Source organism: Lepidochelys kempii, chromosome 1 (assembly GCF_965140265.1).
Source record: "Lepidochelys kempii isolate rLepKem1 chromosome 1, rLepKem1.hap2, whole genome shotgun sequence".
Classification (NCBI taxonomy): Eukaryota; Metazoa; Chordata; order Testudines; family Cheloniidae; genus Lepidochelys; species Lepidochelys kempii.
The window spans coordinates 155,361,239-155,423,002 of NC_133256.1; the positions used below are offsets into that span (position 1 = coordinate 155,361,239).

The 61,764-nt window shown below is 43.6% G+C and overlaps 1 protein-coding gene across 1 annotated transcript; it reads left to right on the top strand.

The window, feature by feature from the left end:
* Nucleotides 1-650: 650 nt before the first annotated feature.
* ICOSLG (inducible T cell costimulator ligand) lies at nucleotides 651-24,660 on the top strand. Its single transcript, XM_073359119.1, has 7 exons — nucleotides 651-872; nucleotides 6,741-6,781; nucleotides 10,650-11,015; nucleotides 13,555-13,839; nucleotides 16,799-16,969; nucleotides 18,566-18,601; nucleotides 20,581-24,660. The coding sequence occupies exons 1-7, from the start codon at nucleotides 859-861 to the stop codon at nucleotides 20,589-20,591; spliced, it is 924 nt and encodes a 307-aa protein (XP_073215220.1). The 5' UTR covers nucleotides 651-858; the 3' UTR covers nucleotides 20,592-24,660.
* The last annotated feature ends 37,104 nt before the right edge of the window (nucleotides 24,661-61,764 follow it).

Sequence of the window (61,764 nt, forward strand, 5' to 3'; positions counted from 1 at the left end):
CCCCTCCCGCGCCCCAAACCCTTCATCCCCAGCCCCCTTGGGTCACAGGCATCAACAATTTTCTTCAACTGGGTCGCCAGAAAAAAAAAAAAGGTTTGAAAACCACTGCCCTATTGTTCCAGACTCAGCAACAGTGTGACTCTTCCCGATTATGTAACCAACAGGTTCGCCTTTTAAAAAGGAGACGACTCACTTGTGTGGCGTAGCTGGAAACTTACCAGGGAGCATGTGAGTAGTTTCCATTCATAAACTGATATTATTCAGCACCTTGGGTTAGGGTGACCAGACTGCAAATGCGAAAAATCAGGACAGGGGGAGGGGGGGTAATAGGAGCCTGTTCAAGAAAAAGACCCCCAAAGCAGGGCTGTCCCTCTAAAATTGAGACCTCTGGTCACCCTAGCGTGGGTGCATTTGAGCCCTTCTGCTGTGCGTTGAACGCTGCCGGCAGGCTCGGAGAAGCTCCCCGGGACCAAAGGGAGGCGCGTTTACACGGTGCGGCGTTGGCCCTCCTGGGTCAGCAACCCCTCGGAGGCCGTCGGGAGGCTGCCTTCTGTGTGGGCGGGGGTGGGGCTCGTGTCAGGGCGCGGGCGGGTCGCTCCCTCACGCGCCCCCTGCTGGGACGCGACCCCCCCCCCCCCCCCCCCGAGGCAGCGCGCGGCGGGGACCGGCCCGCGGTCACCTCCCCGGCCCCGGCCGCGTGGGAAGGGAGAAGGGACCAGGCGCGGAAATCCCCGGCTTGGACGACGTAGGAGGGAGGAGCCGGCTCAGCCCCAGCCTCGGCCCCGCGGCTGCTTCTCCACTTCTCCTTCCGACAGCCGCCGAGGCCCCGAGGCTGCCCGAGCAGCGCCCCGCGCCGGGATGGAGCTGAGACGGTGAGTGCGGCGCGGGGACCCCAGAGACTCGCCCCTGGTTCACACTCCGGGTCTCCGGCCTGCCCGGACCCCTCTCCTCCCCCCGCAAGTGCCTGCTGGCGCTGGGTAGCTGCGGGGGCTCCCGGTCGTTGTACCCAGCGCCGCCCCCCCCTCCCCTCCCCTCCCCTCCCCCGGGCCGTCGCTCTGCTCCGAGCGCGCCCCAAAGACAAACCCTGGACAGCGCTGCCAGCCCCGCCGGCCGAGTCCCCTGCCTTCCTCGGCAATGGACAATCACTGAACCGGCTCCTAAACCCCCCGGGAGCCCAGCGTCAAACCGGGGGGGGGGGCTGATTTTCTTGCTGCAATAGGAGCATCTACTCTTGCTCTCTGTTCAGATGTTAGACATTGGGGAGGGGGGGTTGTTGGCATCAAAAACTGCGCGGCGCTCTCTGGATCCAGGTGCGGGGGCTGGGTGTCTGTGCTGCAGGAGGGGTTGTGGGGCGCCAGGAACAGCTACGCTTGCTCTCAATTTTGACAGTACAATTGGTTGGTGGGTGGGGAGGGGGGCTGACTACAAAAGTTACCAGGCTGCAGGAAGGTCCAGCTTTTCCTGCCAACTCTTCCCACTGACTGGTGTGTGGGTGTGTCTATCGGTAGGTTGATTCATTCCCACCCCCAAGCCATTTGGTGCGTTTGTGGTGGCTGTCAGGGTAAGGCTGAGGCTGCTCATAATTTAATCTTCCTTTATCAAGAGAGGGCAATAGGGGCAAACCAGGGGGCTGGGGCCAGGGCCTGATCCTGCTCCCAAAAAGTCAGCAGTTTCTGCTCCTTGTGTTATGGGGGAAGGAATGTGCAACTCAGATAAATCTCCTCTTGACACTGACTGGAATTCATAGGGGGAAAAACAGAAAACTCTATTGGAATTGTTATTGCAGGGAAAGGCTACTTGGCTGTTGAATAGCAGTGGTATTTTATTATTGAATTAAAAACACAAAGAGCAAGTTTTACAGCCCCCCCCCCCCCCAACACACATACACATTGCAGTGAATCTGAAAACTGGCCTTTGTGGTTCTAACTAGCTTAATATAAAGGTGCTTTCTTTATTCTTAGGTTAAGAATTAGCACTTAGATCCTGCACTACCAGAGCCAAATTCTGCCCAGAGTCTGTGCAGAGACTTCAACTCCCATTGAATTAGATGTACAAATGTTTTTCCCTATAACTCTTAATTTAGACTCACTCATACTCCAGCAGGAGCGTAGGGTTTATCTCAAATTCCTAACTTGCATGAAAACTACAAAGTGCCTTGTCTCACTAGGATTTTACCTTAGGATAGTTCTTACTACAGGTGGTCTGAAAAATTCAGATCAAACCTTTTTGGTTGACATTTGCCAATTCATTGAAATCAAAACATTCTGCAGAGACCGTTTGATTTTGACAAAGTTCCTCCAGAAACCAGGCAGGGTTCTAAGGGAAACTGGCCTGGTTTCCTGGCTCCTCGGCAGCCTACCTGGCAGACTGCCCCAGAGCTGGGGCTCCATCCCCTTGCATGGAGAATTTTGAAATTTTTGGTTTTTGTTCTGAATCAGATCAAAATCCATTTTGGAAATAGCAAAATCCTCCTCAAAACATTTCTCTGCCTAGCTGTCATTACCATGTGATAGAGGCACACACCCCTTTTCCTAGGGAAGACAAACCCCTGTGTGAACGCTTCATCTGGGAACTCGCAGTGGCTAAACTTTCTTGCTGCATGTACAAGTTGATTCTTCCCCAAGGCCAGTTGCTTATCATGCCCCTTTGAATGGGGGATGTTCCCCGACAACACATTTTTACCATGCACTACAGCAAAGGAGATGAACTACATTTGTTTGTTATGCCTCCAATGAGACGTGGCAACAGAGTGCCAGGGCAGTTGTTAGTGGGTCATACTGAATAAGTCGGACTGCTCTTTATCATTCCCACCTGAGTCCCATCCTCTCCCCTTGACGACAGTAGGAGTTGTGGGAGCCCAGCACCTTTCAGGATTAGGGATACAGAGACAATTAAAGTGAGTAAAATGACTCGCACTGTGGGTTTTGTGATCAACCCCAACTCTCGGCTCTGCATGACTGATTCTGTGCTGAAAAACCACAGCAGTGCACCCAACTGTTTCATGTAGGTGGTTACTGATGTTTATTTGTGAAGCACCGTGAGAAGTAGAGAGAATGTCACTGCAGACAGACTTCCTTTTGGTTAAGGTGTGAACAATAGAAAGATCTAAACAAACACATGTTTTATATTATCTGAAAAACTATAATTATGGAAAAATGCCATGAAACAGATAAAGATTTAGGGCAATTGAATTCTACATAACTCAGCTAAGAGACATATAACATTGATGAGGCACAAAGAGCTGTTCTTGATACAGTTTAGGACATAGTCAAGGTTTTTAGATTTGATTTAAATGTGAAACAAAACACCCAGTTGTTGCAACATGAACATTCTCATATTTTTTGATGTGCTCAGAAAAGCAAAAACACACCAAAAAATACATTGCAATTTTCAACTGCATCAAATCAATTCTCATGAGAAGAAGGTAAATTGTACATGTAAATATGCAGATGAGAGTGGGAATTATAATCTCGCTGGGCCAGTGTGAGAATGAAGAAGTGAAACTTTCTCCTGTCTCCCTGGAAGTTTAAAAATAAGGGGGTGGCGGGAGAGAGAGGAAATAAATGGAGAAAAACAAACCGTTTAAAAAGAGACTAAGGGATTGATCCAGTTTCCATTTAAATCAGTGGAAACCATTCCCACTCCAGTTGGTGCAGGAATTAATCCCCAATGGGCATGATGCAGAGGAATTCCTCTGGTTTCAAGGAAAGACTGAATCCTCTCACCTGCTCAGGTTGGTGCTCAGTAACTGAGCCACTCTGCAAGCACTGTGGACTGCAGCATTAACATCCACTTAGGAGGGAGAATGGTCAGCCCCTGGATCTGTCTTGTCTAAACTCTGGACTGAAATATTAAAATTCTAATCCAGTAACAACAGTTTTATATTGACACCAGTTATGCATTTGTGCTACATAGCACAGACAGCCCCACTAACACTTTACTTTCTCATTGGCACCAGCAATACCTCTTAAGGGAAATTCCCTGAAAGGTCCAATGAAAGACAATCAAGCATTGTTGTCTCTTTGGTTCAACAGGAAACTAGACCCAGTGCCAAAGCCAAGTGGGGGCCCCCAGAAAAATGGGCACCCCTGCACCCCAACCCTGCTCCCCAGTTGGAGCGCCGGACGGGTGGGCAGAGTAAGGCAAGCCTCCATGTCCAGACCCCATTTCCCCGGCAGGAGTACCAGGCGGGCGGAGTGGAGCAAGCCCCTGCACCCCAAGCCTACTCCCTGGCTGGAGGGAGGGGGACTGCAGGCAGAAGGGGTGGGGAGGGGCCGCCACTTGCTCTGGCCCAGGGGCCCCACAAACCCTAATCCGCCCCTGATTAGACCTGTTGTTTAAGAAGGAAAACAAATAAAACCACAGGATTTAAAAATAGTACCAGGGTGAATTTTTAAAGGAAGGTATTCTAGAGCCATATGTTAGATAGAAACACACACATACATATACATACACACATGGATCATGCACTATCCCCTCACGGCTCCTAGTGCTAACCAGACTGCATATGCACCATCTCCACACAGTGACTGAGCATGCTGCCTCCAACCCAGAGCTACAGGAGGGGAGCTGGATTTTCCCTGTAGTGGCAGCTCCCAGCTGCTTCGGGCTAGGATAGGCCCAGGCACTGGAACTGAGTGCAGGAGCCCGTATATCCTGTCCTCTCAATGCCCCCCTGCTGGCACCCAGCATGTGTGGAGGAGGAAGCAGTCTGATTTGAATGCAGAAGGGACATAGGCGCCAACTTTTCCAGGCGCCACTGGGTACTTGCCCCCATCCCCGCCCCTATCCCAACCCCTTCCCCAAAGTCCGTGACCCAACTCCACCCCCTCCCTGCCCCTATTGGATCCCTTCCCCAAATCCCTGCTTGCAGCACTGGGAGCGAAGGGGAGAAATGGAGCAGCGGCGTGCTCAGGGGAAGAGGCGGAACGGACGTGAGCTGGTGCGGGGGGGTCGGGGTGGGGAGCTGCCAGTGGGTGTAGAGTACCCACCAATTTTCCCCATGGGTGCTCCAGCCCCGGAGCACCCACAGAGTCAGTGCCTATGAGAGCAGCTTCACACAGCCACATTTGTTTTTATCAGAGAGCCAGAATAATGTGAGCACCCCCTCCCTTTCCACCCCACCCCCAAATTTATCCTAACTGAGGCTCAAGATGGGCACGATTCAATCTCAGCCATAAGAGCTTTGTTAGACATAAAAGTGTTACGGCTTTTAAGTCCGATTTCATACATCTGTGAAGAGCTAGCAGTGGGGGGGTTATACCAATGGTATGGGGCAATTAATTAATCACTGTCCATTGGGACAGGGCATTAGCCCTGGAAAGACCCCAAATGTCAGCATTGTTATGTATAGAGATTCTATTTTCAGACTGTTTTGGAAAGTGTATGTTATCTTTATTGGTTTTCATTTTTATATTTCTCCCTCCCAAGTTCTGAACAATGAGACTTATGACAGTGAAGGCACCTGGACTTTATAGGGGGGAGGGTTACAAACATAGCTTTAAAAAATATTGGGACTTTCTAAAACATTCATAAAATAGTTTTTTCCTGTAACATATGACATATACAAAATACTTATTTGTGATGACTGGAATGATCTGCATAACCCATTTGTGGCTTTGCCACTTGGGAACAATGCAGCCATCCCACAGTCATGCCAGTGAGGCCTTTATACCACTCCACACCATGACGTATTCCCTATATATATATATATATATATATTTTATCTATGTATATATTCCCATACACCAGGGGTGGGCAAACTTTTTGGCCTGAGGGCCACATCGTGGTTGCAAAACTGTATGGAGTGCCAGGTAGGGAAGGCTGTGCCTCCCCAAATAGCTGGGTCCCCACCCCCTATCTGCCCACTTCCCACCCCCTGACTGCTCCCCTCAGAGTCCCTGACCCATCCAACCCCCCCTGCTCCTTGTCCCCTGACCGCCCCCTCCTGGGACCCCCCCCACCGCCGCTAACCACCCCCTGGGGTCCCACCCCCATCCAACCGCCCCTTCTCCCTGTCCCCTGACTGCCCTGCCCCCTAACAGACCCCCCAGGACTCCCATGCCTATCCAGCCTCCCCTGTTCCCCGTTCCCTGACCGCCTCCCCCTGCAGAACCTCAGCCCCATCCAACTGCTCCCTGTCCCCTGACTGCCCCCTGGGACCCCCCGCTCCCCGCCCCATTACCATACTGGAACCAGCCACGCCGCCACCCTGCCCTGCAGGAGCGGTGGGCCAGCGCACTGAGGCTGCGGGGGAGGGAGAACAGTGGGGGAGGGGCCGGGGACTAGCCTCCCCGGCCGGGAGCTCAGGGGCTGAGCAGGACGGTCCCGTGGGCCGGATGTGGTCCGCAGGTCATAATTTGCCAACCTCTGCCATACACCCAAGAAGGTGATCTGCATAGTCAACTATTTTTTAAGTAGTCACATCAACAGGTTTCATGGACATGCCACAGACGGATCCAGTCAACTGTTAATCAGAAAGGTAGATAGCACTGGTTTCAAGCCCAGTATAGTGTATTTTCCTTCAATTTATTGCCTTTTCCCACAGAGTGATAATTTTAAAGTGACATTATGTAGCTGTCAAATATGTGGGTGCTTATTCTGAGTCTATATAATAGATACTGCTACCCATATGTTGTTTCTATGCTACGCTACTGCTATTGTATTTAAAACTGTGAATAGTACGGATGCACTTACAATTGCATTATCATCATTGTGCTTTTATCTTTTGGGTTTTTTAGCTCTGGACTTTGGTTACTGTTTCTTTGTGCTCTGGGATTTGGTAAGTTAAGAAAAAGTTATTCTTATTATTATCACTTTTAATACAAGCATTTTTTGAAAATGCAGAATATGTATGTGCACAACATAAATCAGAAATCTAAAAAGTACTTTTGAACAGGAATCATAAAGATTCTTTAATATGAGACTTTTTGTAATTTGCATAAAGAATGTCAAATGTCCTTGTGATTTTATTAAGGACACTGGGACTACCTGGGGACCTTTATTCGGACTGAATAATACCTTACTGCCTGAGAACTCTCATTGAAGTCAATGGGAACACTCATGAAATACAGTACTGTGCAGAATGAGTTATCAGAATCTGGCTCTGAGTTAATATGAAAAAGGAGCTAAACAGTGCTGTGTGCAAATGCACTAGCCTTAACCTCTGGAGAGAAAGATTAACATTTGCAGCACAGTTTTGAAAGCCCTTCCTGCACAGAACCCCTCTGCAAGTTCTGGCCTTGGGCTGACCTAGCGATCAATGCACAATCAACACATCTGCCAGGAAGAGGCCTCACAACTAGAACATTAAGACTTATACAGATCTGCTTTGTCAGTGTGTCTCAATTTCGATACCAGTAATACAACTAGCACCATACATTACTGGTAAGCACCAAACATTTCTCACGCTCTTGATTACTAAAAGCTCCCCAATTTACCCCCAAATAAAGTGTGGGTACGGGGATAGAGAGACTATCAAATGAGATTTAAAGTATTTTTGCTGTTTCATAGAAGAATGAAAAGTTGCCCCATTCTTCTTAGACACAGAATCATATACTTTTGGCTGAGTCGTTTAGTGTTTGTTAAAACTGTACATACCTAGTCACAGCGCACTCCACCTTGGCATGGGAAAAGGTGTTTGTTGAGAATGTGACCCTACCACATCAGTAGTAAATGTACTGCAGTATACCGTGACCTTTCCATTTAGGGCCACAATCTGCCACTCTTATTCATAGCAAGTAGTACCTTTGTTCACAGGACTGAGGCCTTTTAGTGTACCTCTACACTGGAATTAAAGCCCCACGGCATGACTGCGCATGGCCCAGATCAACTGACTCGAGCTCCCAGGCTCAGTCTGCAAGACTGAACATTTCTGTGTAGACATTTGGGCTTAGGCTTGAGCCTGGGCTCTGGAACACCCCCCACAGCTTGGGCTCCGGCCTGAGCCCAAATGTCTACACAGCAGTTTTGCAGCCCCACAGCCAGAGCCCTGCAAGTCTGAGTCAGCTGACCCAGCCCAGCAGCGGGTGTTTAATTGATGTGTAGACATACCCTTAGGCTATGTCTGCACTGCAGCAGGGAAGTGTGATTTCCAGCATGGGTAGAGAGACTTGCACTAGCTCTGCTTGAGCTTGTGTACTAAAAATAGCACACAATAGATGTCACGGCACTGACAGCAGCTCTGGCTAGCTACCCTAGTCCAAGCCTGCCCAATGTTCTGGGTCAGAGCCTGGGTGGCTAGCTCAAGCCATTGCCAGTGCCATAACATTCACACACTAGTTTTAGCATGCTAGCTCAAGCAGAGCTAGTGCAAGTCTGTCTCCCCAGGCTAGGAATCACACCTTCCAGCTGCAGTGCCGGCATACCCTTACACATGTTTAACGTGTTACCAAAACTTGAGATTTTATCATGATTCTTACAATATTTGGTGTTCTTCCTCCAAGCCCCAGGTCCTGATCCAAAGCATATGGAAGTCAATGGAAAGGCTCCCATTGACTTCAGTGGGCTTTGGCTCAGACCCTTTGAGTCCTGTGATTTTGTGAGAATCTAGCATTTATTTGAAGGGGGGATTAAAGTAGGTTTCTAGCCCCTATGACTGTGGAGAAAAACTTGAAGTAACATAAATGTGTTGAGAAACTAGAAGGCAAAGAAATAGAACGCAAAATTAAAAATCACAATATTATTTTTTTTAATTAATCCCATGATATTGTGAGGCCTGGTTTTTGTATGCTTGGGATTGGCAAAACTGCATTATGCACATTACTAGTTACATTGGACTTTCATAGGATTACTCGTGTACGTAAAGTTAAACGTATGCTTAAGTAGTCACAGACAGAGCCTAAAACACTATTCCTGGGCTTCCCTGTTAACAGTGATGATGCTGGTGCACAAATGAGGAAGTAACTAGAGAGGATTCATGAGGTCCTAATAAGCCCTCTTGGAACACAAACACACACGAACACACAGTTTGCCAAAATGTAAAGAACTGAATGGTTAAGTAGAGTAAATAGCAGCCTTTTTAACCCTTCCACCATTCATTCCCTGGGCTGAGCACAACTCTTCTGCTGGGCCTTTGGGTAGGGGTGCCATCTCACACTGAAGTCTAGCTACCACCTCTAGACAACTGAAAGATTATCCAGCCCTCCCTCCAGAGAGGATGGCTGTCATGGATCTGAGATATCTGAGGGCATGGAAGAAGTGAAAATATAGGGAAGGGAAATCTGAAGAACCCCTAGGGGACAGATGGGCACAGTTTAAGAAGCTTTATTTTATATTAATAGGTCGGAATTTTTTTTAAGTTTCAGTCCTTCAAGGGACAATGTGCTGAATGGGGCTGTGTGCGGACACATGGGTCAGTGCACACATGGCTCCTCACAGGATCATTGCCTAGCAGTCCAAGAGTTACTTTCATTTGCACTCATTATTAGTACAGTAAAAGTCATTATTAATTTTAATGTAGGTTCGATGTCTGGAGTCCTTCACTCAAAACTTAACAGCATTTCAGGGAAAAATTCTCCATATAGTGCCCTAATCTGTCACCCTTCCTCACAGTGTATATTACTTTCTCATGGGTGTAGTCAGGGACGGATTTAGGCCCAGGTGACCGCCTGGGGTACCGGACTTGGAGTGCACTGGGTTTGGGGTGCTGTAAGGTATTCAAAAGTTTAACAAATGGAGGGGAGGGGTGCGCCAAAGACACTCCTCGCATGGGGCGCCATTTGGTCTCGCGCCAGCCCTGGGGTCTAGTCCCATTGATTTAAACAGGTCCACCCATGTACACAAGTTCCAGTCAGCATGCCTGAGTGTCTGAATTTTGCCCATGGAAAATATCTTCTCAAAAAATATATTTTATTTCTTTGTGTTTTAAGGAGTTGCTATTCTTTACTTTAATTTTGCTATTTGTTGCCCGTTTAACGTGGGGACCATATAATGTTTGTTCAGAGATTCCAAGGCCAGAAAGGACCATTGTAATCATCTAGTCTGATCACCTGTATAACACAGGCCATAGACCTTCTCCAAAATAGTTCCTAATGCACATCTTTTAGAAAGAACATCCAATCTTGATTTAAAGATTGTCAGAGATGGAGAATCCATCACGACCCATGGTAAATTGTTACAAATGAATATATAATGTTACACATGATCTTTAAGGATCAGTAATACCAGTGCAAGTAAGGAGTACCTCAAGTGGAGTCAGTTACTTTGTTTCTGTTCTAGGTACTTGTATGTCCCTCACCCCTTTACTTGAGCACCTCACAATCTTTAATGTATTTGTTCTCACAACACCCTGGTGAGGTGGGGAAGTGCTATTGTCTCCATTTTAATCCCCATTTTACAGATGGGGAATTGAGAAGCAGAGAGATTAAGTGGCTTGCTCATGGTCACGCACAAAGTTAGTGGCAGAGAAGAGAATTTTGAACCTGTGTCCTTATCACTGGATCATACTTTCTCCCTTCTTTGGTGGCAATGAGATCAGAACTTGGCCCTAAGCAATTATTTTTCTTTACAAACAAGTGAATATTGATATTCTTGTTTTTAAAATATAAGTACTCCTTTTCAAACCAGCTGGTAAGTAGGATTGTGACAAGTATATTAAACTGCTTTTCTTAAGACTGATTTTCTCTTTGTTCCCCTTTTTATCTTTGTAGTTACTGCAGAGGAAAATAAGAAAGTTATCAGCACAATAGGCAGCACTGCTGAACTGAGTTGCATTTTTACTCCAGAGGAAAAAATCATTTTAAATAAGCTACGGGTCTTTTGGCAAATAGCGGATGGTTTAAAACCGTGTTCAGTGGTACACACCTTTAATTCTGGTCACGAGAACCAAAGCGAGCAGTGTGCAGACTTCAGAAACAGGACTCGATTATTTCAGGATAAGCTGAAAAATGGCACTTTTTCTCTGCTGCTGCTAAACGTCAGCCTGAGAGATGAACACACATATCAGTGCATAATACAGAAGAAGGACACGGTTTTCAGGGTTATTCACAGGGCAGATGTGACCCTCAAGGTAGCAGGTAAGCCCTTCTATCCCATATAAAACCAATATTAAACAGCAGTCTGCCACCCTAGATCTCTGTGGATGCTGCAGAAGGGGCATTTGTCACACAATAGGCTAAGGGAGGAGGATTTCCCCATGCCCCAAATGGTGGCGGTGCCACCACACTAATTTGCCTCTCTTAGACAATCCAAGCTTTTAACTCGGTCAAAGACAGTATCACAATAAACAATTCAAAATCATCTAGTCCTCCAACTTTTGAAGCACAAACTGTTTGGCTTACCCTTCCCTCAGCTGTTCAGAGAGGGACACAAGGGGCGGGGGAACACTTATGTTTACTGAGAGGGTAGTTAAACAAGGCAGTTTCAGGCAGGACTGTACCCAAATTCTGCCTCAGACAGGTACTTGGCCAAACCCCAGTGACAGTTTTGCTATTTGTCTTCAGATGACTATTTTCTTTAATGACTTTCCAAAGCCCAGTGATATCTGTGGCATGGCTGGCTCTACTGCCCCTTTCCCGAGAGCCAGATGTGACATGAACCCAACACAGGTTGGGGGTAGGGAGTAAAAGTAATTTTTTTTTTTCAGAATCAGGTGCCAAAATGTATTTGTGGAAAACAAGCTTTAATAAGGACAAAGGGTGAGAGAAATCCCAACATGCACATAAAGGAACCACAAGTAACGTTCCGTTTGCAGTGCAGTGTTACTAACTTGTTATTGCCATTATAAAATATATTCGTAACCAAATGCAATAGAAAGAGTAATATGTATTGTGCCGTGTTTTGGGAGGCTGATTTACGGTTGGTATTGATTCTCATTACGAACATTCTGCTGTAATGATCCACTTTAATACATTTATACTTCATTATTCAGTAACTGTACAGCTATTTGGCTTCACCCAAATACAAATTCCAGCTAGTCAGGTTAGCTCAGCTTCAGCAACACACTTAAACACGTTAAAGTTATGGATGTGCTCAAGTGCCTGGCTGAACCAAGGACTGTTTAGGACAGGGACCATCTTTTGTCCCATTTGTATAGCACTAGCACAACAGGGTCCAGTTCTGTGACTGGGGATCTTAGACACTATGTAATACAAATAATAAAAGTGACGGTTAGATATTTGGTACATTTCTAATTTTTGGCTCCCTTCCAGCAGCTGTTCTGGTCCCCATCCTCCCCCCAATATTTCTTTCTGCTTGGAATGATGAAGTGATCTATTTTATTATCACCCGTATAGGTTTCATAACCTCTGATCTCCTCTGCCTTATTGCATTTATTCACATCATCCCCATCCTAACAAAATCCAAGACAGAGACTCTGAAGCTGCGGATAGCAATTCTAACTCTGCTTAACTGACTCTTCATTTCTGGCTGTTGTAAACAGTTCAGCTTGGAGCAAATGTTACTGTGCAGTTCCCACAGGTCACACAGATGTGAGGAAGCAGAAGGGCATTAGCCTCACTTTGGCCAGAATCTGAGTTTTAAAAAAAAGTTAGTCCCTAATCCTCCCAGATGATCACGAGCCAAGGCCTACACCTGGCCAACACCCTGTTGAAGTCAGTGCGTACCATACAGGTGTTGGGGTGAATCTGACTGTAGTATCATAGCCTTAGGCAGTAAACTGAAAATAAGAGTAGATCCTCTTTTGGTGTTTCCTGACACCCTCAGAATTAAAGCCCTGGCCCTTGTGAAAAGTATCCATGTCCTCTGGAAGTTTATTTATTCAGATGGAAAATTAATGAAAAAAATATTTTGTAAGCAAGCTGGGAATTTCTGTTGTAAAGAGTTGTTTGTGGCATAAAGCAGTACTTCATTTGTTAATCTGATCTGCGTTCATATACCACTCTTTATTGCTTTGTGATATTTTGGAAGACTGAAAGAGACAAAGTCAATTAGTCCCAAATAGCTTTAAAATAGTACTGTGTGCAAAGGAAGGTCTGGATTCTGCCTCCTAGATCCACGCATGGATTGCATTCCTCCATGTGGAAATAGGGAGATCTGCCAATTCCTTACAACCATACACCCACTCCTATCACTTGCAGAAGTCTCTCTACGTGGTCCAGGGTTCCTTATTTGTGCAATGGAACTGTGTTGCCAGGGAATGAAGCGGACAGGGAGTGCAGAGGACATAGGATCTCCATGTGGATGACCCTAGCCTCATGCAGTTCTGCCAGGCTCGGAGTCAGGACTTCCTCTGTGCAACTGTGTGTGCATCCCCATCTGCCCTGATGGGCATTGTGGGGGATCTCCACAAGGAGAACAGTTGGGAGAGCTCTGCTCTCTGATACACCTCCTACAACCTCTTCCATGGCAGGGCCTGGTCTGAGTTAGTTCAGAATCTTCTTGCAAAATGCTACTGAACTGAGTTTAAGACTCTTTTCCCTCTCGTTTGGCCTTCTGCCTCCTTCAATAAATTACTGAAGTAATTGGCCAAATGTCCATGCAGGGTGATATTTATGTCTGAGCTATGAGTTTGTAATCCCCAGAACCTGTGCTTTATAATCTGTTATTAATCTTTTGAAAAGATTATAAAATGCTAATGATTTTTTCCTTTTCCAGCCAATAACAGCCTGCCAGTACTGAGTGGACCTATAGGAATCCCCCCAAATATTGGAGAAGAGGTGACATTAAGTTGCAACTATAGCCAAGGATACCCAAAGCCAAACGTTTACTGGATAAATAGAAAAGACAACAGCTCCCTCCATCCATCATCATTAAAGATCATCCAAGACAACGATGGCACATACAGTGTTTTCAGCACACTGAAGATTGAAGCAACTTCTGATATAAAAATAGGATGCATCATAGAAAATGAACTACTACAGCAAAATCTAACTGTCCTCTGTAAGTTGTTTAATATATGGCAAATAACAGATGTGTGTTTGTCTACGTGTACATGTACATCTCTGATGAGTAGCAGCCTCATTAAGAGTGGGATAGTCCAGTGGCCGACTGAAATGAGCTTAATTTTTAAAGCCTATATAAATTTAGACCATAGTGTTTATATTTAAATGTGACTTTTTAAAAATGAAGCTAAACACCCTCTTAAGCCTCCCAGGTCTGCACACAGATCATCGTTCCTCTGTGTGGAAGTAAGAAGCACCATCCTGATCATAACAGTTCTCTCCCACTCCCCACCCCCCTGCAACAATTTTGGAATCACTATGATTCCCCCTTCAGCTCCTGTGGGAACCACACGAGGCCTAGCTCAGTGCTGAAGGATTACTTTCAAAGGAAAGACATTTTAATATGTGGTGGATCCATGACTCCTGAAGTCCCACCACATTGGTTTACAACCACTCTCTTAGCTATGCTCCTTCTGTGGGTAGTTTTAAAGTTCTGTTTTCAGTCTCCAAAACTGATTTGAAGAAAAAGAGACACTGTTGAAACTAGGTTCGTACCAAATGCCTAATTGGATTATTCAGCCAAGCACCAAATAACTGGAAATGATGTTAGGCCAAAGCATTGAGAACAATCAATGAGAGACACATGGATGATAGACAATTTATTGCTGATGGAAGTTATTAGTAATAAAAACCAAGACTTAGCCACTCAAACTCACAAAACAGATAACCTTTCCTGTTCTGTTCAAATCTATGTTTACATGCTGTAGCACACGTAGTGTGCTAGATGCCTTATAGACAAGCATAAAGACAAGATAGAGCCTTGCTCCAGACATTGCAATCTTAGGCCCCGATCCTGCAAGCAGCACTATGTGGGTAGATCTCTGTGCCTTTGCAGAGCCAAATGCAGGGTCAGAGCTAAAGGGATTGTGGTGTTTGGATGTTGCTTGTAATTATTAGAATTGGGAGCACCGGCTGTTGGAAGTCTGAAAGGACAGGAAACAGGAAGGAGTGAGGGAGGAGTTGAAGAGGCTGAGGGAGAGTTACTGAGGGTACAGCAGCAGCTTGGAAAAGAGGTTTCCACTTTATTTTTTAAAGTCCTGTTGAAGTTTGTTAGTACCTTGCCTGGCTGCTACAAGAGGGATCTATCTTGCAAACTCAGTGAAGTAATACCAATGAAATCAACGTGATTACTAGCGTGAGCAAAGATCCATGAGTACAGATTGCAAGATAAGGGGCATTTGGTAGCTTGCTAATGCCAACATTCCACCCTGTAGGAAACAGGAATAACCTGTTCACTATTATCTTCCTAAAGACATTTTGTCACATTCATTCTGAAAAGAATTATTTTACCTTTTATAAGGTTGATAACTTTTCCAGAATACAATACAACAGCTCTACTGTTTTTAGAAGAAAGCAAGCAAACAAAAAAACGTAACCCCACTGAAATCAATGGGAATTTTGCCATTGATTCCAACAGGGCCAGGATTATTATTATTCTGAATGCACTTGTGCTGATTTTATTGCTTATTTACAGCAGATATTTAAAAAATTACAAGTCTATAGGCAACAGCTCAAACCTACTGTCTGCCATGGTTGCTGAATGGAAGGGGAATCTGGAACCAGGAAAAGAGGAGAAGAAGTGGTGTATGTCTCCTGAGACAGGGCAGAAGAAGAATGGGCTATAGGTTTAAGAGTATGATGAGCTGGCCCTGAGAAGGTGGGGAGAGGACGCAACCTGTGTTGTAGGCAGAGACCAGAAGATATCGGAGCTTTCTCATCGCCTCTCTTGTCCCTTACTGGGGCATCGTCCCTACTAGCCAGGAGGAAACGAAGCAGCATAACCAAACCAGCAAGTGCCCTGAGGAAAGGGTGGGGATTCTTATGTAGGGGTGCCAATTTTGGTTGGATGTATTGCTGGGGATTTCATCACAGGACTTAATCTTTAATTAAAGATTTAATCTTTAATTCCTGGAGCCTCCAGGCCAATCTTGGAGGGTTGGCAACCCTGTTCTTATGGCACATGTGAACAATTGTTCTGCCAAAGATTTTTGCCAGCGGAATATACTTATTAGAACAGCGGAATACTTATTAGAAGCCAGATTTTCATAGAAAATCTAGTTCCAGTAGGTTTTTGGAGTAGGAAACAAAGTTTTTAAATGGCTGTAGGGGATTTTCTCCACTAAAGGAACAATGTCAAGATGGCAGCTGAGTCTTCATAGCTCCTGCAGGAGCCTACAAAATCCTGTACTTGGTCCAATAAGGCAGCATCAGTTTTAAAGTAATATCATTGTGTATCTGTGGGTTGGGAATATATAAATAAATATACAGGCACAAGAATATGTACTCCCTAGTGCTGTCACTTGTGTAGTGTGGTGACCTGCAGGATGAACTGCAGGGTCTCATGGCAATTGCCAAAACATGACTGCCATTTTGGGTTGTCTCCTTAGGGAATCCTCATGGTCACTGGGAGGCTTTGAAAGCTTTGGGACCAGATATCCAAGGAGTTACAACTTACACCAACTAAGGATCTGGCCCTCATTCTTGTTTGAAAACAAGTCTAATTTTGAGTACACAAATCACTCAAAAACTAATCTTCGAAAGCTGTTCAGTAGATTCCTTTCTCAGATGAACATATCCAAAATGACAGCCAGCTTTGGTGTGGGAAGGACTTTGTCACTTGAACACCCATAGTGCTGTCATTTTTAAGAGAAGTTGTGTTACTAAATCCTTCCACAGGAGGAAAATGTATGCCTAAAAAGTGTGTGTAATAATAATAATTAATCATTAAAGACCATGTAGGTAGAAATTTGGCCTTGTTCAGAAAATGGTGGTGGGATGAAAGCTATTTGTATAGGAGGGCTATAGAAACCTATAGACTTGTGTGAATCTCATGTCTATAAAATGCACTTGAACACTCATCTGGAATGAAATTTGAGAGCTTCTCTATTCCTCTTCAGACTCGGAAAACGTCACAAACTCTAACTCTACCAAAAGCAGTCTGTTAGAGCTAAATAAACCGGGAGCTCAGGCTGGAAGCGTCCTTGCCATTGCCGTTGTGTTAGCTGGTCTAGTTGTTTTAACCTGCTGGCTGTGGAAAAGGAAATCCCCTTACCGGAAATCATATGCAGGTAATTAAACCATTTACACTTGTTGGTCAGATATGACTAGTTCTTTTCATTTTTCCAAAATATTTAATATTCTACAATTTGTCATACGTAGTTGTGAATTCTCTACATTATAAGTGAAACTAGAGCTCATGACAAGTGCTGAATTGACAACACTGGGAGCTATACTCTAAATTAGCCACAAAACTGGTACATTTCATGTATATTTCATGATGTTATACCAACCTACCTCACACCAGAGGAACCATTCCTTTGAATGCACTGGTAGTTTGGGCTCTACATCTGTTCAGTCTTTGGCTTCTCTGCCGAGACTATCCACAAGAGGAGTGTAATGATAAGGAGGGGTTTGTGTAATATGGACAGCTTTCCATTAAGAACTGGTCTGAGATCACACACAAATTTCATGTAGACCAAACCAAAACTGGATGATAATCACTTGGAGTTATCACCTGTCTTGAGAAGATTAGAATCAGTGATTTACAGAATCATAGAAGTGTAGGGCTGGAAGGGACCTTGAGAGGTCACCAAGTCTAGGCCCTGGATGAAAGCTCCAGATCCTATTACAAATTCCGTACTCTACCAGTTTCCTACAATTTCCCAAGTGAGAATCAATCATGTCTTACTATAATTCCATGTAACAAACAATCAAACAAACTCCACTCCCTCCCTGCCCCTATTTGACTTCTTCCCTAAATCCCCGCCCCGGCCCTGCCTCCTCCCCTGAGTGCACCACGTTCCCGGTCCTCCCCCTCCCTCCCGGAGCTTGCTACAGCTGTTTGGCGGCAGCAAGCCTGGGAGGCAGGCAGAGGAGCTGGGATGTGGCGCACTCAAGGGAGGATGCGGAGGCAGAGGAGGAGGTGAGATGGGGCAGGAAGCTTGGCTGCCAGTGGGTGCAGAGCACCCACTAATTTTTCCCCGTGGGTGCTCTAGCCCCGGAGCACCCAGAGTTGGTGCCTATGGCTTTGCGCTTCCCTGAGGCACAATACCTCTCAGAACTGCCACAGGGTGGTGCAAAGCCACTCCAACCCAATGCAGGGCTGTGATTTAAAGCTATAGTCTCAGCATCCAAACTCCATTATGAAATATCAAGGTAACTAAGTTATGCAGTGTAGTTGTAGCCATGTCAGACTCAGAATAATATAATTAAGTGTAAGATGAACTGCTAGACAAGAAGGTCACTTGGCCCAACAAACCTGAGGCTTGTAACTTTTTCCTCATGAAGATTAATGTTGTGTAGAGCCAAGCTGGAATTATTCATACAGGCCTGGAAATTTACAAAACCTCAATTTGTATCTTTAGACTGTTCTAATGTTTTCATCCTTATAAGTCTAGAGAGGTAGTGAGCGAAGGTATTTGCTAACTGTATGATGATTTGCCTGCTTTCTTGTTGCCTCATCCTCCCCTTCCATTTGTGGGTTCCATCCACCTGTTGCCTACACTGTAAGCTCTTGGAAGCAGGGACTCCTTTTTCTACTGTTTGCATAATGCCTAGCACAATGGTGCTCTGATTCTTTATTGATGCTCCTTGGGGCTACTGCAGTTCAAAGAAGAGATAATAAACCACCTCACATATTTAAAATGCTGTATTTCTTTTAACAGATGTTCAACAAAATGAAGATGGAGCACAGCACAATAGTAAGTAGTGAAAGATCAGACACACTCTTACCACAGGTGTCTCAGGAGCTACATAACTTCAGGGCTCCCGTGCTACAACTCTCTACAAAATATTTGATATGATTTTTTGTTTTTAAACTGCGCAATATTACCCATTTCTGACTTCATACAAATTCAGTATACGCCTCAAAAGTGCTGCTCTCTTCCTTTCTGTGTAACACCTCTTAGGGGGACAAATCCTTCCCTTGATCAAATCCAGATAGTTCCATTTACTTCAGTGGATCTATGCCTGTTTACACTACCTTAGAATCTGGCCCATATCTTTAGAAAATGTGTTATGTACTCTCCTTTCCCCAACGAAGAAATACAATCTAAACCTACAGCCTGTTTAAATCTTGTACTCTTGGCCATTAAAATGTTATGTGGCAAGCCAGTTTAGAAGGGCAGTACCCATTTGTAAAAAAGGAAAACAAGGCATGATTTAAAAACAAACTCAGATCTAGTGAAAGCAGACAGAGATAGGATTGTCTGGATGACTACTTGATATTATTTATTGTGTGACAAGTGTTAACCATATCCTATGCTGCATCTGCAAAATTAGCTAGAGAGATGGTGGATCTGTGTGGAATTACAGTATAAAAGTCCAGAAAATACACTGCTTTAAAAGCATATAAACAGCCGCTATAACAACTGCTCTGCACCAATACAACTTAAAATACCTAATGCAAGCAAGCATCCCTTACATCAAAAAATGCTTAGCTTTTCATTTCTGATATATAAACTGGCTTAATGAACAATTTACATACTCCCCAGACCATTCTGGGCTGATTCAACAGACCATTTAAAATCAACAGACATTAAACCATTTCCTGCTTAATGACCTTTTATAAACAATGGGTTTTCTCCTCCAGACAGCAGTGAAATCTGTTTACATGGTACAAGCAGTTTATTTCAAGTCTCTTGATTTATATTGAGTGCTTCTTGGCCAGATCCCAGGACCTGGCCCATAAACATGTAGTTAAGTGAAAAACTACTTGAGTCACATTAATATTGGTTGTAGTAAATATCTGTGTTACAGTGGGGCCCCATGGTGCTGGGCGCCGTACGGACACATTAAAAAAAAAAAAGACAACCCCTCCCCTGCAGGTTGGGGTTCTCTCTGTTCAGGGTCAGACCCTAAACACTAATCTGGTTTGCTTTGGCTAACAACGGAGCGTAGGAACATGCCAGGCCCACTCTCCCTTTCCCCCAGGCACAGTCCTGTACCAGCCGTGGGAAGGGGAGGTGGTTCACGACTCACTGCAGGGACGGGTCCGCTGTGTCTTCCTGCATCTACTAGTTTGAGAACCATTTTGTGCCAAGAGAGCAGTGCAAAGCTTCCCTAGTGCACCAGAGGATCTGGCCCTACATCATTTTAGCTTTTCAGTCTAGTGGTGCAGGGTGCGTGTAGCCCCATGTGAAAACACCCTGGGCAGATTGAAGTGGCCATTCCACTTTTTAGTGTTAAAGCAAAAAATTCTTCTGCTTTAGCTGTTTAATTTTCACCTTATGGAAGGTCAGATCATTTACTGGGAAATCCTCACTGATATGAAAATAAGAGGGTCAGCTGAGGCTTGGCTATATTGCTACAATACAGGAATTTTTAAAGTTAATGCCTCTTTATTCTAGTGGCAGCTGACATGAAACAATGTTGAAGTAGGCCATTGTTTGAGGGAGAGGGGGCATTTCTTGCATTTGCAGGGTGAGATGCACTTGAAGATTAAGGTCTTGACCCTACAACTAGATCCGCACTGATGGACTCTAGGGCCTGACTGGAGTCCCATTGAAATCATGGGGCTCTGTGCAGGTGCAGGGATCCACCCATGAGGATTCAATTGCAGGATCTGGATTAAAGGGCCTTTTCTATCTTTGACTTCATGATCTTTCTCTGTTCATTGATTGTCAGTTAAGCACATTAGTAGTTTTTGTCTATAAAACGAATAATTATTTTGTCTTTACAGCACACGTTTAAATGGGAAATTCTCAGAGAATTTGGGCAGCTGGTGATGTACCAAGAGAATGTTGAAGCTAAGGACGCTATGTTGAAGCCAAGGATGGCAGCATTATCTGCAACACAAATGGCATAGTGTTTCCAGAGCATGGGCCAGGACAGATGGCAAAAACCTTCTCTGACAGAGGAGAGAGCAAAATCCACCTGCTTTAGTCTGCCACTTCTAATCAGCAGTTGCGCTGGTTTTCAAAACACTCTTCAAAACACCTGTATGAGTGAAAGGTACAATGGTACCTTGATGCTGAAGCATTGGTTCAGGAATGAAAGACTGCCAACTGTTATTTTGTGTCAGTCAAAGAATGCCCTACTAGCAGATAAGCAACTGTTTTTCAGCAGTGCTGAAAATTCTCTCTGCCTTTCAGACTTTTCATAATGATTACTGAACATGAAAAATGGCAGCTAGGCAAGTGAAAACTGCAAGACTTTGTGTAGAGCAAACATCATTGCCTGTTTTTCTTCTTCCATGCATCCTTTCACTGTTTCTGGGCAGCCGCAATGGCAACACAAAAATATCCCGAAGCTTCCAGCTTAGACATGCAGAGGTACAGGTGCCTGTAGCTGAACAGAACTTCTGAGTATGAACATTAGGAAGCCTTATTTTATTGCAGTTTAAGTGTGCATTCTACATTTTACAGAGTACTCTATCAAAAAGGGAGTCTCCATCAGTTGACAGAGCACAGAAATTACCTGGATTCCTAGGAAGTGTACAGCACTACCTCAGCACTGTCTGGGCTGAATTCAGATCAGCAGTTGCCTGTGCATATATTTTGGAGACAGGACAAAAAAACACAGGGTGATTATCCTCATTTTGGCATGTCAAGCATCAACCACTCCCTCCCTCTGGGATACTGGAGGTTTGAAATACAATCTCTCTGCACACACTCCCCTCCACCCCCATAAAAACAGGTGTGTAGAATGCCATTTGCCATTGATACAGCAAGAACATCATTAACGGACAAAGTAAATGTTTGGTGAAATCAGGGCCATCCTTAGGATTTATGGGGCCCTATGCAGTATTATTAAACTAGTAACCTACGCCTGACGGCAGCCCGGGCTCACATGTGTATTTTAGATAAGGGTAGTCTTTTGGAGGATTTATTTTAAAAACTATATGTCTGAAGATCCAAGCATTTAAGGCTAAAGATGAATACTCAGATTGTGCATCTAAAAATCTATGCAAGGATTTTTTAGAGATGTGATTTTATAATCTTCAGCAACATACTAATGAAATATTTTTAAAGCAAATTTTAACCTAAGGTCCTGTGGACGAACATGTTCTGAGTAAATATTAAAATAATGCACAACTGTTTTTGTCAGTAAATTCAGAAACTGACAGAATATACCTGGAGGTTGGCAAATGCCTGTTAAATGGCTTCATTACCACTTGAAAAAAGAAAAGGAGTACTTGTGGCACCTTAGAGACTAACCAATTTATTTGAGCCATAAGCTTTCGTGAGCTACAGCCACTTGAATGGCTCTTTAACAGTTTCAGTGTTGTGCTAACAGGTCTGGCAGGCTCAAAGGCTTTTTCACTTTTAAGTACTAGATCCCCTCCGGAGGAAGACTCACCCGGCTGCAGCAGCTAGCTGTGGTGGGAGCCTGCAGGAAGGGTCAGATTAGAACAGGGATAGGTAGAGGTGGAAGGGTGGACACTAAGACCAAGGGGTGCCCCAAATTTTCAGGTTCCCTCCGCCTTATATGCTGCATATGCCTAAGGACGGCCCTGGGTGAAATAAAAAGATGAAAAGACAGCAGATGCCTGACACTGAAAGCTGTAACTTGCCTGTGCCTAGTGCACAAGGAGAAGTTGAAAATACGATCCCTGTAAAGCTGCCATGGCCAGGGCTCCTGTGAGTGAAAGATGTAAAAATCAAAGCAACTAATTTTTCCCAGTGCGTAGGGTTTTGAAGGAGGCTTAATTTGCTTGCTTCAGGCACTTTACTCCCTCTAGATCCATCTCCATTCTGAATTGTACCACCTTTATGCCATCCAAATGAAAGAATCATAACCCTGCTTTTCCAAACTATGCTGGGGATATGGCACCGGGTGGCAATGGTGGGTTAGTGCCCTGGCTTCTCACTTTCAAATCCTAGTTAAATTAAAATAAATTTGGTGGCCACATTCCATCATTGTGCATATTACAAAACCACCCGATGATCTGATCTGAGTGTCTGCTGAAGCAATAGTCAAGATTGGGCTAACAAAGCAGTAACTTAAGAACAAGTTAGATGAACCCCTATCAGGAATCCTGCTTGAACACAGGTGGATGGAATAGATCTCCTATTGAGGTCCCTTCCAGCCCTACACTTCTATTATTCTACCAGCAGGTTACAACACCGACCCAACTTTTTGTGGGAAGATTGCACAGCCTTAGTCTGCTCTAGGTCTAGCCCAAGCTCCAATTAGCACTCACTTTAAGGCAAACTAGATCTGCTCTCAGATTTTAAGAGGGTGGGGAATGTTTGGAAAGTACACAATGCTGTAAGCAGTATGGGAAGAAAAGAGGCATTTAAATACTTTGATTTTTAAATTGATTTGTCCATGAGCTTTAAAGAGAGAGTGATACGTGTGTGCAACTTCTAAATATATGCAAAAAGAAAAGGAGTACTTGTGGCACTGTTCTAAATATATGTGAGCAAGAGAAAAGCCTGGTATATTTATGACTACAGTAGAACCTTAGAGTTCTGAACACCAGAGTTACGAACTGACCAACGAAAACACACCTCGTTTGGAACCAGAAGTACACAATCAGGCAGCAGCAGAGACCACCTCCCCCGCCTCCCCCCAAAAAAATACAGGACAGTACTGTGTTAAACGTAAACTACTAAAAAAAATAAAGGGAAAGCAGCATTTTTCTTCTGTGCATAGTAAAGTTTCAGAGCTGTATGAAGTCAGTGTTCAGTTGTAAACTTTTGAAAGAACCACCATAACGTTTTGTTCAGAGTTAGGAACGTTTCAGAGTTACGAACAACCTCCTTTCCCGAGGTGTTCAGAACGCTGAGGTTCTACTGTAGTTTAAAGAATGTGAATTTCATGTTGCGACTATGCGGCCTGCTAGTCTGTGATAACAATGTAAAGGAAGGCATGTGGAGGGAACACATGGCATACGAAACTGTTCTATACATTGAGATTTTGTTGGTTGGTTTTTGTTTCTTGTTATGAAACAAGAGGATTTGATGGACAAAATACGCATTGCTTGGTCTCTAAGGTCTCTGGGGAAAATTCGAAGTTATACTGAACTCTGTTCCTTGAGCGTTTTGATTAATCTAGCTTCAGCCTGAACACATTGCACAATGGCGTCTTAAACCAGAGCTGTTCATCCCCAGCTGGGGCTGCAAGCTTGAGGAGTTTCACAATATTTTGCAGGCAAGATTAGAAGGGTGCCCTAAACTACTTCTAATACCAGCCGTTTTCTTTTTCTTCCTTGACCTAGACATTGGATCTTTTCAGCAGTCCAAAGTCTGTCTGTATTTTGTTTTTACTGACATCTGGAGATATATTGATAAAAAGCTATAGTGTTGAACGAGATACCCTACAAATGTGAACAAAAGCTGTAAATGTATCCATTCCTTAATGGTCCAGTACAACATCCTGCAGAAGTTTTGTTATTATCTTTCAGATCAGATATGGCTGGCTTTACCAGCCCCTATACCGCTATCATGCCTTACACATATGTACCTTTTCTAAAAGCACCTTTCTTCCTTTGTATTCCTCAGTCAGAAAAGGCCACACCTATTATCTGGAGATGTAAGAAATGAACGTAGCAACTCTTCTTAATAGTTTTGTTAAGTTAATTATATTTTATTTGATTAGATTACTGTCGTGTGTAGCAAGTACTGAATGGTGACCACTTGATTTTGCTAGTTTGATGTATTTGTTTGGGTTATGTCTTATGTTTTGGAGGCAAATTCTAGGTTACTATTATGTTACAATCAGTGGGACCAGGATACAAGACTGACTTATTTGTTCTTCTGTCCTGATTAGTTACCATATTTATGGTTCCAATAAAACAAGCCCTGATTTAGCTTGTCATGTTTAGTCAAATATATCTGTCTCGGGCATGGGTCCCTATTACCAAAGGGAAAGTCTCACCTGCTTCTAATTTCAAACCCATTCATCACGCATTGTAATGCTGCTCTAGAAAGTCAGATGGAGTGATCAAGGCAATGCAGCCACAGATAACAAGGCCTGTTCGAATTGCCTTAAGGGCAAGCTTCTTTTTCCTTCATTTAAAGAAGTTTAATTATTTTAATTCCATGTTCTGATCAGGCCTATGTCTGGTGCTGAAATTGTTTGGCTGGATGGAAGAGACACACATACAAATCCCCATCGATGTAGCTCTTGAAGCAGATCCTAAGAAACAGATTCATGTTCACAGGAGAGCGGAAGGGCTGCGTGGCATGACTAGTAAAACCACAGTTTGAAAGCCCCAAGGCAGAACACATTGTTACTAAGTGATCCAAATCCATCCTTCTCCTGGTCGAATGCTATTAAATGTTTACCTATGAAATTTATTCCTTTCTATCTCAAAATGCTTTCCCTCATCCCCCTCCCATAACTGAGACTCCAAATGCTCTCTCATTTCAGTGGCCAGTTGCACTGTGTCAAAGGGATTGTATTAGAACTTGTTTTACCATTATTAATAGTCATAATCCTTTGTTCACATGGTGGCTGATCCTGTGTCATTTAAGCCGGGGGAGCGTTAGCACTGATTTCATTGGGTGCACGATCAAACCCTTATACACCATCTTCCATCAGAGGATTTCAAAAGTGCTTTACAAGGATTCTAAGAGTTTAAAGTTCTCCCGATGTGTGGAATAAATGACCTACAACCGTGTGTGTGAAGTTGAACATCATATCTACCATTTGTCCAGCAACAGAGGGAATTTAAATAACAGCCACAAGCTATTAGCTTCTTTATCATTAAACTTCCAAGTGATCCTCCTGTAGAACACCTCTTCAAATGTGTGTATGCCTTACATAGTGTTTTGAAACTCACCGTAAACGATGCTGGAGGAGAGCCTAAGGCTATGTCTACACTACCCTAGAGTTCAGACTATGGAGGCGAGTAGCAGTGCACACCAACGTGCTGTGCTGTAACTCCCCATGTGGATGCTGCGGGTGCAAACTTAAAGGGCCTTAGTTCACACTAACATAGTCCCCTTTGAAGAGCATGTTATCTGGATGCATGTTTTGCATGTTAGTGCAAACTCAGGACCTTTACATTCACACCTTCAGTCTCCACACAGGAGAGTTACAGCATAGCACTTTGGTCTGCACTGCGGGGCTGTGTAGACATGCCCTTAGTCTCCTGATTTAGGCCCCAGACCAGCACCTACTTCTGCAGCAGCAGACCCTTATGTCTGCACAAAGCCCCATTGAACTTCTAACGATGCTGGCTTTGGTGGGACCCAACTGAGAGTATCAATTCAGGACAAATTGCTTAGAGCAGGGCAGTTACAGCCCAAGGCTGGGGTTCCATTGCACACCAGGGCAAACCAAACCAGCCAAACGGAGAAGACTTCGGTTTTACCCCACTGGCTAACCATAAGGTAACACAAGCAATTCCCTTAGATACTCCAGGTTCCAGCTATGACCACCAGTGCCACTCGTTATGGGGGGCAGATGGTTCTGAAAACCAATACCCCAGTAAAAGGAAAAAGGTTCTCTCAATCCCAAAGGACCAAGCCCCAGACCCAAGTCAATATACAAATCAGTTCTTACCCACAAATCACACTGTTGAGAACCCTTTAGAATCTAAAATCTAAAGGTTTATTCATAAAAGGAAAAAGATATAGATGAGAGCTAGAATTGGTTAAACGGAATCAATTACATACAGTAATGGCAAAGTTCTTGGTTCAGGCTTGCACCAGTGATGGAATAAGCTGCAGGTTCAAATCAAGTCTCTGGAGTACATCCACAGCTGGGATGGGTCATTCAGTCCTTTGTTCAGAGCTTCAGTCTGTAGCAAGGTTCCTCCAAAAGTAAGAAGCAGGATTGAAGACAAAATGGAGGAGTTTTCAGGGCCTTTTATATCCTCTGCCCAGTGGAAGATCACAGCAGCAAGATGGAGTTTGACGTCACATAGGCAAGTCACTTGTCCATGCATGACTCAGTCCTTTACAGGCCAATGACATTGTTTACATGCTAGTTTGAACGTTCCGAGGAAAGCTCAGCTGTGGATTGGCATCTCCCAAAGTCCATTGTCAGTTAAGTGTTTCTTGATAAGACTATTCTCAGTAAGTGCCCATTCTCAAGAAGCTGACCAAATGCTTCATTGAGGCTTCTTAGAATCAAAACATATTGAGGTACACGTACATAGCCAATATTCATAACTTCAACTACAGAAATGATACACACATACAGATAGCATAATCATAACCAGCAAATCATAACCTTTCCATAAACACCTTACTGGGACCTCTTTTGTGTAAGATTTGGTGCAACTATAGGACCTTGGTTGCAACAATGATCTATATGGTCACAGTTTAGGTCAGTAACGTCACAGAACTCCATTGGTATCTTAAGCTGTGGCTACACTACAGAGCTTACAGCGGCACATTAATTTATTCTGCCTGTAAGGTAGAGAAGTGCTACTACCCCCATTTTACAGATGGAGAACTGAGGCACACTGAGATATTTAGGCTCCTAACGTCTATTGATTTCAAATTAGGAGCCTAGGTACTTCTGTGGAGCTGGGCCAGAGAGACTATGTGTGTTGCCCAATGTCAAAAAGGAAGTCTGCGGCAGAGCAAGAGTTAAACCCAGGCCTCCAAAGTCAAAAGCTAGTGTCCTAACCACTGGCCGATCCTTCCGCTCCATCTAGCCTGGCAAGTCTTCTATTTCTAGTGTTTTCTTCACTCACCAGAAACCACAAGTCAACACAGGCTAGCCAATATAGTTGTTAAAAAACATGTGTTTTGTTATAGGCTACCAACAGAACTATGCTGCCATCTTTGTGTTGTACTAAACATTGTTTAGTAAAAGAAGATTCAGACAGTGGTTTAACAGTAGTGCATGTTTGTTCTCAGTTTTAAAGTCATATTCAGAGTTTAAGGCCAGCAAGGACCATGAGATCATCCAGGCTGACCTCCTGTATTTCAACACTTTGTGCCATTATCTAGGTACCTCTGTACCTAGCCCAGTCACTTGTGTTTGGCTAAAGCATACCTTCCAGAAAGGCATCTAGTCTGGACCTGAAGACATCCAAACATGGAGAATCCACCATTTCCCTTGATAGTTTGTTCCAATGGTTGATCACCATTACACTTAAGAATTTGTGCTTAATTTCTCATTTTAAATGTATCTGGCTTCAGCTTCCAGACATTGGTTCTTGTTCTGCCTTTGTCTGCTAGATTAAAGAGCCCGTGAGAACTCAGTATTCTCTCCCCATGAAGGCACTTGTACACTGTAATCAAGTTCCTCTTGATCTTTTGGATAAGCTCAACAAATTAAGCTCCTTATGTCCCTTACTAAAAGGCTTTGTCTCCAGCCCCCAAATCATTTTTGTGGCTCCCCAATTTTTCTGCTGTCTTTTTAAAATGTGGACACCAGAACTGTATGTAATATTCCAGTATTGGTGTCACCAATGCCATATACAGAGATAAAATCACCTCCCTCCTCATACTCACAACTCCCCTGTTTATATACCCAAGGATCATATCGCCTTTTTGCCACAGCATCACACTAGGAGCTCATGTTCAGTTAGTTGTCCTCTATGACCCCCAAACCCTTTTCAGTCACTGTTTTCCAGGTTGCAGTCCCCTATTCTATCGGTATGACCTGCATTCCTTGTTACCAGATGTATAACTTTGCATTTGGTTGTGTTATAAGGCATTTTGTGTGACTAGGCCCAGCTTACCAAGCAATCTAGTTTTGTCTGTCAATATCACTGACCACTCCGCCAATCTTTCTCATCTACAAATTTTATCAGAAGTGATTTTACAGTTACTTCCAGATCTACAGGCCAGTCAGCCTCACCTCAGTCCCTGGAAAAATCATGGAGCAGGTCCTCAAGGAATCAATTCTGAAGCACTTAGAGGAGAGGAAAATGATCAGGAACAGTCAGCATGGATTCACCAAGGCAAGTCATGCCTGACTAATCTAATTGCCTTCTATGACGAGATAACTGGGTCTGTGCATGAAGAGAAAGCAGTGGATGTGTTGTTCCTTGACTTTAGCAAAGCTTTTGACGCGGTCTCCCGCAGTATTCTTGCCAGCAAGTTAAAGAAGTATGGGCTGGATGAATGGACTATAAGGTGGATAGAAAGCTGTCTAGATTGTCGGGCTCAACGGGTAGTGATCAATGGCTCCATGTCTAGTTGGCAGCTGGTATCAAGCGGAGTGCCCCAAGGGTCGGTCCTGGGGCCGGTTTTGTTTAATATCTTCATTAATGATCTGGAGGATGGTGTGGATTGCACCCTCAGCAAGTTTGCAGATGACACTAAACTGGGAGGAGAGGTAGATACGCTGGAGGGTAGGGATAGGATACAGAGGGCCCTAGACAAATTGGAGGATTGGGCCAAAAGAAATCTGATGAGGTTCAATAAGGGTAAGTGCAGGGTCCTGCACTTAGGACGGAAGAACCAATGCACCGCTACAGACTAGGGACCGAATGGCTCGGCAGCAGTTCTGCAGAAAAGGACCTAGGGGTTACAGTGGACGAGAAGCTGGATATGAGTCAACAGTGTGCCCTTGTTGCCAAGAAGGCCAATGGCATTTTGGGCTGTATAAGTAGGGGCATTGCCAGCAGTTCGAGGGACGTGATCATTCCCCTCTGCAGTAGACTGGTGAGGCCTCATCTGGAGTACTGTGTCCAGTTTTGGGCCCCACACTACAAGAAGGATGTGGAAAAATTGGAAAGAGTCCAGCGGAGGGCAACAAAAATGATTAGGGGACTGGAACACATGAGTTATGAGGAGAGGCTGAGGGAACTGGGGATGTTTAGTCTACGGAAGAGAAGAATGAGGGGGGATTTGATAGCTGCTTTCAACTACCTGAAAGGGGGTTCCAAAGAGGATGGCTCTAGACTGTTCTCAGTGGTAGCAGGTGACAGAACAAGGAGTAATGGTCTCAAGTTGCAGTGGGGGAGGTTTAAGTTGGATATTAGGAAAAACTTTTTCACTAGGAGGGTGGTGAAGCACTGGAATGCGTTACCTAGGGAGGTGATGGAATCTTCTTCCTTAGAAGTTTTTAAGGTCAGGCTTGACAAAGCCCTGGCTGGGATGATTTAATTGGGGATTGGTCCTGCTTTGAGCAGGGAGTTGGACTAGATGACCTCCTGAGGTCCCTTCCAACCCTGATATTCTATGATTCTATGATCATTGATGAAAAGTCTTCACTGTGTTGGGCCTAGTACCAATCCCCGCAGAACCCTCCATTCAATGATGACTCCCCATTGACAACTATTTTTTGGGATCTGTCAATTAGCCATTTCTTAATCCATTTAATGTATGCTTCACTGATATTGTATAGTGCCCATTCTTTAACTGGAATGTTGTGCAGCACTAAATCAAACACCTTACAAAAGTCTAAGCATATTACATCTACGCAGTTATTTTTAATCCACCAAACTTGTAATTTCACCAAAAAATGAAATCAGCTTTGCTTGACAAGACCTACTTTCATAAAATCCTGTTGACTGGCATTAGTTATATTCCTATCCTTTAATTCTTTATCAATTGAATCCTCTATTAGCATTTTCATTATTTTGCCCTGGTTCCAAAACATGTCAAAATATGCCACTTTTTAAAATTATAGTCAAAAAAAGGAAGACATCAGGCCAGGAGATCACAGTGTAAATATTTGTACTGTTCCAAAATCTTTATAATAAATATAAAATGTCAGACCAACCACAAGGCAGCTGGAACCTTCTTATCAGGAATCTCATTGTAAACTGGCTTCGCAGGCTGGTTTGATAAAATGCCAGTGAATTTTAGTTCATTTGGTGGTGAAAGTACACACAACATGAATTATTAATGCTGTCTTTTAAAATAATGTATTGTGTGTTTCTTATTTTTAATGTCTGCAGTAGACAGGAGTTTCCCTATAACTTGTAAAAATCATGGCAAGTCATTGAAGATGGCAATATATGCCAGTGTACCCCCAAAGTTTTTCCCTCACAACTTCAATTTTGGTTATTGTTGCTAAACTACCAAATACAGCTGAGCAGAAAACAGAATTTCTTCCCTGTGAAAAAATGAGGGTTTTGGTTTGTTTGTTTGGGGGGGGGGGAACTATCCTGATTTGGTATGAAAAGTCTAAAACTCCACCACCACCTCCACCCCTTTTTTCTTTTTTGTAAAGAAAGTAAATCCAGAGAAATTCCCTGTCAGGAGAACTGAAACTTGCCTTCTCCCTGCCTGGTATGCAGGTAGGCTGCCTGACCTAGCTGGCAGGCAGGCGAAGGACCAGTTAAACAGAGAAGCTGGCCAGCCCAGGGAAATAGCTAGTCAGGGATCTAGGGATACTGGGAACCCTGAGAGCCCACAAGTAATCCGTCTGGCAAGTGAGCTGGCCATCAGCCTCCCCAATTAATGTTGAGAGTGGAATTAATAAAATCAGCATGTTCCCACAGAATGTTTTGGTTCTGTTGAATCAACTTTTCAGATGGAAAAACTTCTGTCAGAACATTTTTGACCAGCTTCACACCGCCGGCAAACAAATTTCCCAACTGTATGAACATTCCTTTCACCAATCTATAGCTACGTTTGCACTGTTTGTTATTAAGGTCATGAACCAAGTTAGACAACTGACGCAAATTTAACCCTTATTTTTCTGCCTAATCATCTTCAGTGCTCTTTCAACCAACCCTGCCAGCTCCAATTGAACAAAGAATTACAACTGGAGGAATAACAACACTTAAAGTTGTATGAGCATTTCCATTAGAAACCCCCTATTTATTTTTAATCCCTCTTAACTGTGCATGATAATCAAGGTGGGCCATTTCCAGCACAATAGGATGTGGTGCACACTGCTAGCAGTTTTTACAATTGACGACAAATTGTACTGTATATGCACTTAGGCCTCAGTGAGTCACGCTCCACTCTGCAAGTTCCAAAGCATGTCTGAACTGATTGCTAAATTTTCTCAGAAACTCAAGAAAAGACAAAAGGTATTGTTGTTATTCTCAACAATTCCACAAATTCAAAGTTCACAGAATTCAACTCCAGCCTAGGGCAGGAGGTCAGAAAGTCCTGAGTTCCAGGCTCATCTTTTCCACTGACTGGTCTTCAATCTGGTGTTTTTCTTAGACCTCCAGTTCCTCAAATCCTGGGATTGGGTAGGACTCTCAGTTTTGATTTTAAAACATTTGCTTGAATGGCAAAACTGCCCATGACCTCTATGCAAACAGGGTCCAACCCCTTCCTATTTCATTTACAGACCTTCTATTTTTCTGAGAAAAGCATTTTTTTGGGTCCCTGCCCTACCATAAAGAACCAGACACATCAACAGAATAGTTTGTAGTTTACTCTCAAGGAAATGCATATTTGCCCTTTTCTTCTGAGATGCCGAGTGTATGCATGTGGTTGGAATACCAGAATGCAGCTGGAGACCATATCTGTGGTCTGAACTTTTACGGAAACAAGATTGTGTTTTCTTTTGTAAGTGAACTGAAATTGGTCCTTTGGGGTTTTCCAAGCTCAGTTTCTAGTTTCCCAGTGTTGGCCCTGTTTTTCACTCAGGTAAAGTCCATGCACCCCTTACAAATAAAGCATTGTCTTGAATGAAAAAAGAAAAGGAGTACTTGTGGCACCTTAGAGACTAACCAATTTATTTGGTTAGTCTCTAAGGTGCCACAAGTACTCCTTTTCTTTTTGCGAATACAGACTAACACGGCTGTTCCTCTGAAACCTGTCTTGAATGAGTGCCACCAACTTTTCCAGAATCTAAACTTTCATTTATGTTTGCAAACAAACCCAGATAGAGGCTGAGTTTAACCCAGTACACTGCTGTCCTCCTTAGGCTACACAGAAAGCTTCAGTGCCTCTGCTGATGCTCTGAGCTTTACCAAGCTGTCGCACAGTGAAGGAGTCTGGTCTGCTCTCGCTGCTGCTACTCAGAGCTCTGTGAAGAATGACAAGAATCAGGCCAGTTTCATTCAAGTGCTGTTTGGGAATGTGATGAGCAGCTTCAAAGGCATGTACCAGAGCTCATTAGTGGAGAGGAAAGGATTCCAGAAATGTAAATGGGGGGTGGAGGGGAGAATCGAGTAGTAGAGACCTTCCCAATCACAGCAGCCAGGAGGCTGAGGGAGGGGTGCAGTACTGAGATCCCCAGCACCCATCCACAGACCAGCCAGGCATCTCTGGAGTAGGAAGAGCACAGTGAGACAATGTGCCTTCCCCATCCAGCAGTCAAAGAGGGTTCTGAGTTGGGGGGAAAAGACAGAGGAGTAAATCCTCAGCTGGTGTAAATTGTCATAATTCCATCCAAGTCAATGGAGCTGTGACGATTTGCTGCTGAGTCTCTGCCTGCCTCAGTATCCAGAAACAGCACCCTGTTAAGAGTACCAGCAATCACTTCTGTCCCAAGAGCTAGGGAGGCCGGTGTTCACTTCCCATTTATGAGAAGGGGCTGGTGAGGGAGTGTAGGAAAGGGGTGTGTGGATGTAGAAGGGGACTCAGACGGGAGGGATCACAAGAGGGATTGATGGGAGACTTTAGAAAAGAGAAGTACCATGCTGCCTAACGCTGGGGATATAAATGAAAGGAGTGAAAGAAAGCATAGAACACACACGTAGAGGGAAAGGAAGCCAGAAGGGGTGACAGAAGAGAGGAAACAGACACTGAAGACACAAACAGAAAGAGATGCACAATGATCTATTCAAGGGAAGAGAGAAGGGGGAAATAAAAGCAAAGCCAGGAATGGTGAGAAGATCTCACACAATTAGTAATACATATTTTTTTTAAAAAAGCATTGGCCATAAAATTGCTTGCTTACTGTACTAAATTATAAAATATTGACAAACAATACGCGGCTGCTCCATTCCTTTCAGTTGCAATAGTGTAGCTTGCAGAGGCCATGGCAGCACAGCTAGTAGGTGCAGGTACAATTTCTTTAAGCCCTAATCTAGGATTTTTCATCAGTCTGTGTTGAAGCCTGTACCCCACCAGGGAGGTACTTGGCTGGGAACCGCACACTATGCCTTTATGAAAGCAAGACTTTCCTCCCTTCCCTTCTCTGAGCATCCCTGGCAGCACCGCACCCTGTACCGTCAGGCCCATGTTTTCAAAAGTGGTCTCTGATTTTGCATACCCAATTTAAGACATTTGAGGTACTCATTTACACATTACTGGGCACTCACAGGTCCCATCAATTTCCCAGTCGGGCGTGCTCAGCATCTCTGAACACCAGGCCTCTTGGTGTTGAAAGCTGGGCAGCTGAAAGCTGAAGCATCCCAAATTAGGTCCCTTTTAAAAGTCTGGGCCTTATGGAGCTAGAATGTTCCCTGCTTGTTTTGCCAATTTCTTTCCCATGTAATAGCTGAAATACTACTCTTGAGTTTTTGCTATTTTCCCTTACGCCTTTAGGTCAATAGGCCTTAGCCATGTGGATGGGGGTTCCCTCCCAATCAAGTCCCATTGCCAAGTTTCAGCAGTAATTTTCTATTGAGGAAAATGTTGCTGTTGACCATTGCCTCCCTATTTGTGTTGCATGAAGAAGCTTGCCCTGACTGCCTATACATTGACCTGTATAACAATGGACTTTGTTACTATACAGGTGTGTGATGGTTGCCATCTTCTTGTTGTTTTACACTCTCTAAACCTTTCCCCCTCCTTCTTCTTCTTCTAGTTCAATGGAAAGTGCAACTTGTGCCATCACGGAGGTGAAAGGGGTGAATTGCAATTGGTCATAGTCCCAATATGCTAGAGCAACGTAAGGCTGCGGTGAAAGCTGGGTTCTGATGCAGACAAGTTGGCAGCTATATTAAGTGGAGAAGTGCACATAGTGGTCAACATGCTGAGATAAATAACCTCTCTATCCTTATCCAGACTGAGGCAGAACTAGCTTTAGCAAAAACAAACCATTTCAGAGAAGTTAAGTATGGCAAGCCAAGTGGTAGACCTATAGATCTGGTAAGGTCATTCCCTCACACAGCTTTATGAAGTAGGATTGTTTCTTTCCCCATACAAAGAACCTGATTGTTTTGGCTCACCTATCTGTAAGTCTTAAAAGGGAGGGGAAGAAAGAGGTGGAATCTATAATAATCCCATGTTCTTTTTAGCAATTTTCACCCTACTCAGCAGTCACAAAGATACAGTCATATTTCTAGATCTTTATTGGTCATAGTGTGTAATCAAAATTCTAATGAGTTCAGCTGGAAAGCTCTGTCCACATGTTTGATAGAGTGGTTTTCCCAACATATATAAAAGCTACACACCGATTCTGAGGTCACTCTGGTCTTTGGACTGTATCCTTTAAGGACTGGATCTTCTGCTATCCGGGCACTCCCACTAACTCCAAAGGAAGTGTGAGGTGGGAAAGTCTTTGCAGAAGGTTTCTGGGGAGGGCTGCCTTATTTCGTCCTCCATGGTAGGACACTTTACCATGCCAAGCCAGTAGCAAGTAGTCTAGAATCATTGCAGCACAAAGCATGGCAGTGAATGGTCCTGGGTTTTGGTTGCATTCAAGCAACATTCAGTCTTTATCTTTCTGTGTTAGCCTCAGGAGAGTGATATCATTCATGGTCACCTGGTTGAAACAGGGGAATTTTTGTAAGGGAACAGTAAAAGGACCCTGTTCATGCCTGGCTGTTTGTGCTTGGCTAAAAGGGATCATCCCTGAGAATAGCCACGCGATGGAGGGAGGGGTGAAGGGATCATCCCTGAGAATAACCACCTGGTGGAGTGAGGGGAGGGGTGTGCTGCACATCTGTAGAACTGATCGATGAAATTGTTTTTAATTGTTCACTTTATTAATATAACTTCATAAGTAAAGTTTCATGAATGAAACTACATTAATTCATAAAACCAGGTACCCCAATAACTGGCTAATTGAGTTTCACTTTCAATCCAATTGCGGCTTAAATCGCTGAAACTTACACTGTTTCAACATTGTAACTTCTGTTCACTGTTTGCCATTCCCTACACTTGTCCATATTGTAACTCAAAATCCATTTTTACTTGTCCCAAACTCCATTTTAAAATGCTCACTTCATTTTGTAAAAGCTTGCTGCAACCTTCATTTTTGCAAAACCCTGCTGTAATCTTATTAGTTTAGTTTAGATGTGTGAATGAGGTATGGATGGATGATGGAATCAACCTCCAGCCCCAGCCTGGAGGTGGGAAAGGGGGAGACAATAGAAGCCACCACCCAAGGCACTGAGCCACATGGGAAGGCCTAAGAAAGCTCAAACTCAGGGATAAGAAAAGGTTTTTTCCCTTGGAATGACTGAAAATGTAGGGGTTGGGGCATTGATTGGTGGAGCTGTTTTTGTCAGAAGCAGAAAGTGAGCAGACAATGAGAGAGAGAGTGTGTGAATGTGGCTTTGAGAGGAAGCCAAGAGAGTTTCTTTTGGGCAGAGTACTGGCCAGAAAGGCAGGCTTGGAAATGATGACAAAGAAATTGCCTCTTATTTGTTTTCATGAAACAAGACATCGTACATGCTTTGTAAATAAACAGAACTGCCCCAGAGAAATTCCTTCAGCATCAATTTCTCCTCCGAACAGATATCACAGACAAGGTCCTGTATATTAGCTAAAACACTCAAGCAAAGGGGCAGTAATTCTTTCAGAAATGTTAAAAGTAGTTCATTAATGTTTTCATGCAGTGTATTCATGGGGAAAAGTGCTTCCTATCGGTCAGATGGTAGATTTAACAAAATGGGGTCTGATTTTATTGTAAGAGAGCATGGGTACAGCAGAACCTCAGAGTTACGAACATCAGAGTTACAAACTGACGGGTCAACCATACACTTCATGTGGAACCAGAAGTACACAATCAGGCAGCAGCAGAGACCAAAAATAAAAGGCAAACACTAAACAAACTATTAAAAATATAAAGGGAAAGCTTAAAAAAAAAATTTGACCAGGTAAGAAAACTGTTTCTGTGCTTGTTTTATTTAAATTAAGATGGTTAAAAGCAGCATTTTTCTCTGCATAGTAAAGTTGCAAAGCTGCATTAAGTCAATGTTCAGTTGTAAACCTTTGAAAGAACAACTCTAACGTTTTGTTCAGAGTTACAAACACCCTCCATTCCCGAGGTGTTCAGAACTCTAAGGTTCTACTGTATTCTAATTCTGAAAAGGACTGAGATACCTGAACATTACATGGCAATTGGCAGTTTAAGAAAGTCATTGGGACACATTATTAAATACCTCCCAGTAATAGCTTGTTCCGCTCTTATCCTCATCCATTCGCTTTGTTCCACTTCCTCACTCCAACTCCCATGTTTAAAAGATAATACTGCTAAAAGACCAAAAAAGGCCTGTGCAATAACTAGCCTTTGCAGTTTATAGCTAACCCATGTTTTAAAAATCCTCTAAATATTTTCACATAAATCACTGTAGGATTTTGGATCAATAGGTATGCTCTGTGACATTTACAGCATAATGTTTAGCCAAACAGGAAGGTGATAAGATGGAAGATCAAATGTTGCTGAGCATTTATTATTAGGTGACAGGTTTCAGAGGAACAGCCGTGTTAGTCTGTATTCGCAAAAAGAAAAGGAGTACTTGTGGCACCTTAGAGACTAACCAATTTATTTGAGCATGAGCTTTCGTGAGCTACAGCTCACTTCATCAGATGTTTACCGTGGAAACTGCAGCAGACTTTATATACACACAGAAATCATGAAACAATACCTCCTCCCACCCCACTGTCCTGCTGGTAATAGCTTATCTAAAGTGATCAACAGGTGGGCCATTTCCAGCACAAATCCAGGTTTTCTCACCCTCCACCCCCCCACACAAATTCACTCTCCTGCTGGTGCTAGCCCATCCAAAGTGACAACTCTTTACATAATCAAGTCGGGCTATTTCCTGCATAGATCAAGGTTTTCTCACATCCCCCCCACCCCCATACACACACAAACTCACTCTCCTGCTGGTACTTCACCACTAACTTCCAGTGAAGCAAGCTGTAGTTAGTGTGATTATTCCTTTCATTCCACAAGACCCACTATGCTACGTTTCTTAGAGACTAACCAATTTATCTGAGCATAAGCTTTCCTGAGCTACAGCTCACGAAAGCTTATGCTCAAATAAATTGGTTAGTCTCTAAAGTGCCAAAAGTCCTCCTTTTCTTTTTGCGAATACAGACTAACACGGCTGTTACTCTGAAACCTATGCTACATATGTGAGTCATTCCCGCAAACATCCTGACTTGTATCAGCACTTCCTCATTTAACGCAGGGAGTTGGTTGCAGTACTGCATTCAATTTTCAGCCCTCTTAAGCAAAGTATCAAGAAATTCCAGAGACACGTAAGTTAGTTCTTTTCAATATGGGGGGGGGGGGGGGAAACTATCGGTGCTGCATGTGAGACAGGAGCTTAGATTGATCTTTTTACACTGGCTTCAGGAGTGGTGTGTGTCTAGAAAACAGGGAGTGAGAAGTGAAAGTTGTTTCTGTTGTAGGTGGCAATGTGCTGGGGGAGATAAAAAAACCCCCAACATTACAATTTCCAATGTCTTGTAAATGCCATTTGCTTTAGCTTTGAATTGGGGGCTGGAGGGAGTGTGAAAAGTGACTGCTTAAAAACTAATTGTAGAAGAGGAAAACAAATCAAGCCACTAAAAGCATACCGGTGAGAACAAAGGTAGCTCTCATCTGAAGCTAAACGTTATCTACACTATTTGCTCAATTAACTAAATGGCATGCACTTTGTACCCACTTTTCTTGAGCATTGTATTGAATGAGATTTTGGCATCAACTTTGCTGCAAATGTGAAGCTTAGATTAGTTTGCAGAAAGTGAATGCTGGACTCAAACGTGAATACTCACACTGAACACTTGATGCTGCACGTTATTTAGCCAGTCTGGGAAGAGAAACTGTAACAAACCAATCTATTAGTCACATCACTAAACACACTTTAAAGGTTCAGATGCAGAGTGTTCCTAATGATCTGCTTGTGTCCAATTCACAGAGTAATTGAGCTCATGCTCAAATAAATTGGTTAGTCTCTAAGGTGCCACAAGTACTCCTTTTCTTTTTGCGAATACAGACTAACACGGCTGTTACTCTGAAAAAAATTCACAGAGTAAGAGTCAACTGCTGAAATTATCCAGCAAATATTGAAAAACAAATAAATCCAAGAAAATCTCAAGCTGCTGACAGACAACTGACTTGCTGAATTATTATTTATTGTTGCTATTGCAGTAACATCTAAGGACCCCAATGAGAGGTTAGGGTCCCATTATACTAAGCAAGTAATAAAGATGGCCTGTGCCCAAAATAACTCAGGTGCAGTTGCATAAACTATGTAAGTCACAGAGATCAAAGTAGTCAGCGGTGTTTGTTATTTTAGCTAGTGTGAGTGATTTGTACACATCACGACAAAGGCAGGCTTTAGGAGTTATGTAAGACGATAAGTTGTTGGCATTGTGAATTTTCATGGGAGTTTGTATTCAGTACAGTACTTGCAAAAAGAAAAGGAGTACTTGTGGCACCTTAGAGACTAACCAATTTATTTGAGCATAAGCTTTCGTGAGCTACAGTTCACTTCATCGGATGCATACTTTGGAAAGTGTAGAAGACCTTTTTATACACACAAAGCATGAAAAAATACCTCCCCCCACCCCACTCTCCTGCTGGTAATAGCTTATCTAAAGTGATCACTCTCCTTACAATGTGTATGATAATCAAGTTGGGCCATTTCCAGCACAAAGCCAGGTTTTCTCCCCCCCCCCCCCCCCACACACACAAACCCACTCTCCTGTTGGTAATAGCTTATCTATTAGCTTATCTATCTAAACCCCTCCAACACATTATTAAGGATCTACAACCTATCCTGAAGGATGACCCAACACTCTCACAAATCTTGGGAGACAGGCCAGTCCTTGCCTACAGACAGCCCCCCAACCTGAAGCAAAGACTCACCAGCAACCACATACCACACAACAGAACCACTAACCCAGGAACCTATCCTTACAACAAAGCCCGTTGCCAACTGTGCCCACATATCTATTCAGGGGACACCATCACAGGGCCTAATAACATCAGCCACACTATCAGAGGCTCGTTCACCTGCACATCCACCAATGTGATATATGCCATCATGTGCCAGCAATGCCCCTCTGCCATTTACATTGGTCAAACTGGACAGTCTCTATGTAAAAGAATAAATGGACACAAATCAGATGTCAAGAATTATAACATTCATAAACCAGTCGGAGAACACTTCAATCTCTCTGGTCACGCGATTACAGACACGAAAGTTGCAATATTACAACAAAAAAACTTCAAATCCAGACTCCAGCGAGAGACTGCTGAATTGGAATTCATTTGCAAATTGGATACAATTGTGAAAGTACAGTGAAACCACATTTAGGTCATAGCATCATAGAATATCAGGGTTGGAAGGGACGTCAGGAGGTCATCTAGTCCAACCCCCTGCTCAAGGTCTGGTCTACACTTGGGAGGGGGGGACAGCGATCTAAGTTACGCAACTTCGGCTACATGAATAGTGTAGCTGAAGTCGACATACTTCGATCTGCTTACTGCAGTGTCTTCACTGCGAGAAGTCGATGGCTGACACTCCCCCGTCGACTCCGTCTGCGCGTCACCCTGGTGGAGTACCAGAGTTGACAGGAGGGTGCTAAGCGGTCGATTTATCGCGTCTAGACTAGATGTGATAAATTAACCCCCGCTGGATCGATCGCTGCCCGTCAATCCAGCTGGTAATATAGACAAGCCCTAACATACATCTCAGTCAGTCTGAAACCCAAAGGTCTGCTACAATTTGCAGTCTGCCTCTTAGCCCCAGTCTACACTACAAATTTATGTTGGTATAACTATGCCGCTCCAGGGTGCTGGAAAATCCACACCTCTGAGCGACGGGGTTACACTGACTGAATTCCCTGGGCAGACAGCACTATGTTGATGGGACGGCTTCTCCCACTGACATAGCTACCGCCTCTTGGGAAGGTGGAGTACCTACGCCGATGGGAGAAGCTCTAGGTAGCATCTTCACTAAGTGCTACAGATGGTGCAGCTGCACCGCTGCAGCGCAGTAAGTGTGGACAAGCTCTTAGTAATATAGTGTATGCAACACAAAAATGCAGGGACTGTTGAAGCTGATCCTCCTCAGGAAGCCAAAGAATATTTTCAAGAAGTAACAGTTGCCTTTTCCACCTAACATTAGGTCATCTAAATGTTTTCAAAATTCAATCAGTCACTTGCAAAGATTCTCCCATCGGTTAGTGATGTTCTAATAGAACATTTCTCAAGTGGATAGTCCTCACCCGGCAATGCAAAGTGTTCCTTCAGTCCTGTGAAAAGTCAAATGCCTTTGCTGAGCTTTCCTCTGATGGCATGAGTGTGCCCCTCTTCAAGGGAGGCCACCCCGAGAAAACTAAGTAACATTCTATTCTTTAAGAGCAGGCCAGCTGGCTCCCACTCTCTCTGTGCTACGTTCACTTCATTTATAGTTGATTTTAAGTCAACAAAAACAAAGCCTTTTAAAAAAAAGATTGTGAAAACTAAAATAAGTTTTATTAGTCACCTCTGAACCTCACTGCGTAACATCCTGCTCTGGTCCCCTCCCCTTCCCTCTTTCGTTGCAGAAATCATACCCAATGTAAGTCGGCTCTAATGACCTGCACAAACTCTCACCAGAAGTAACATTGCTTCTGCACTTGTTTTTTTCCTCCTTAAATATTTGCTCTCCTCTTTTGCTCCATTACCATCTGCCCCTCTCCCTGTTTGATTCCCAGCCCCACATCTGCTTTAGTCCCTAAGGGTTTGGCTACGCTTGCAAGTTAGAGTGCATTAAATCAGCCCTGGGCACCCTAACTCCCGACCCGTCCACACTGGCAAGGCACTTAGAGTGCCTGGGCTCTGCAGTTGGAGAGCCCCTGGTACTCCACCTCCACGAGAAGCATAGAGCTTGCTGCGCCTTGGCTGAAATGCCCGGGTGTCAGTGTGGACAACGTGTTGCATTACTGCGCTCTGATTGGCCTCTGGAAATGTCCCATAATCCCCTGAAGTCAAGTGGCCACCCTTGTCATTGTTTTGAACTCGGCTGCCGGCATGCAGATATCCCCTTTCAAAGCTCTGTTTCTGACAGCCAGCATGCTTATCTGCTCCAGGACAAAGCAATCATTACTGTGGAATGCTGCTGCTGAGAGTGTGTGTGTGAGAGAGAGGTGTGTGGGGGGGGTCTGCTGCTGTCTGAATTTACAAGACAGCATGCTGACACACTCTCTGCCCCCCAAAACACACTGTCTCTCCCCACACATACACACAACACACTCCCTGTCATACTCCACTGCTCACCCCATTTGAAAAGCACGCTGCAGCCACTTGCACACTGGGATAGCTACCACAATGCACTGCTCTTTGTGGCATTGCAAGAGCTGCTAATGTAGCCACACCAGTGCGTTTGCAGCTGACAGTGTAAACACACAGCAACATTTTCCCTGCTACAGTCTCTGAAGGCCGGTTTAACTCCCAGCGCTCTACATCTGCAAGTGTAGCCAAGCCCTAAGGACCAGAATCTAATACCCTTACTCATGCTAATTATCAGCTTATTGCATGAGTAGTCACAGTTAGGTCTATGGGTCTATTTTTGCTTCTCAGGGTGAGTAAGGGTATCAGAATCCGGGCCTCGGGCTTTCATTAGGACTTTAGAAAGAAGCTCTGAAAACATTTTGTTCCTAGTATATACGATTATTTGAAAAAAAAAATTAACTGGTTTCTCTCCCTCTCTTTTTTTGCTGAACTTATTTCATGACATTAGCTCCCTGTAAATAGGAAATGCCTTCCCTTCCAGTACAGTGACAGCAATCCGTGTAGGCAGCTTTCGCTGTCATTCATGGGAGTTAAAGAATAATCTTCCTACAAAAGCATGGGAAAAGATATCAGACAGTTGGTGACTAACATACAGATGGCAATGGAGCAATTTTGTTTGGTTGGGCAAGTTTTGGAGGACAATAAAATTAGTACTTGAGTAGACATTTCATGGACATAGTGCAAGTTCAGTGGTAAAGAAGCATAGTGAATTCTGATGTGTATTATTGGATTTTGTGGGAGCGAAGGTCAGCCAGTTATCAGTACATCACTCCCTCCAGAGCATTTCAAGGCAGATCAAAATCCCTAGTAGGCAATTATTGGTCAAGTTTTTACACAGTATCTATTAATAATGATGATAGTGCCCCTGCCTGCTTGTCCTTTACTCAATTCTGTTTATTAGTGTGTGTAATAGTCACATAAACTTTTATGTACACACACTATGCATTTATAATATAGTCACACACAGTCCTGCTAACATTTACATACAAGTAATTTTACTCACATAGATAATCCCACTGCTGCAATTAATTACATCTTTGCACGTTCTTCATTTAAATAGGCTAAATTCAAGCTACAGGATTCTAATTTCTTTGTGAACATAAATGTTTGCAGGATCAGGCCTCAGGAAGAGTAAGGTGTATCAGTGTAAAGGAAAAGGAGCCACTGTGATTTACAGATTACCTACATACAATGAAACAAATGTAAATTAATTTAAATCTGACACCTCCAATTTTGCAATTTTTTAAAATCATTGTAAGCACTCAACACATGACAGCCTGAGAAGCAGAGATATCATCTAGCTATTTCAAGAAAGGAAGGGCAGAGGCAACTTCACTGCATATATTCTAAAAGAAATTATTCACTGGAGAAAACAGTGAGCCAAACTGTTCTCTGGTACATCCATGTAGGACCATTAACTTCAGTGGCCTGGAGCAGAATTTAGTCCACAGTCAGTATGAAGGGTAAAAATGAAAAAGAACCACTTTTCTAATTGCAAACTCTTAACACAGAGAGAGAAGTTTTCTAGAGAAGCCTAAGTAAAGGCTAAACCAGGAATTGCTCCCACTAGCCCAGTGGTTCTCAACTCTGGTCCACCACTTGTTCAGGGAAAGCCCCTGGCGGCCCAGGCCAGTTTGTTTACCTGCGGCATCTGCAGGTTCGGCCGATCACGGCTCCCACTGGCCACGGTTCGCTGTTCCAGACCAACAGGGGCTGCGGGAGGGGCAGCCAGCACATCCCTCGGCCTGCGCCGCTTTCCACAACCCCCATTGGCCTGAGGCGGCGAACCGTGGCCAGTGGGAGCCACAATCGGCTGAACCTGCGGACGCCACAGGTAAACAAACCAGCCCGGCGCGCCAGGGGCTTTCCCTGAACAAGTGGTGGACCAGAGTTGAGAACCACTACACTAGCCCATTTTCACTCCCTCAAGACCTTGATATATCATCTCTGTTCCACTGAGTCAGTGAGCTGCCCACCCCAATAAGATTAATAGGAGGAAGGAAGTTCATACTTCTAAGTCATTCGTTCAGGCTGCCTGATGATGCAAGGTAAAAACACTGCATCAGTTACACTCATTCATATTTGGAACATTATTTTGCACAACCATGAGGGCTAGAAACTTCCTATTTTTTAAATTAAATCTTAGATACTACAACCTTATAATATGCCTAGCACACTCCAAATACCATCAAGATGCACAGGCCTTTGACAAACCCGCTCTATAGATTATTATGCCTGGGAGTGTTTTGGCTTCCTCTAGCCCAAAAAGTTTAAAGGCATACTGGCTAGAAGAGGCAGAGTCATCTACAAACAGCTCCAGACATGAAGGATCTGCTTCTGGTTTCATGTCTATTTAACTATGCAAATTCTTATAAGGAATGTGATTCAGTGAAGATTAGTCATAGATTTTCTAAGAGTCTTCTAGCTCAAAATAATTTCAAACCCCCTCCCCCCGAAAAAAACATCTTTTAGAGTACAAACCCTGTACACACCACAATTTTTAACTGAGTTTGTAACAAATTAGCGGCATAGTTGGCGCTAAACATAGTTTGTGTCCACACAACAAGGCTGTAACTTGGTTAGTAACCATAGCAGCTAATAGTGCATCCCTCTTGCCACAGCCATAGGGTGGCACATAAGGTATGGCTACACTGCACACTCCTCTTGGCAGCACGTAGAGCGTATACGCTACATGCCTCCCGAGCACGGGTATCAATAGCAACGGCAATGGTGAGGCCTGGCTTAGGTGAGCAGTGTAGACGCTCCAGAACCTTAGGGTACTTACCCTACATGGTTCTCTAGATGCCCAAGCAGTGCCTCCCCCCCCCGCAACACTGTTATTTTTAGCGTCCTGACTCGAGCAGAGGAAGACTCCGGTAGCTCCCCGCTTCCGCTCCTTTGCCCGCTGCCAGAGCTTTTCACTGACAAGTGTAACTACACACCGCAGTGTGGACACAGCCTGCTTTTCACTGTGGCGTGTAGCTATACTCCCTACATTCTGCCACAAGTGGTATGCAGTATAGATGTACCCAGAGTGGTCTTACTGTCACTGGGTCAGCATGCTCTTGGTTAAGTATACTGTGGGTAGATGGGGGGTTTGCTTTGAGGACAGGTGCTGTGGCCATGCCTCTAACCAATTTGGCTAGTCCTCTGCTTTCCCAGATCTCCGTGCAGCTGGAAATCCCACAGTGCTTCACCCCACACACTGCTGGTGTCATTCTACATCTCTGTCCTCTGGACACGCTGCTCCCTGCTGCAGCGCTGTGGGAAAGCTGCCCATGCTTCATATTCATGCACAGTAGGAATTGCAGTTTGGCAGCATAGTAGATTTGCACACAAGCTTGTGACAGCAGAAAAGCTGCTATTTGGACACAAACAGAACCATGTTACTTGTAGTTGGTTAAGATGACCATGCCTCCAATGAGTTACACTTTGTAGTTGCACTTGCAATGTGGATTTATACTGATCCAAAGCAGAGCTGAGCAACACCCACACTGCAGGCATCAGCACCACTCACAAATATGAAAATATATGTCACTGAGCTGTGTGGAACTCAGTGGTTTCACTTTGCAGGGATTCACTTGGGCATTTTATTCAGTTTCAGTCCATGCGATTTCACACACAGAGTTTCACTTCGGATTGAAACTCACAAGTCATAAGACTAACTCAGCTGAAGCCACAAACCTATATCTTTAAACAAGTTCAAAGCTAAACTGTAATCTGACCTCCTTTGGTTTGAAACAGAGTTTGTTTGACTGAAAGGCTCATGAATCTTAGCTAATCTTGTAATAAATCTCATGTTATTATTCAAGTTTGTAATGAAACCCGAAACAAGGTAAATTGCACACAGGTCTCTATACCAGCGTTGTTAAGTTTGGCTTACTGGGGCCAAAGATCCTCTGTATTGTTTTGTTTATTTTCTCTTCCAATTCCTCATGACCAGCAGCTGGCAAGATTCTGAATAATGGGCTGGAAGAGGAAGGGGGTCTCAATGCACAAACAGGGAAAAGCAAGAAGTTGTTTAGCTGTGGAGTCCAGATCCATTTCCCAGCTAAACCTTTCTCAAAGAAGGATTATAATCTTTTAATCTACCCTGTGTGTTCAGGCTGTGGATTTCTGCAAATTAACAAGGTTTCTGCATTTCCCTCTCAATCCACTGCACCATATGATGGGACTTCTGAACCAATGTACTGCTTCTATAAAAATGAACTTGCTCTCTGGGCACAGTTACTGACTGGATGGAGAAATTAGATGCTGCTGTTTCTGGGATATGTTTGAGCTGTGGCTGAGGAGCTTCTTGCTAGCATGTCTGACAACACTGAGTCCTTTGTCTGCTATTTTGCTTTAGGAGGAGTAGCCAGTTCTCCTGCTCCACCCTGACCAACTCTTTCTGGAACCTTTCTTTTTTAGGGGTAGATTTTAGGGATTTGTTTTGTTTTACCCCCCAAGGCTAAAGATGCTCATACAAACTCTCAAATTCAGTCTAGAGCGGGCAGTTGGACTATTTTTTCATTGTGAGAGTTCCACAGGAAAAAAAAAGACAATGTAAAATTGGTATGCTCCCAAGCCACAGGTGCTAATCTGAAAGTTGTTCTGCTTATTTTGTTCCAGTTGTGCTGAACTTCATCACCCCAAACAGTGTTGCTCTTCCCTTCTCCCCAATGTACACTACCATCTGAGGTGGACTACATCCATTTGTAGCTAGGAGGGCAGGGCACAGCGCAGCCTTCATCAGAGTAAGAATTAGTTTTGTGATTTTTTTGTTTTCTAAGACTCAAGGCAGCAGAAGGGACTTCACTGCCCTGCTGTGTAAATTCCTCAGCTTGAACAACAGTTGGAACTGCTCTCAGGATGTTATTCTAGAATCTTCTTTTGAGAGCAGGTAGCTGCCACTTGGTGCTTCCAAAGAGTAAAACAAGGATGCAGCTTGGTGTAGTGGAGAGGGAGGCAGACAGGGTGGGTTCTATTCCCACCTGTGCTGCCACTGAGCTGCTATAGGACCTAAGGCAAGCCACATTACCTCTCTGTGCTTCCATTTTGGTCATGGCTATTTAAAATGTATGCTCTTTGGGACCCAGATTATCTCCAACTAAGTGTTTGGGGCCCTCTTGGGCTGGACCATTGTATAGTCTCAGCTAGGGACTCTACACTCTACCATACTACAAACACAAAACAATAAAACATTCATTGTTCAGAAGTGTCTTCATGAGCCATGGAGTCATTCCTAGCAGAAAAGCCCTGAGCAGTATCCAGAGTAGAGGGTAACGAGGGGACTGTTGTGCTAGAAGCAATGACACCTACCGCTCCAGGTAAAACACAGCTGTGCTTGGTCTCCAGTATGTTCCCACATGCCTGTTGTATACATTTCTATAGAATATATGTGCAAAAGTGCTCACATAACCCAGCTGTCGGTGTCTAACATTAAACAGTGTTGAACAAGGTTTGGTATACAGGGACCTCAGCCTGCTTAGCACTATGGCAAACACACTATTAATTTTTTTAGCCCTTTATTAAAGATACAGAAAAGAAGGAAAGACAGGTAAAGCATTTGAAATGTAAAGTGTTAGATACGGCTTCCATTTTAACAACACCCCTGTTCCCCTTCCCTTTAGCTGGAGAGAGTCTTTAGAAAGAACCCTCCCCCATTTGTTTGTCAGTCTTTTAGATGGTACTAAAGATACTAATAACTGTCCACATTGGGAAAAAAGAGAAGAAGTTAGTTAGATGGGCTGGGCTCAGGCTGTCAGTGTTGCTATCCAATTCCATTGTTGCAAAATATGCAGTTTTGGGCAGCTAAGCTAGACTCGTGTTAGAGAGATAGGAAAGAAATATGGTGGGAAAGGATAGACGCAGGAAAGAATCAAATGCCAAATGATGTTCGGTATTTAACTGAAGCTGGTGACATCACTGGATCCCTTTCTGTAGCCTGGTCTGGTTGGGACATCTCTCAGGATCAGGGTCCCAGAAGACAGTTGGTGTGGCAGCCATGACAGTGAAGCTCACTCTAGTAGCCTATTTTTCACCTCAAAATCTCTTTAATGACACAAAAAAGGAGCAGTGGTGGAAAGTCCATCCCCTCATTATTTTGTCCACCAATTAGACCAATTTCTGACACACCACTTTTGGTTCATTGATAGGGCCCTACCAAATTCACGGTCCATTCTGGTCAATTTCATGCTCATAGGATTTAAAAAATCACAAATGTCATGATTTCAGCTATTTAAATGAGAAATTTCACCGTGTTGTAATTGTAGGGGTCCTGACCCAAAAAGGAGTTGTGGGGGTGCTATACCAATAAAATAAAAACCAGCAGGATCTTATTAAAGGGGAAAAGACAAAATGCCACATTCATTGTGAATACAGAAAGAATCATAGTAAGCAGTTAGTTATAGCTATAATATTCCATTCAATTTCATATTTATTCACATATTCATTCATACACACACACACACACACACACACACACAGGTTCTGCAAGGTTGTTATCATAGTTACCAGCCTTAGAGTTGCTCATGCCAAGCCACTGGCCAGGTGGCCTGGACATGAGGAGGGAGCAGGGCCTTGTTAGATGCTCATCTGATGCTCCTGGAAGTTGGTTTGCAGAATCAGACCCCAAAGTTCTCACTTTCTAGAGTCCATTTTTATAGGAATTTCTTCCTATGCCAGTCTATGGGAATTGCTTCATCATGCTGTTGCTGAATCAATCAGCAGATGGTCTCAAGTTGCAGTGGGGGAGGTTTAGGTTGGACATTAGGAAAAACTTTTTCACTAGGAGGGTGGTGAAACACTGGAATGCATTACCTAGGGAGGTGGTGGAATCTCCTTCCTTAGAAGTTTTTAAGGTCAGGCTTGACAAAGCCCTGGCTGGGATGATTTAATTAGGGATTGGTCCTGCTTTGAGCAGGGGGTTGGACTAGATGGCCTCCTGAGGTCCCTTCCAACCCTGATATTCTATGATTCTATGAAATCCTGACGGCTCCGTGCTGCCAGATTCTTTGGTTCTTTGGTGTTCTTTGGTTCTCCCATCCTGCAGGCTGTTGGGTGGATTCCAGCCTGCCCTCCGGGGGTCGTCTGGTTATTTCCACTTGACGCCTTCTTCAGCTGATGGACACTGGATTCTTAGGCTGGCACCTCCCTGATCATTAAGTTATTATCCACACCAAGCATCCATCCACATACATCCTCTATCTCTATTTTAATCACAATTGTTAATACAACAAAAGGGCGGGGAGTCTCTGGGTGCTGTTTCTGTTGTTACAGAGTATTGCTTTGAGTCTCTCTCTGTGTGAGTGGTTGTTGTTACAAAGAATTGCTTTGAGAACAGACTCTGTCTTAGAAATATACTAACACAATTAGCAGCTTGCAAGTTTCACACATAGAGGGAGAGAAACAGTACCAAAAACCAAGAGACCTCTTAATTAGTAATACCCTGGAATTTAAACTATGGGGAATCAAACTCATTTGTGATTTCAATACAGAACTTCTTTAATATGATCCAACGGAGGGGCGGGGGAGGGGGGGTTGGAAAGTTATTGTAGTGGGGTGGTTGTGGTACTACTACCACCCTTACTTCTGCACTGGTGGCAATGCTGCCTTCAGAGCTGGGCAGCGGGAGAGCGGCAGCTGTTGGCCGGGAGCCCAGCTCTGAAGGCAGAGCTGCCGCCAGCAGCAGCGCAGAAGTAAGGGTGGCATGGTATGGTAAGGTTTGGTATTGCCACCCTTACTTCTGTGCTGCTGCTTGCAGAGCTGGGCCCTCAGTCAGCAGCCACCACCCTCCGGCTGCCCAGCTCTGAAGGCAGCACAGAAATAAGGTTGGCAAGACTGTGATCCCCCACCCCCTAAAATAACCTTGTGACCACCCCTGCAACTCCCTTTTGGGACAGGACCCCCCAGTTTGAGAAATGCTGATCTCCCCTGTGAAATCTATATAGTATAGGGTAAAAGCACATAAGACCAGAGTTCATGGGGGGGGGGGGGAGAGACCAGATTTCACGGTTTGTGATGCGTTTTTCATGGCCGTGAATTTGGTAGGGCCCTATTCATTGATTTCCACTCCCCTTGTTTACCAATAATAATTTTAACACCGTCCTTGAAGTATATCAATAGGCCTTTTGTTTTAGCTTATTCAGTCTGTTTCCCTTTTGCAACTTTTCTCATCAACATTTATTATGATAAGATATCACAATCTATGAACTGACGCTCACTTTTTACAGTTGAGCTCACAATTAGAGTACTTTTGTAGACCCAGTTATCACAATACGCCTCTGCTCATTTTAAGAAAAAATGAATAGCTCACATGAAGAAGAGGGTTTCTGTGGAAAAGCCATTTACAAAACACTTTGAGAATTTGTTGTGGTAGGATAAAGCAAGCCCAAAGGTCAGAGCCGGCAAACCAACCAAGGCAAGGCATTTTGTCGGTACTTCCAACATGAAACTAAAACATTAGGATTCCTAACATGATCTGATATTTCTACTAATCCTAACAGAAGAAAATCCAGAACAAATAAGAGGTAACATTTACATTAATTACAGAAGAGATTTTTCATCCTCTCAGGAATTATACACTGGGGTCCAAATTCAGCAAAACATTTAAGACCGTCTCTATTCATCAAAGCTTTTAAACCCTTGTTTAACTTTAAACACATGCGTGAGTCCCATTAACATCAGTGGGATAACATATGCTTAAAGCTAAGTGCAGGCTAAAGTGCTTTGCTGAATGGGCATGGACTGCTGAATTAGGGCTTGAATGAGGCTTCCATACTATAAAACAAAATAAAAGTAAAACAAAGGCATGTTTTAATAAACATATCTATCAGAAAACTACTGCTAGCAAACTGCAGTTGCTTGGACGATGTGGATTTATATCCTCTTTAGTTCAGCCATTTGGCTCCCATCTGTTTCATGTTACCCTGCGGTTAGTTTAAAATCTTTGTGGGTTTTGTGGTGATGACGGCTATGTCAGGGAAGGGAGGCGCTGTTATTCCGTCTTCTACATACTGCTCCTTTAAACAGAGTCTTTCTGACTCAAGAAGGGCAGCTGCCATTTTCTGTGTTACATTTCAGATGCGGAACATTACAGAGAGAGTTAGTGGTCTCTCACTCACTCACATACGCACGGAGGGCCAGACCCTCAGCCGATATAAGTCAGTGTAGTTCTGTCCATTGGAAGAGGTCAGTGAAGTGTCACCAATGGATACCAGCTGAGGACCTGATTTGGATGGGTTAGATTGTTCTCTCTTTGCTTAATCTGAAATAGAAGTAATCTAGAATGGGGAGTAAAAAAACCCACATTATTTGTGCCAATTGTTCCTGCTTCATGCCTCTTTGGTAACTCACAGCAGGAGTAAAGCCAGCTTAACCTGCTACCCAGGAATTCCTCCTGTGAAGGGGAAATCCCTGACTGGTATAGAACCGCTGTATCAGCTCCACCCCTCGTTTGTAGCCTGGGATAAAGGAAGCATGTTGGGGAGCGGCTAGCAGAACTACTACATCAGCTCCACACTTTACTCACATGTGTAGTCTGGGATATAGAAAGCGTGCTGGGGAGTGGAGGGGCATGCCTGGAGTGTCGTGGCATGCCAACTATGCTTGGCTTTTAGCAGCCAAGGGTAGGTTAGAGCATCCTGGGGGCTGCTCTAGTTTATACCAGTGATCAGTACAATCCCTGGCTGGCCCCAGAATCTAGGAGGCCCCAGAGACGATACAGAGACATTTACCCTCACCCCAAGATATAGCCCAGAACTGGGGTCAGTATCTTTCAACTCAGGTCCCCACTTCAGCGCTATCTTGAACGGCTCATTTTGTCTCATCTTTCATCCGCCTCCATCATTTTCCCTTGAACAGGTTTTTTTTAATTATTATTATTATTTTATTTAAACACAACATGGAAGAGGTGAAAGAAAGGGCAGCGTGCAGTAGTATTAGGTTCGATCCTTTAAGTTGTCACGTTTCATGCAAGACCCCAGGCCACTCGTGAATTTGACAGAAAGCCTTGTATCCCAGTATAACAACGTAGTAGGGAAGGATCTAAGGACCACAGCAGTAGCAACCAGGCATGATACTGGGAAGAGGAATCCCAATTTGAACTGCATATGTGAGAGCAATACAGTAGTTTTGTTTGTGGTGGAGACTTACACAGTGAGGAGAGGAGCTGGTTGCCTAGTTTTGGAAGCGGCTGTGTTGAGAGGTCTGTACCAGTCAACTGTTTCCTTCAGATTCTACAGCTGTATTTTTGTGACTGTTTTCTATAAATCTTGTCATATTGCACTTCATATAAGTGACATGTTAGCCAGTGCCCAGGACACAGCAGGAATCAAAGCACCAGTGATTAGTGATCTGCAGTATGTGTAGGCAAAGTGTCTTCGGCATTTTTCGTGAATCCTCTTAATTTTGTGAACCCTTTGAATTTTGTTATCTTGGGGTGGAAACTGTTTTATTGTGATGCTCAGATCTATATATACTTCCCCGTGACGTCAGTTATGAAATACTTAATCCATGTGAAAACCACCTCCTTTATTACTACTCACAGTCACTTGGAATGTCTATTGATTTCTTTGTTAGAAAGATGCTAAGGGCTCTAACAACTAGACAGACCGCTCAATTCACCCAACAGTGATGCAGCCTGCCCAAAATGACAGATGGTAGCCAGTTAATTCTTGTGTAGACTTGTTCTCTGTTGAGGATGTAAAGTGAAGAATCTTATCCAGTTAATATGAGTACTTTGAGATCCTTGGATGGAAAACATTTCATCATAGCAAAATGCTTTTCAAACTTCCACCCCTCTGAAATAGATAGGCATATCCTCATTGTATAGGTAGGGAAACTGAGGCACTGAAAGTTTAAGTGACTTACTCATGATCACAAAGAAGACTGCCCCATCTCTTCCAATTCCCCAAATGAAACGACAAAGCAAGTTTTAAGCAGGCAGAATCTAATTACCCTATAAAATGTTGGTCAAGATCCTGGGTCGAGGCATTCTAAGCCTTGTGAAACTCGACACTGCTTTTAACTGCTGGAGCAAGTCGTAAACCAAGGAAACAATTTCCCAAAAACTATCGTGAAGTTTTTTCAGTCACAATTTTTCATTAAAGTTTCTAATTTTGGTAATGTTCAGTCAGCTCTATTAGGCCTTGATTCAGCCAAGCGCTTGGCATGGCTTTAATTACCACAATAGTCAAGACTTCAGTTTTTCACCCCATCCAAAACAGCTTAGTTTCAGCAGCACCATGCTAGCATCCAGCTGTAGTTTTGAATCAGAGATAAATGTGACTCCTAATGCCATTACCACTTCCTACAGTGCCCTGGGTTCATGTAGGAGGAAAAGGGGGTTCTTTTCACCACCTTGTCCCTGCCTTCAATCCATGCCCTGTGAAGACCTCTCCAATCACTAACAAGACTTTGCTGAGGAATTCTGCCAAGTTCGTGGCCTGGGATGGCATGGTCACATTGATCAATCACCCCTTCTGGTTACAGTGATGCTATTGTCCTGCCACAAGCCGTCTCTATCCCTAAAAACATAGGGCAAGACAAAAAAAGCTGCTTTCCTGGCACACTGCTGCTGCAGGCACAACTGGATATCACACCTTTTAGTGCTATAAGAAGTGGTCTAGGCATCCCCTGAATACTTCTACTAATACAAGTTGAACCTAGTATTATAACAGTGTGTGGGCTTCTCTCAAGTAGAGGCTACTAACAGTGCTAAATACTGTAATGATTCTTTGAGATTACCAAATCTATTTCACCGAGGATTAAAGCCATTCTTGAAGCCCCTACCCCATACCACCTCTTAGTTTATTTGCCTGTTAGTTCACAATGGAGTTAAATCGTTAAGTTAGATGCTACTATAGTAGAAGAGTGGCAAAACAAGCAAACAGGGATAATTTTCATGGACTCAGTACAACCTATTTGCAATTATCAGTTATCCAGCTTGATTTTAGCATGTACGCTTACATAGCATTTGTCATCCGAAAGTATCCCAAATTGCTTTACAAGATTAAACTAATACACTGTGCAAACTACAGAGTAGTACTGAAATACAAGTTATGAATGACATATGGGTACTTACTATGAAACCTTCCATATAAAGGGCAGACAGGGTTTTGCCCAAAGAACTTCATAAAAACTGGTTACAGCAATTGCACCTGGACCATTATTTCTATGGGTTTTTATGGGTCTTTTGCCTGGATAGACAATTTCAAAGAAGCTAGCTCTGGAGGACATTGGTTATGGTTGAATCTCTTAGACAAGGTGAATTTAAAAAAAAAAAATTAACATAAAAATCAAATTTTAAATCAGATTTTTAAAAATTTAAATATATTTAAAATTAAATTGGAAATTGACAACCTATGTTAAGGTCTAAACTTATTATAATCTATTAAGATCATTATATTAGAAAAATAATTTAAACAGTACATGTTTGCTGCCAAAGTTTTAAACAAAGTCAAACCACTAAATTGGTGGAAGTCATTTGCTAAACTCCTAGAACCAGAGTTTGTTAAAGTGTTAAATCAGCTTTTGACAGTAGTGCCCTCTTCTGCACACACAGAGAGATTATTTCCTTCATTTCAGTTCAATGACTAGTTAATTCAAAGTTTAAAAATAAATTGGGAGTTGAAAAAACAGGAGAGTTTGCTTTTGACTTCCAATCTCTGAATAAAAGGAACCATCAGTTGCATACACACAAAATGGGAAATGACTGCCTAGGAAGGAGTACTGCAGAAAGGGATCTGGGGGTCATAGTGGATCACACGCTAAATATGAGTCAAGAGTGTAACACTGTTGCAAAAAAAGCAAACATCTGTCTGGGATGCATTAGCAGGAGTGTTGTAAGCAAGACATGAGCAGTAATTCTTCCTCTCTACCCTTCACTAATTAGGCCTGGAGTATTGTGTCCAGTTCTGGGCGCCACATTTCAGGAAAGATGTGGACAAATTGGAGACAGTCTAGAGAAGAGCAACACAAATGTTTAAAGGTCTAGAAAACATGACCTATGGGGGAAGATTGAAAAAAATCGGGTTTGTTTAGTCTGGAAAAGAGAAGACTGAGAGGGGACATGATAACAGTTTTCAAGTACATAAAAGGTTGCTCCAAGGAGGAGGGTGAAAAATTGTTCTCCTTAACCTCTGAGTTTAGGACAAGAAGCAAGGGCGGTTTAGGTTGGACATTAGGAAAAACTTCCTAACTGTCAGGGTGGTTAAGCCCTGGAAAAAATTGCCTAGGGAGGTTGTGGAATCTCCATCACTGGAGATTTTTAAGAGCAGGTTGGACAAACACCTGTCAGGGATGATCTAGATAATATTTAGTCGTGTCATGAGTGCAGGGGACTAGACTAGATGACCTTGAGAGGTCCCTTCCAGGCCTATGATTCTATGTGAGAGGGTGAGAACTACTAGTTCTAACATCTTGAAGGACATGGTGATCAGAAACAATTGGTTCCGTTCACTAACTGCAGATAATATCTCCTTTGTTTAATAAATCAGTTAATTTTAAATGGAAAACATGTTTCGATAATCTTTTTTCTCAGGTATCCATGACTTTTAAGTTACTGGTAGGTCAATAAAAAAAAGAAGAAGAAGAAGAAATCCCTAAACTTGAAATGCTGGTTTTGTGCATTTTTAATCGAATTTAAATTTCCATCCGAACAGAACTTGACCAAAATCACAGGTTAAAAATTAATAACCTAGTGAATCAGAAATGCATCATTCATCATTTTCTAACATAATAAAAATATAAAAATTAAGAATCGGAATAAATTTAGCTAAGATACATAATTGCTTAAATAAATGTGTGTATAGTATAGTGTATCCTCTTGGTTATCAAAACTCAAAGTTCATGTAGAGGCTATATTCAGCTGCAGATCAACAAGTTTTAATGGTTACCAATTAGTAAGAATGAACCTTTCTTTAGGAAAATAACTAAATGTGCAAATGCAAAATACAATTGAAATCAAGGTTTCCTGCTAGCTGATTTTAATCATGATTAAAGTAGGTGATTTAAATTGCTCCACCCTGTTCTTGGAGTAGTTCCTTTGTGTTGTACAGCAGCTGGGCAAAAAGGGAATCAAGACCCAGGCTTACCTGAGCTAGGCCTCATTTATTATGAGAGCCATTGAACATTGGTCTGTGGGGTTTCCCAGCCAAGAGTGCCCTGGAGGGTTTTCTAGATTAGGAAAAAGGGTGGAGGTTAGGGTGGCATTAGCTGACCCAGTTTAGCCAACCCAGACCTTTGTGTACCCTCAGGGCTACCTAAGATAGATCTCAACTAGCTAAATTGAAATGAAATGTGTTGACCTGCAACTATGATGGATAAAATGTAAAAGTCAGGTTGCAGTTAGCAGCTAATTACTGTAAAACTAACCCCAGCCTAACGTTGGCCTCTTCTTCTAGTGTAGACACATCCTAATGTGCAGAAAGGCTGTTGTGTCTACTTTAAGATTTTTCAGACCCAATGGCTGCAGCTCCAGCTGTGCCAGTGGAGGGTGCTGTGTACACAGGACTCCGTTGTTGGTTTTGTTTTGTTCTTGAAACCACCATGTTGCCTGTGCTGACTTGGATCTGCTCTAGAGCACACAGTGATTAAACACACCTTGAACTTGGTCTAGCCATCTGCTTCCACTGGTGCTGCCCCGCTGTAGGCAAAGCAAAGGGTCAGAAAGGAAGTGGTTTTCTTGCTACAGGGCTGAATATAGCAGAGTCTTACTAGAGTTTCTCCAAGTTGAATTGCATGTGTACAATTAGGCTATTGTTCATTTTCTGTGTCCAGGATAACAGGACTTTGTGAATAAAACTAGGCTAGGAGAAAAGACACGGGGAATGTGTGTGACTAATTGCTCCTCAAAAAGGAAACTAGCCCACTGCAAATCCCCCAAATTGCCTACCCTCTTGGCAAAAGGAGCAATAATAATTTGTCTCTGCTTTGTTTTTGCGGAAGGAAGCTCAGGATTTCCCCCTTCTCATGATATTGGAACTTGGTTGCAGTTCAAGGGAGTGAAAATCTCCAGAGGAGCATGGCACACTTCCTCCCAGACATTATGAAACTGAATGGATATCAAAAAAAAAAAGAGCTAACAAAACATTCCATTGCCTAGACTTTGGTCAGCTTGAAAGTAGTCTCTCATGACTTTGATAAATAAAGTTTCCCTTCCACTTCCTGGAAAATTCCCAGAGAATTTTCCCTTGTGACCATGTTTTTTTTTTTTTTTAAATAGTAAGATATGGATTTCAGAGTACAAGGGTGGTTTCCCCCTTCCCACCTCAGTCCCCCTTTGTGTGTCTGGATTGGTGACATTTGTTGAGGGGATTTTGTAGTCCAGCAGCTAATTTTAGCATCAGCCTGACTGAAAACTTACATTTGAATGAATTAAATAAATAAACAGTATTTATTAATTAACAGAAAATGTAAAGAGCCAGTCTTCAATCACGGCACCTCAAGAAATCCGCAAGCTAATTACAATAATTAGAAGCTGACAATCTGACATTTTTAAAAAGCTGAAGCTGAATAGAAATGCTCACAATTGGGATTAATTGGTTATACAGGTATTGTGTTTAGAGGCATCTGTTGCACTTGCTTGGGGTTTGATTCTGCTCTGTCACACTCATGTAACTCTGGAGTAATTCCATTGACTTCAGTGCAGCTACTCCAGACTTACACTGCTGTGACTGAAGATATTTATCCCTAAGTGAATAAAAGGTTTAAAATGAACATGATGTGGGCACAAAATTTGACTCCTCCACTTGATTTCTCTACAAGGTTTTGCACTATCCATGTAATTCCCTTTGCAGGATGTGGTGACTTCACCAGAACACCCCCACCCCCTCAAATACTTTGTTTTTCTTCAGTTAATTTCTCTAGGCAACACACACAAATATTAGTGTCAATATAGCTCAACTTTACAACAACAAATCATTGCACATACCAGATAGAGAAAGATATACAAGTGAGGAAAATAACCTAATTCATAAAAAGTTTTAAGAAGTTGTCATCAAATGTGAACAAAAGAGGATTTAAAAAAAATAAAGATACCTCAGCTGTGTGCTTGTCACCTTCAGATGTACAAAATATGGCTCTTATTATGGAAGCACTTAAGCAGATGTGTAACTGGACTCATGCTGGTAGTTCTGTTCACGTCAATGGGGATATTCAGGTCAGTAAAGTATAAGGTATGTGGTGAAATGTTCATAGAATCTGGACCTTCAGTAATTTAGTGGTACAGCACTTAACTAAACCCAAGATCAAAACACTCCTGAGCTCTGGGATCCAGATCTCAGGGCCGGCTCTAGGCACCAGCAAAACAAGCAGGTGCTTGGGGCAGCACATTTCTAGGGGCGGCATTCCGGCGCCGGCCATAGCACCCCTAGAAAAGTGCCCCCCCCAGCTCGCCTCCACCTGCTCCCCGAGTGCCCTGCCGCCATTCTGCTTCTCCCCCCTCCCGCCCAGGCTTGCTGCGGGCGAAACAACTGTTTGGCCCGGCAAGCCTGGGAGGGAGGAAGGAGAAGCCGAGCGGCGGCACACTCGGGGGAGGTGGCGGCGGTGGAGCAGAGCGGTTCCTCTACCCCCCCCCCCACCTCTGCTCCGCCTACTCCCCTGAAGGCGCTGCCTCTCCCTCTCCTGAGAGGGAGGGGGGAAGAAGCGGAGCGGCGGCGTGTTCAGGGGAGCAGGCGGAGCGGAGGTGAGCTGGGGGGGAGGCGCAGGAAGCAATGGAGGGAAGGGGAAAATGTGGCATGCCCGGGGGAAGTGGGGGGGGGGCGGGGATTTGGGGAAGGGGTTGGGAAGGGGCGGAGCTGGGGGCAGGGAGGCACGAAAAAAAAGCGGGGGCAGCCGAAAATGGTTTTGCTTGGGGCGGCAAAAATCCTAGAGCCGGCCCTGGCAGATCTAAAACTGACAGCTGGCCTCTATTGCTATAGTAAGCTTTTTGGAGACCCAACCCTTACTCTCATGCACCTCCCACACCTTACGTGTGTGACTGAATTAAATTATTGCACACAGGAGCAGCCAACCTAGGTGACAGAAATACCACTAGGACAAACTATAGTTACTGGAAAAAACTGAGTGTCTCAGGAGATATTCAAGATTACAAGAAAGCATATGGTAACAGACCAGGGTAGAGCTAAGAACCTCCAGTTCAGGCATCCTGGTTCAGTTTTCATCTGTGCCAACTTGAAGAGCCAGCTACTGTCAGTCATGTCACTTATTTTAGATAATTAAAAGTGGGTCAAAACCTATGAGAGGCGTTTTTGAAATGCCTTTGGATTACTTTGGATGATCAATCTCTATATGTCTTTAACACAGAAATGCTAGAAGTCAGACACTCTTGAATGAAAAAGATATCAAATGGATTTGAAGCTGAGCTGGTAACTCCCTCCCTACTCCCATATGGCCTACTGTGGTTACCCATTTCTTACAGCAAGAAACTCATGACAGGGGGAAAAGAAATGCTGCAAGTACACACACACTTTGAAAGGAGAAGGCTACGCTTCTCCAATATGCCTAATTTTCAGAGGTGTTCAGCTCTCAGTTCCCACTGACATTGATCAGAACTGTGAGAACCCAGCACCTCTTAGAAATCAACCCACTTTTTAACTTTAGTCACCCCGATTTGAAAATCTTGGCTTAAGGGTTAAATCTCTAAGGCCTTGATCCCACAAATATACACGTATGTGCTTAAATTTTATATATGTAAGTATTCCTTTTGAACTCCATGGGGCTCCCAACATCCATTAAGTTAAGTACATGGATAAGTCCATATTATGTAATTGATATTGTTTTAAAGAAATTCCATACTGATTTAGACAGAAGTATCTTCCTAAAACAAAAACAACCTATCCATAACATGAGATAGCCCTTAATTCCACACTAATGCACCTTACACTGGTTACTACATGATGCTGCTAACTGACCAGCAGCTCATTGCATTGTTTTAGAGAACTTCTTAGAACCCTGTAAATACATTTTAAGCTGCAGCTGCTTTTGAAACCAGTCAGTCACACCCATACCAATTCCACCAATCAGCATTTATCCCTGCTCACATTAATACAACTCGCAGTCTAGTCCTGGGAGATTTCTGGTTCAGTTTTCAGAGCCGTGAGCTTTTCAGATAAAAATGAAAACCACTTCAACGATCTTCCTTGCTATTCATTTCATTCCTCCAGTACCCAAAGGAGTTTGGAAATGACAGGGCAGGGGCAGCAGAAACTTTCAGGGGAAGAAAAGGGAATCAGAAGAAAAACAAAGTTCCTTTCTGGCTGTCAGAGAGAGACCACAATAAGGAACAAAATCTTCTTCTGACTTCCTTTAAAGTTTCACAAAAGGGCAGGAGACCATCACGTCACTAGCCTCAGGAAATAAGTCTAGTCCTACAGGCACAAAGCAACGCATGGACAGAACGTGTTTCTTGGGATTCTGTTTCATAGAATCATAGAATCATAGAATATCAGGGTTGGAAGGGACCTCAGGAGGTCATCTAGTCCAACCCCCTGCTCAAAGCCGGACCAATCCCCAATTAAATCATCCCAGCCAGGGCTTTGTCAAGCCTGACCTTAAAAACTTCTAAGGAAGGAGATTCTACCACCTCCCTAGGTAACGCATTCCAGTGTTTCACCACCCTCCTAGTGAAAAAGTTTTTCCTAATATCTAACCTAAACCTCCCCCACTGCAACTTGAGACCATTACTCCTTGTCCTGTCATCTTCTACCACTGAGAATAGTCTAGAACCATCCTCTTTGGAATCACCTCTCAGGTAGTTGAAAGCAGCTATCAAATCCCCCCTCATTCTTCTCTTCTGCAGACTAAACAATCCCAGTTCCCTCAACCTCTCCTCATGAGTCATGTGTTCCAGACCCCTAATCATTTTTGTTGCCCTTTGCTGGACTCTCTCCAATTTTTCCACATCCTCCTTGTAGTGTGGGGCCCAAAACTGGACACAGTACTCCAGATGAGGCCTCACCAATGTCGAATAGAGGGGAACGATCACGTCCCTCGATCTGCTGGCTATGCCCCTACTTATACATCCCAAAATGCCATTGGCCTTCTTGGCAACAAGGGCACACTGTTGATTCATATCCAGCTTCTCGTCCACTTTCACTCCTAGGTCCTTTTCCGCAGAACTGCTGCCTAGCCATTCAGTCCCTAGTCTGTAGCGGTGCATTGGATTCTTCAGTCCTAAGTTTGTAGGAAGGGTTTTCAGTACTCTCCATGGGATATTAAGGACTCTGGGCTTTCAGAAACCCCGAATAATTGACTTCAGGAGAAATACACCAATCGTGTTTAATGACACCCTAACCTGTCACAGAAAGGCAGTCACCAAGTCACAAGCAGTTTCTCCCTGCAGGTCTGAAGAGAAGGTGGCCCCTGCTCATCTTTCTGCAATGGATTGGAGAAGCAGGGAGTTATTTACTAAAGTGTAACTGCTGCATCTGGTGCACATGTGCTATGAACAAATCCCATTTTAAAATATGGGATGTAAACATTCTGTAGAATGGAGGGCTTGTGAGAGGCATGGGATTGATTGTCCTGGAGACTGAAGTCCAGAAGAGGTTCACCACAGGCAGCCGCAGTGCAAGCTTCTTCATGTACTCTTATACCAGCGTGCCTCAAACCTTCCCTAGAGGGACCTTCACAGGAGTTCAGGCTCCATTCCCATTCAGGCATTTGTCTCCAACCCGAGATCAGCCACACTGGTGGCGCTTGA

Excerpts from the sequence above, each read along its gene's own strand:
- ICOSLG (XM_073359119.1), top strand. Across the intron at positions 6,782-10,649 it reads TCTTTGTGCTCTGGGATTTG|TTACTGCAGAGGAAAATAAG; the intron begins GTAAGTTAAGAA and ends TTATCTTTGTAG. Across the intron at positions 11,016-13,554 it reads TGTGACCCTCAAGGTAGCAG|CCAATAACAGCCTGCCAGTA; the intron begins GTAAGCCCTTCT and ends TTCCTTTTCCAG.